The following is a 72089-nucleotide window of genomic DNA, read 5'->3' on the forward strand; positions in this document are numbered from 1 at the left end:
TCAAAAGTGAATGTGAAAAAAGTACTATCAGTCAAGAAGGACTGTTCTACAAATTTTGAACAGTTTGTTACTTCTGAAATGAATACTGAATATGAAAGTATTTATTACACTGTGCAGTTTTGTTTTAGTATAACAAACTGGTTAATCATTACATTAAGGGTATTGTTCATATTGTATACAGTTTACCCACAAAATTCGATTAACTATCATTTCTGTTTTATTAAGACAGGTAAAGCTGTCTAACCTCGGTTAGTTAATAGTCTGACATATTCACTCGGATTGTAATAATGTGGTGTTTGCAACACGTGATATTCTAAAATGTGTGTAAGATGAACAGGACTGTGTATTAAACTCAGATTTTTCCTTTATGTAATAGCATAATACGATAAATGATTTTCGCCCTATGTCAAAGTTAACTCTGGTTTCAGTGTGTGAGCAGAAATGTGAAAAGAAATTAAATGTGATCTGTAACCGATTTATTGGGTGAAAATCTAAAAACTATTAGAATAAATTTGGTATCTAGAGCATTTTTGTTTTCTTCTTTTTCCTCCCATTCCCTCACAGTAATATATTATATGCCTACCACTGCAGGGAGAGAAAGAGAGGGAGAAGTGGTGGTAAAGAAACCTCCTATCGCTACTATTTAAAAAACAGTCAAATGGCTCAAATGGCTCTGAGCACTATGGGACTCAACTGCTGAGGTCATTAGTCCCCTAGAACTTAGAACTAGTTAAACCTAACTAACCTAAGGACATCACAAACATCCATGCCCGAGGCAGGATTCGAACCTGCGACCGTAGCAAAAAAAAAAAAAAAAAACAGTCATATAGTATAAAATTTACCTTTGAAGTATTTGACGTAAATATCTTTTTAGTGGCGCATAGAACAGAGAGAGAGGAAATTTACCGAGCAAGTCGATAACAAAGGGAAATTTGCTGATGAAGCTAAATTTTAGATGTTTATGTGTTTTTGATTTTTTAAGTACTGTAAGGTAATACATTCGAGACTGGCCCCAGTCATCCTTGGTAGCGCTATTCAACAATTTTTTTATAATTCACAACTTTGTAACTGTGAATGCAATAAATCAGCGCGATATTTTATTTGAAATGATGAGCATGGTTGGTCTATTCTTACAAATCTTATTACGAAATATTATATACACCAAGGTGGAAAAGTCAACGGATGGCGATATGCACTTATACAGACGGCGGTAAATGAAAGGGGAGTGTATTGGCGGAGCTGTTATTTGTAATCAGGTGACTCAGGTGGAAATGTTTCCGATGTGATGACATCCGCATGAGGGGAATTAACAGACACTGAACGCGGATTGGTAGTTGGAAATAGATGTTTGGGACATTAAATTTACAAAATTATTAGGGAATGCAATATTCAGAGACCCACAATGTAGAGAGTGTGGCGAGAATACCAAATTTAAGGCATTACTGCTTACCTCAAACAGTGCAGCTGCCGACGGATTTCATTTCACAACCGCAGGCAGCGGCGTTTGCGTAGCGTTGTCAGTGTTAACAGACAACCGAGACTGCTTGAAACAGTCGCAGAAAACAGTGCGGGACCTATGACGAACGCGTTTGTCTGTACAGTTCGGCGAATTTTGGCGTTAATTGACTACGGCATCAGACGACCGACGCAAGTGTTAACAGTACGACATTGCCTGCAGCGCATCTCCTGGACCCTAGATGTCTGGAAAACCGTGGCCAGCTCGGATGAGTGCCGATTTCATTTGGTAATAGCTGACTGCGGGAGGGGGCGGAGGTGGTTCGAGTGTTATGCAGACCCCACAAAGTCATGGACCCAAGTTGTCAACAAGACAATGTGCAGGTTGGTGGTGGCTCCATAATGGTGTGAGTTGTGTTTACATGGAATGGACTGGGTCCTCTAGTGAAGCTGAACTGATCGCTGACTGGAAATGCTTATTTTAGGTTACCTGGAGACATCTGCAGCTATTCATGGGCTTCATGTTCAAAAACAAAGAGGGAATTTACAATGAGATTTTCACTCTGCAGCGGAGAGTGCGCTGATATGAAACTTCCTGGCAGATTAAAACTGTGTGCCCGACCGAGACTCGAACTCGGGACCTTTGCCTTTCGCGGACAAGTGCTCTACCAACTGAGCTACCGAAGCACGACTCACGCACGGTACTCACAGCTTTGCTTCTGCCAGTACCTCGTCTCCTACCTTCCAAACTTTACAGAAGCTCTCCTGCGAACCTTGCAGAACTAGCACTCCTGAAAGAAAGGATATTGCGGAGACATGGCTTAGCCACAGCCTGTGGGATGTTTCCAGAATGAGATTTTCACTCTGCAGCGGAGTGTGCGCTGATATGAAACTTCCTGGCAGATTAAAACTGTGTGCCCGACCGAGACTCGAACTCGGGACCTTTGCCTTTCGCGGACAAGTGCTCTACCAACTAAGCTACAGAAGCACGACTCACGCACGGTACTCACAGCTTTACTTCTGCCAGTACCTCGTCTCCTACCTTCCAAACATTACAGAAGCTCTCCTGCGAACCTTGCAGAACTAGCACTCCTGAAAGAAAGGATATTGCGGAGACATGGCTTAGCCACAGCCTGGGGGATGTTTCCAGAATGAGATTTTCACTCTGCAGCGGAGTGTGCGCTGATATGAAACTTCCTGGCAGATTGAAACTGTGTGCCCGACCGAGACTCGAACTCGGGACCTTTGCCTTTCGCGGACAAGTGCTCTACCAACTGAGCAGGAGGGCTTCTGTAAAGTTTGGAAGGTAGGAGACGAGGTACTGGCAGAAGTAAAGCTGTGAGTACCGGGCGTGAGTCGTGCTTCGGTAGCTCAGTTGGTAGAGCACTTGTCCGCGAAAGGCAAAGGTCCCGAGTTCGAGTCTCGGTCGGGCACACAGTTTTAATCTGCCAGGAAGTTTCAAAGAGGGAATTTGTTTGGATGACAATACTGCGTCTTGCCAGGCCATAACTGATCGCGATTGGTTTTAAGTAAGTTCTGGACAGTTTGAAAGAAAGATTTGACCACGCAGATAGGCCGACGTGGATCCCATCGAACACTTACGAGACATAATCAAGACGTCAGTTCGTGCACAAAGTACTGCACCGGCAAAACTTTCGCAATTATGGGCGGCTATAGACGCAACATGTGTCAATACTTTTGCAGCGGAATTCGAATGACTTGTTGAGACCACGCCACCTCGAGTTGCTGCGCTACACCAAGAAAAGGACGTCTGACACGATATTGGAAGGTATCCCATGACTTATGTCACCTCAGCGTAAAATGTTTTACTGAATTATGTTTTTACTCTTAAAAAAGGCTGTACACACCATTCTTACAGGTAATTTACGTGAGTGCGGTATGTTTTGAAACGCTCATGCGTACTTAGTGCTACATTACAATTTGTACTCACCAGGACCTTTATTTGTGGCCCATTTTTCCTTTCTCGCTTTTAATGACCATTAGAGCTCATCTTACAGACACGTGCTGGACCAACTTTTCCTCATTAGACAGTACCATTTCGGAAAAAATTTCATCTTCTATGTTGCTTCAGTCCAAGAACTGGAAAAAAACAATGGCGCCATTCGCATGACAACCGCAGCCAGGGTCCTGCATGGATGCCGTCCACCATGTGCAACAGTAGAACGTAATTTTTGATGCTGTTACTGATGGTGCAGAATTTTGGGTGCTTATATCGTTCTCGTAAATAACACAGATGTAGAAATACTTTACGTTATATCCATTATGTAGTGAATCGTTCTCTTTTTGTGTGCGTGTGTGTGTGTGTGTGTGTGTGTGTGTGTGTGAGAGAGAGAGAGAGACAGAGAGAGAGAGAGGGGGGGGGGGAGGGAGAGGGAGGCACTATTTGACATGAACACTTTTTTGGTGGGGTATAAAACAGAGAGAGATCAAATTTACTGATAAGACAAAATATTAAATGCTCACATAGTTTTAACGTTGCAAATACTGTTAGTGAGAATACTTTTGAAGATGGCATAAATTTCAGGTGTGTTCACGTGTGCCGGCATGTGCTCATGTGCTTGTGTGTCTGTGTGTCTGTGTGTGTGTGTGTGTCTGAGAGAGAGAGAACATTTTTGATGTGGGAATACTGCAGTACTGATTACAATTTTTCGAACATGGCGCCATTTTTCGTAATTCAGGTGAAGATTACATTTTCTTCGACATGGATGTACTATAAAACTGATTATTCTTTTTTAGCATGCCGCTGTTTTAAGCAGTTTAGGTGATGTTTATGTTATTTTATTCTGTATGATTATATGAGATGATACTGTAGGTACAGTATTTGACATAAACGTTTCGAACTTGGCACCAACTCGGATTGTAATGTCACAGGAGAGTGTTACAAAGCACATCTGAGCTAGTTCCACCAGCCAGTTTCCTGGCAGCCCCATCTCGGAATTTAAAATTTCCCTCCATAGTCTTCTCGCAGTCATAAATTTTCCAACAAGTCATACTGCATTTTTATGATTTTTTACCAGCACCATCTTTGATTTTTCAGTTCCTGCAGCGTCACCTAGTGACAGCGACGTGTAACAACGGCCAGTGCTGATGCAGCCACCATACTGCTTCGTGAAATGCCGGCTGCTCTAAAGAGGTATTGCCATTCTTCACAGAGCAATGGAAATAGGAGAAAAAGCACCTCTCTTATAAATTAAAAAGTCTCAATCTGTGGGACTATACTAGAACTGAGGATGTACTGAAATAATAGAAGGAAAAGAAAAAACAAAGATTAGTTTTTAACAATGTCATTATGTCATTACAGACGAAGAGTGAGCTCGTATGGATTAAGAACAGGGAAGGAAATTACCCTTGTTTGTTCCAGAGAAACCATCCCAGAACTTATATAGAGTGACGTAAGGAAATAATGGGACACTTCTGTCTGGATGACAGGGGTCGGACGTCCACTGCTAACGAATGTGAGTATCATGTCTCTACCAAGTACAACCTGGGTGGGTTCTGCATTTTAGGCGAAAGCGATTCGTCACGCGTCAGCCGCTTACTGCTTCTAAGAAATGGAAATAATTCTGTGGCCATGTCATGAATTTAATTTTCCAGTAATTTCCACTAGATAATCGAGATGGAGGATGAGTAGGTACTTCCAGTAAGTAATTAAAATAAAGAATGTGAGGAAACGCAACAAGATCGCAGCAGCTTCATTACACAACATTGGTCAAATTGCGACTGTCCAGCAATAAATGGCTCAAATGGCTCTGAGCGCTATGGGACTTAACTTCTGAGGTCATCAGTCCCTCAGAACTTAAAACTACTTAAACCTAACTAACCTAAGGACATCACACACATCCATGCCCGAGGCAGGATTCGAACCTGCGACCGTAGCGGTCACCCGTTTCCAGAGAGTAGCGACTAGAACCGCTCGGCCACCCCGGCCACCAGTCCAGCAATAAAGTCTATAGTTGACGGTGTGTTAAACATCATTAGAAAGGAAAGACGATTCAAATGCTGGTCGCCCTTTGCTCGTAAATATGAATTATGCTATTTCGTTCATAATGTATTGCATGTTCGACAGTCTTGTAAAACTGATGTGTGGATGAATTAAATTAGTACAATTTTTAGGCTCTACTCGTGTTTTTGTCGTTACTCAAACATATTTTGCCACAATAGTGGGGTCATCAGCAAGTGTCGAGTACCGTCTAGATACCACGACCACCAGAATCACCTACAAAAAATACAGAATGCAGTTGGTATGTTAGCTTTTTTGAGGCTTGCAAAGTTTAAGTGACGTCTTTGTAACTGCTCTTTCTACGTTACTGGCAAAGTCTTCCTCATGCGCGGTCGTGGTGTATTGCTGTTTCTAGTACTAGTTGGTTGCATACAAATTGTATTGGGGATAGAGGTGTGGATTTTGCTGACAACGGGAGCAGCTCAACATCACGAAGACAGTTTATAGAGTCAGGCAAAATGAGTGGATGAGCGTTGTTCTGTCGAAAAATGGCACCACGATACTGCCGTACGAGAGGTAGTGCATGAGGACGCAGGATGTCCGTGTCTTTCCGTTACATCGTTAGAGTTTCGTGAGTCATTAGCAGCCGTGATCCGAAGTCATACCCGATGGTGTCCCACACCATGACTCCACGAGTAGCGTAGCTGTGCCTCTGGGAAATAATGGAAGGACGAGACTTGTCCACTGGTCTCCTCATACTCGCCAACGATGATCAGCCGGTGTAGTGCAGAGCGCCGATTCATCGACGAACACAGTGCGACGTCATTCATCAGAAGTCTTTGCTAATCAGTCGCGGCACTGCACAAAACGCAACGGTTTGTGTTGCTGTGCTTTAGGTTAGGTTAGGTTAGGTTAGAACGGCGGCCTGCACTTGGGGCGGTAATTCCTTAGCCCGGCTGCTGCCAACCAGGATCAGTCTCCGGGATGACACAAAAAACTGCAGGGAGTCCGTTGCTTGTTGTCTCGTGACAAGTGTTAAGGAGTAGCTATTTGCTGGTTGCACAATAGGGCGATCCTCCATTATGGTGGTCAGACGTGGTAGATAGGAACCTTTACGGTGATTACGCCAGCACTCCCATTCCCGTGCCGTCCAAAATATGCCCAGGGTCACATCCTAATTTCTCACAAATATGGGTATAGCAGGCTGCCAAACGGTGATCCACAATAAGGCTTCTTTCAAAACCTGTCATATGTTGATAACTCTTTCACATACGAGGACGTGGCATCTAACAGTCCTTCACAATGAACACACTATATATGGCGCTTTTCAGGCCCTTACGTACTCCACTTGGTGCGGTAACAACCTAAAGAACGAACAACATTAACGCACTCAGGTGGCCGACCGTTGTAGTCGAGCGGTTTCAGGCGCTTCAGTCTGGAACCGCGCGTCTGCTGCGGTCGCAGGTTCGAATCCTGCCTCGGACATGGATGTGTGCGATGTCCTTAGGTTAAATGATTCAAATGTCTCTGAGCACAGCTGTGGTCATCAGTCCCCTAGAACTTAGAAGTACTTAAACCTAATTAACCTAAGCAGTCATGCGGTTCCGGACTGGGCGCCTAGAACCGCTAGGTCACTACGGCCGGCTTCCTTAGGTTAGTTAGGTTTAAGTTGTTCTAAGTCAGGGGGACTGATGACCTCAGCTATTAAGTCCCAAAATGCTTAGAGCCATTTGCACTCAGGTGGTCGCTCTACGTAACACATATAACTAAAACCTTTTATCATTTACGTAATTTCCGCAGGTGTGTACCTGTAAGAAGTTGCATTGGCACCCGAACGCGTCTCCTGAGTGCTTCGTTATTTTTATCAGACAGTCTATTTGACTCTACAGACTGATGACCTTGCTGTCGCCGCAGTCGTCACGTTACCTAAGGGTGGGAAGCCGTGCGCAACACAACTCTGTGAATTGTCTAAATTTTTCTGTGTGTTATTTCATTTAGTTGTTTAACGCACTTTCCGAGGAGGAAATAGGAAATCAGCCCGGCATTTGCCTAAGCGAACGTGAGGAACCGCCTAAACACCATCTGTGAACCAGCCACTGACGTTAATCTGCCACTTGGATTCTGTCTGGCTCTGGCTCCCCGTCCTGTCTCTCAAGGTAGAGTGCAGTGCGTTTCGTTATACTAGCAGGTCAGTGTATACTTTACTGGTCTGATAAAAAGAGAAAAAAGAATATGGGAGACTGGTTGCGTGCAACCAGAATATTGTTTCTGTACATTGTGAGCATTTGTGATAGATTGAAACTGCGACAATTGATCCCGAAATGGCATTAATGGACTATGCTCTTCAGTAGACTTTGGACAATACAAGAGAAATTAAAGGTTTGAGACGGGCCGCAAGACATACCTTGGTAGGCCAATCAGAACGAGCATTACGCCGAAAGCCAATGATCTAGGTTCGAGTCCAGGTCGAATAGACATCTTAAATTTTTCGAAATGATTTATACCTCTAGTTTCTCAGTTTGTCTTGTTTCTCGCATGCGGCGGGCACCATATGTCCACATACCTAAGTTTGGAGATGGAAGTGCATTCTCACTCAAAAACAACAGTACGTTCTGAATGGCTATAATGTCAAGGTGCCGTCACTTACATCGTTCTGCCGTAGTCGAGAGCACAGTATTTAGTTACGTCATCGGCATCGAAACCCTTTCTTCTTGAATAAGACTTCAGTTTCTTAACAGCTGCACACCCGCGCTCAGTTTTGGTCTTATGCGATACACAGGTACGAGACAGAGGATCCCAAATCCTCGCAGATAAATGATCAGATTATTTGTCTATCCTATGATAAGTTGTTCCACCGCATACAACCTCCTAGTTTCAGGTGTGAACGTTCTTGCCCAACATAATCTGCATTTGCGCTTAGATATTAATTAGATACTGAATTCTTTTTGAGCCCTGTTCTCCCCATGCACTTTCATTAGATTATCTTCGTCCAATTTAGTACAGATATGAAGCAGGTGAAAAACTATAAGTAGAAAATATTTAAAATCTGCAATTATTGCTTCATGTGCTACAAATAAATAACATTACATCTCGGGAAGAAAGGCTAGGCGAATCTTTAGATATATGAAACTTTACGTTTGTATTTGATCAATATTACATTAAAATTTCAGAGATTAATTTCGACTTCCGCGTGAATTCTTGTCTAACCGATGTACCAAGTCCTGAACACTGAAATATAGTAAGATAATCGCAATAACGAAAGCCTTCAGTATGTGAAATACCCTACATTCAGATGATTCTGCTAATTTTAGAGTTTTAGTTCAGCAGTGGGAACTTCCTCTTTATGTAGTTGCGAACTGCAACTCACAAGATCCGGTCTCAGCCTCAACGAAATAACTCTTTCGGTGTTCATTCCAACAGAGCTACAGGTCTAGGTACTCCCAGAATACTTGAGTAATTGTAGGTCAGTAACTTGTCTCAATCAATAGAACGGAAAGAAGACCAAGTTGCAATTTTCCCTTTGATTTACTTGACGAAAAGTTTAAAGTCGGGAACAATTTTCAAATCATCCGGGGAGTCAAAGTGGCGTTTACCAAAATAAAAGCATATAACTTATATATAAGAATGTTCAAATGTTCGTGAAATCTTATGGGGCTCAACTGCTGCCGGCCGGTGTGGCCGTGCGGTTCTAGGCGCGTCAGTCTGGAACCGCGTGACCGCTACGGTCGCAGGTTCGAATCCTGCCTCGGGCATGGATGTGTCTGATGTCCTTAGGTTAGTTAGGTTTAAGTAGTTCTAAGTTCTAGGGGACTGATGACCACAGATGTTGAGTCCCATAGTGCTCAGAGCCATTTGAACCATTTGACTCAACTGCTAACGTTATCAGTCCCTAAGCTTACACACTACTTAACCTAAATTATCCTAAGGACAAACACACACATCCATGCCCGAGAGAGGACTCGAACCTCCGCCGGGATCAGCCGCGCAGTGCATGACTGCAGCGCCTAAGACCGCTCGGCTAATCCCGCGCGGCTATATATAAGAAGGTGGATATGAACAATTACCATTCACTTGCACTTTGTTATACGTACATGCTTATTACGTTGATATGGTTCTTATGTTTAGGGAAATACCATTTCGACTATGTGAATGATTTGAAAATGGCTCCCGATCCGGAACTAGTCTTCAAGTAAATAAAAGTGAGATTCGCCACTGTGGATGTTTTCACGTTGTATTGAGAGTTACGTGTGTTAATTCTAAATAAGGAATTATAAACAGCCACTAGAGCCCTCACGTCTCGAATTTACTACCAGTGATGTATCACCGCAAACCTGCAGATTCGCCGCCAACTAATCAGCAAGTCAGCTGTCAAGGTAGACATGTGAATGAGCTGGATCGCCGTCAGACAGTTCGGAATGTATCCGTTGTTCGACGGCAAAGTGGCGCCTGTCATTTACAAACTCATTACTACATAACAACAAAAACCAGCATCTAGTGACATACAGAACCATCTCCTCCTCAGTGGGTACAGAAATCACTGCGCTGCAGGGCGAAGGATCAAACATCTTTCACGCTCGTCGAACTTGTTTGACAGTGTTTATTTTAAATGAGAACAAAGTTACCCCACTGTGCGCATAGTTAGATTATATCCCAAAATACACTATATTTTAGAGTAACGGACTTGTCAGCGTATGCATGGTATTAATATTAGTATCCCGAAATGAAATATAATCAAGAAACGAGCATATACTCGCTGATCAAAGTAAACTCATTTGATACACAGTAAGGTTGAAGGCAGTAGGTATTCTTTTTATTATAGAAACGCATTTTATTATTTGGACTACGCAGTAATTCTGGATAAGAGGGAATATTAAGGGATTAGAAAAAAATAATCAGTGGTTCACTTTGCAGCTGGAAAGTAGAAAGCTAAAGGTTGTCCTCCAGTGTCAACAAACAGGGAACAGTTTGGATTCTGGCTTGGGTCATGTGAAGTGAGGGATGCCAAAAGTTCCTATCCTGGGCCTGTTTCTCTCCTTTATTTGTAGTAAAGATGAATAAACAAGGCTCTTCACTTGTAAATGACGCAAGTTTTTACTGCGAAACTACGTGGAATGTAATATAAATGATACACTTAATGTTGTTGTTCGTAACGTTAGCAGGTGACTTTCAGAGAACAGGTTAACGCTTAAATGGAAAATAATAATAACAAAATGAAATTACATATAGTTCCCGACATGGTACTGTGGTAAGAATGACATTTTACTGTACCGAGGTGATGTTGCTACCTCTGCTATACGAAAAATCTCCACTGTCTCTGACACTGGGTGGCAAAGACTTGTTTACTTTTCTTTCAATCTATTAGCTCAAGTGGTATATTTTGGACAACTTCGTATGGTCGTCAAGAATATTCTTAGCCCAGAAGAGATCGATAAGGGAGCGATGTCAAATCACGAACTTCGTCTAGCCCATCGTTCGAGTGTCTCGGAATTCCAATTCCTATGCAGGTACTTTGTCACGCAGATTTTTGGCTGATAATATTGACTCCTTTAGAAGAAACTGGAACAATCATTCAATGAGCTTAAGACGGAAAAACATTTTGCAATTCGATGACGCTTCCTTAAGCATTATACAGAGAGACTGTACAATTCAGCAGCTTTAATTTTCAGCAGGCTTCCAGCAGAAATGACAAAGTGACTTATAAACATTAAATGTCTAAATATCAGTTTAAAAGTGTCCCTGCAACCGAGGCCTTCTATGGTGTGCACCAGATCCTCGGAGTACTCCGGCATTTTTCTCTGAAATGTACTACTTATTCGTATACTCTGTCATAATTTGTATAACATGTTTTGTTAATTCCATAGTTACTTTTATTTATAAATATTCTGAACAGCATTCTATATTCTGCGTAGTGTCTCGTTCCATGAAACAGTAATTGTGGCCCGCCTGACCCCGCTGAACCTGATAAATAAGTAACAAAGATGGAATATTAAATTTTAACATCATGTCGAGGATGAGGTCATTAGAGATGGACAAAAGCTCGCTTAGGGCATGAATGAATTAGGAAGTCGACCGTGCGCTCTTCAAATTGACTATGACTTAATTTGTTCTAAGCGAGTTTGAAAACTTGCGGAAAATCACACATCTTCCAATGCGAGCTCCGTGACTTAAACACTGATCCAGTTAGCTCCATTCTTTCACATAGCAGTATCTAAAGCACGTAAATATAAATGCCATGGACTGTAAGATACATATCTAACGAAACAAATAATGCAATTATAATAAACACAAAAATTTTCTTCCGAAAAAACAAACCTATTAATAACAAATATTGCGGCCGCCAGCTCGATAAGATTATAACCTCTGATTATGGATCGATCGAGAAGAAAATGATTGTCCTTTCTAGAAGAGCTCTCTCAGAATTTGCCTTAAGAAATTTAGGAAAAATTTGAGGAGAATGTGAATCACCGTATTCACAGATGTTTGTCCAGGGTGTTATCTATTGCACCGCCTAAAGTTTGCTATAAAATTTCGGAAAGAAAGCTATACAGTAGGCTGCTAGAGTCATTGGTGGCGTTTTCTCCTCGGTGTACTCCAAACATGCTCAACAGGACGTAGAGCGAAATAATCCTTTTTTTTTTCACATTGAGTTATCATTCGTGCAGTGGACGACCACGGTAACAACAAATATGAAAAATCTCACATATTATTTCTGTACCTTATCTCTGTACCGGTGAAAATTGGAGCTTGATATACCTATCCAAGAGGATGCCTCTCCATGCCGGGACTCTGCCACCAGCTTAACAAATCGGGTGTTTCTCGGTGAAGTTCGTCTCATTAGAGCAGCTGCACTTTCTCTTCAGACAGATATGGTACCGAAACCATTTTGCTGACTGAAGCTGGATTCATGTGCAATGCAAGCCACGTATTCATTCATTCATGGTGTACTTTCGTTTTGACTATCTCAGCAGTCTGATCTGTCTGAGCACTGCAATGTGGGGAACTCACACTGCCTCTTTCGTTGCATACAGGCGAATAGTTCTTAGTTTCGACTGCATCGTTTGTGGAGACAATTTCTAAGAGAGGTTTAAGATATAGATGTAACTGTCATGTAAAAATCCTTGGACTTTGTTTTACTATTAGCACTAGTTTCAGCTCTATTATGCCTACTTTGTACTAGGATACTGCAAACTTCTGTAAAGCGTTCAAACTGTCGCCAAAGCCTTGTGACGACATCTTGCGTGACATTCGCCAAAACGTTTCAGGTTGTTATTCCGTTTGAAAAAAGATGAAACATGCGTCCTACAACCATTGTACCGTCAAATACACCAGGGGACTACACTCTGCTCACAAGGAACGTTCAAACACAGTTTAGATATACGAGTGACATATTGCGGGGCTAATGTAATGGTTTTCGTCATCAATAACCAAGGTCCTATTTAACGATCAGACAACTGTTTTTTCTGTCCAAATAGAAAAGTACTGAACAGTTATACAGGGCACTTACAGTTTCTCTTCATGGTTTTCATTAAGTTGTTTCTTGTTTATGATTACTTTTAGCATGGAAAATTACCTCAGATTGGGTCATCATTATCATCGCAAGTCGTTTTCATTGCTCGGAGTTCGTTCCGCCACGAATCGAACGTCTCCATTCCGGACGGTTAGCAGCTTCTCTTAGAGCCTGCTCAAGAGGTAGACTGGAGATCTTCTTGATTTCATCCACTCACCTGTTCACTGGTCTCCTTCTCGGTCCCGTGCCCTCGATCTTTCACTCCACGATTATTTTCTTCCCGCAATATGAGCAAAGAACTGGGAAATGTTTTGGCTTACTCTAGAAGTTGTTGAATAATAGATACGTTGTTAATGGAGTAGGACTACCAAAACTTCTGCCACGGTTCGTAGTAAGCAAAAGAGAAAGGGAAGCTGTTGACTGACTAACTGTACAAGTTTATCCATAATGGCAATAACGCCACAGAACTTTGTTCTCAGCAACTTGATAGGTTCAAAAATTCATTTCTGTACTGACAGAGATGATGACAACGATAACAAATATATTTCGTTACACAACCAGATGCCGGAAACGCGTACTGAGTGAGTGCGGAATATCCAGGAAGTCACTGGGAGTGACAGAGAATAAGCTAATGTTAAACGTGCTTCAGTCCTTGATTGTTTTCATCAGTATTACAATTAACGTTCAAAATTAGCACCGTTGACATGAGTGCACAGCCAATATCAACGTGGCAGAGTGCCTCGTACTCGACAGAAGATTTATGTAATTATTTATCCATTTTAGTTGTAAAACCAAATGAAATCTTAGTTTTATAATTTGTAACGGAGGGCCTTAGAGGAAGTATGTACAATGGGTAGACGTATATAAGCATAGAACTACACGATCAAAAAACTTTTTTATATTGTAGGACGCAAATGTAAAGCATTTTGTAAACCACGAATCACAAAAGCTTTGTTTTTTGAGACACAAATAGAGAACTTGCCAAGAAGTCAAGGCTACGCTCTGACGATGGGCTCAGGCCCGAAACTAGTAACGTTACAATAAAATTATCTCAAAAAACTTGGGGTTTGTTCAGTATTTCCTATAGTGTAAAGTGTGTAATGTTCCGTATGAGTGTCGCGGCTGCATTAATTTTTGCATCTTCTGAGTCCACAGGGGAAGAATACACATCTGTCTTCATTTCGCTCCAAATGAAAAGTTCTAATGTAGTGAGGTACGCATTTAAAATTGCTGTATTCCCAATGACACCAAATGATCTCCTGGACACTCCGTATTCAGATCATATGCGTTTCCGACACCTGGTTGCTTAACAAAATATATTTGTTGTTGTCTACATCGTAATTCGAACGTGGAATTTTTGAACATTCTGTTACTTGAGATCCTGTCTAAATAACAGCATTAGAAAATAATTGGCTGACTCAACCTCGAACTGAGGCCACCAAGATGCTGTTGCAAAATTGACGCGCGTGAGAGGAGCCTGCAGCTGCATGCCATCAACGTCAAATGTTTATATAATGCAGTGCGTGCCGGGTGTGTATTATGAGACCAAATGTCTCCGCGCACCTCACTAACCATTCAGACTGTGACTTCAGACTATAGAGCAAAGAATACATAGGTATTGTTACAACATACCACCGTCGCAGACCTGTTTGATCTGAAGATGTGGGCGGAATGACCAGAAATAGCTGGAACGTAACATGATTTAGAAAAAGCCCACTGGTGCGGGAGTCCAGCCAGGGAGATTATTGATAAGCTATATACAGCCTGGTTCGTTGTTAGTCAGTGCCAAGTCGAAACGTAGGGAAGCTAGAGACCCACAGAAATTAACTAACAGGAGGCAGTAAAAGCCTTATCGTGCTGCAAACTAAGAAACCTCGCTCTAGAACCAAGCAAAGTTATGAAATGGATAAATTTATTTTTTTTGGCACCCGTCATACTTTTAAAATTTTATTAATTCTTAGATTCCTGTCCACTCTTTCGTAATTTATTACTATTTACGGACTACTAACACGTTCGACATCATACACTCAGCACTATTGTATCCACTTAATTAGTCTCCACTGTATGTCCAATCAGCAAATTCGCTTGGTCCCAGCGCCTCAGAAATAGTTCCTCCATCTCGTCTCTTTCTTGTGACGTCCTTCGACAGACCTCTTTGAAAGCCATGAGTCTTCTTCGTTTCCAATTTTGTCTATCCGCTCACTGCTTGGTGTACTATATTCCTTTAATAATTTTTTTATGTTTTTATATTACTTTTGGGTTTCATGCCTTTTAGAAAAGTGTTAAAAAGTTAGTAATCAGAGGAAACTTTTTCCTTTGGGTCAGACCAAAACGTGGTTGTAGCCGACTAATTTGTTTGTGTTAAAGCATGTTTTCGCTGCCTGTGAATTCTGGTTTATATGTTACACTTTTCTTTGGACCACCTTCGACATAGGTATCCATGTAAAGCCTGAAATAAGGAAGCAGAGTTTAACGTTATCTTCTGTCATTTTGAACAAATAGATTTTCTCTATAATATTCAGTTATTATCACGTTTACTGAATGCGGGTAATAAGGGGGTAATACAGTTAAGTGCTTGTTACATTAATATTACAGAAAAGATAGTTAATCTCAGTTTACTCTATGAAGGAATTATTATAATCTGTAAGTGTCGTGAACTCGAATGTAGAGCCTGAATTACTTATGAGATGTCTTCATCTTCGAAATCGTCATATTACACTGTCCATTCATATCCTACGAGCAGACTTTGGCCACGAACGATGTTAAACAGGTTATCCAAAGTCGTTTAGATTCGCCAAATTGAGTTTTCCTAATACAGTGAATTGTCACTCATGCATGTAATATTAATGCTTGTAGTTCACATTCTCCAGTAATTTGTTTCATTCTTTTGCGTGCGACATCATTTTATATACTCTTATTTTACCTTCAGTCTTACGGTTTTTATTATCTGACCTCCTCGTTTTATACAACATTTCTGTATTTCCTGTCTACGTTTTTGTTATTTGTTCCAGTCTGGCTACTCACTTTACCAGAGCTAACTGTGGTTCTGTTATTCTTTTCCGAGAGTTCGCTACTGATATAATAGTGTCTTTATTCCTGTGCTTGCATTAAAGTTTCAGTTGTTCATGGTCGTCAGTTTCTGAATTATGAATTCCTACGCTGTTATTGTAGTCTGACAGTGTGAGCGACTCTGGCTCTTAGTAGGCTTTAATGGTTTCGGGTGTTAATTTCGAGCCAACTTTGACAAGAAGAAGTTTGACCCATGTTCAATATACTCTTCTTACCCCAAGTCTAATCCAGTGCCATTCTAGAGCCTCAATTTAGATCAGGATGTTGATCGCTATGTTTTATATTTCTATTTTTGTATGTAATCCGACTTCTAGGCCCATGTTATTAGTGATAATTGGCTTTCTGCGTCACTTTGTGTTCCTGTTCAGTACAATTTCCTTTCTAAAATTTCTTCATAGAAAATTTCTTCAGTAGACTACACCAAGCTTAACTTCATTCCGTTTAAAACCGTTTTAGACATTTTGGTTTCTCCAGTACATTCAGCAAGCTAATATTCCATTGTCCAGTGGTAGCTGCTACCATTGACTGGTTTTTGGCAATATTCTTATCGGATGACAAATGGATAACTTGTCGTTCTCTGCTCCTTCAGGACTCCTGACACGTAAGTTCATGTGACGTAGGTCGATTTGTCAGACTGTAAGCGACTTCATAAAATGTTTATGTTTGGTGTTTTCATGATGTTTGTTAACTAGTTGTTTTTCAACGTTATTAAGTTAATATAACATTCTCTATTTATGGCAGTAGATGACTTCACTCTGTTTTTTTATTTTATTCCTTTTATGAAGTGCTTCGGCGAGTTATTTGGTAGTATTTATCTACTATCCTTGAAGCTGATGACGCCTATTGTCACTTTATTCTCTATTGACTACTATCTGTTGACATTTCTTGTTCGATAATGTGTAGATACCATTGTATAATGGCCTTGAGAGAAGAAACCAGCCGTTATCTTCTACTAAAACGACAAGTGCAACTGATGATGACATTCTGTTTAAGACCAATACTACAGTTGCAGAACCTGCATCAAGCTCCTTCATATGCTGCTCAAGAAATGAATAAATATCCACTGCAACTTAATTAGTATGCGAACTCTGAATCTAGATTAATCTAAAGGATTACGATAAAACGATGAACTACGCTTGTAATTTATGTTCTAGAAATCTGTGGAACTAAAAAAAAATGGATAGGAGTCTAAATGGTCGGTAAGTTAATAATGAATGATGTGTATTTTTATTTTAAAAGTATTGGTAAAGACCTACAACAACGACTGAAACCCAAATATGTTTACAGCAAATACTTAAACACTTAATCACGTGCGAGGTGCATTTACTATCGGTTTTATAGAGACAGAGGACGTAAAATACATACATCAGCTGATATTTCCACAGGTTGGAGTGCGTTTCTGGCTGATAGTTAAGCCTAGTAGGCGCCCATCAAAGGCTCTGCGTTTCGAGTTGTTCTCATCACGTATGCCTCATCGAAGAACTAGAAGCTCTCTAGAAGGACGGGACAGAACAGTCTGTCAAAACTGCAGACAACAGAATCGCGTTAAAAACATTGAAAATGTGTTTCGATGAAGACGACTTAAAATAAATCACGTACATCACACATCAGCAGCGATTACAAATTTGATATTACATTTACATTATCAAAAATTATCAGGTCATAGTCGAGGTGAAATTAAATAAAGAAGCTGACGGAACGTAGCACACTCAGACTGGAAAAGGATTCTCATTAGGTTTCATGATCTTAATCTCCCTGTGGAGACAGAAATGTAGTGAACTTCGTATCTGATTTGGGGCAACAATTTGAATAAGATTTATTTGAGAATCTAATAGTTTTCGGCGTATTTAACCGATGGTGATATTGGGAAATGTGCCATACATTTAGATGCACTATAATTACTAGAGAAAAATGAGTTCCAAGTTATGCCTCAGATGCATTTGGACTCGAATCCATTGTACCGGTAAGTCGGAACAGGTGTCGTAGTTATGTTAGGGCCTTGTGTCCTATTCCCTTCGTGTGTAGTGAAGGTAAAATGGCCCCTTATATGTCACGGTGCGTGGAATAAAATGAGTCTTGATTTGTAATAGATATGCGATAGAGTTACTGGAAACCTGTTCTCTAAATTTAGCGCTCAAGGTGACTTTATTCCTAGAGGTCAGTCTGGAAGTATACCCTTGATCGTGGATACCATCGTGTTCCAGCTGCCGGTGCCACATGTGAATATCGATGAACTATTTCTATGTTTATGTCCCAGGAAATAATATTTTTCTGATCAGTTGAAAATCGTGTCTTGAAACTACTGTCTATGTTACACAGTTTTAACAGCAGGAGTGACAAAATGCTAAATCTATTCTCAGCAGTCTTACTTGTAGCTAAAAAGAGCGAGACGTAGCTTTGATGAAGATTCGTCTTGTATACACCTGATTTCCCTCCCACCACACAAACGATACTTTGGAAGGACGTGTTAAGAATACATCTGTGATCTATTTCTTACTAGAATTACTTGTTTTTATCTGCTGGTTAGGATCTGCAGTCCAGTGTTCATGAGAACTAAAGCAAAAGTCTTGTCTATTCGGTCATTACTGCGCTAAATATTTAAATAATATCTATTTCTCTACAAACCTTTTAGTCGATAAATAAAGACGGTTATTAAATTTCAGGGGTTTATTGTGTTGTAATAAAGATATACCGGATAATTGTTTCTGCTGGTTACTTGAATGGAGTTAGTGCATTGGTGTGACAACTTGAAAGCCGAAAACCGACTACAGAGGTGATTAATTAAAAAGAAGTTTGAATACAAGAGTAAAATTACACGCCTATGATTTGATAACAAGACGTTCATTACTGCAAGTGAGAATCACGTGCTATTTTTCCGCAGAAACATCTGTAATCGCTTCAAGTGACAATTTGCCGTAGGCTGAAGCGAAGAGCACATCAACGTTTGGAGTAGAATATCAGGAATGACTATATCTTTAAAAGGTACATATAATGAAAGGACATATAATAAAAAGAAAAACCTGCACTTGTTTTTGATGTTCGATGCTTCGCTCAAAGAGAAAGTTATTAAATTCTCTTAGTATCCAAAACACAATTTACCACGCAAAAAACAAAATATTCTCGAATTCCTTGATCAACATCAATAAAGATCTGATGCAGCTCAGTCATTTTGAATCAGAATAAAACGTCTACTTAAAAGAGACTATTCCTTATGAGGAATAATACATTGTTTGAGCCGAGATGCTCAAAATTCCAATCATCTGTTGCACTGAAATATCCATCGATGCACTTTGGATAAATTATTCTCAAAGCAATTCGGTTTTGCGCTTCGTGCAAAATTAACTGAAATAATTTTTTTTTTAATTTTGCGTGCTGACTGTAGTCAAGAAATAATACCCGTTTGTCTTTCTGTTTGCCTCGCTGTGACAAGGTGTTCTCAGGAAGAACAATCATTCAGTATAATTTGGCATTAATTTTGTCTTAATTCTCCGGTCGAAATCCTGTTCTAAGCGGTATTTTCCAATCATTTGTAGACGACAATCTAAAAGCCATATTCACCCTTGTCAGTGTTCTACCAACGGCTAGCAATACATCTTGTTCGATTCGAATCTTGCCTGCTTCACTATTTCACGTCCTAGGCCACTGCTATTTAAATTATATGAGTGTGTCAGAATGTAGGATAATTTTTACCATCCAAACAAATGAATCGAGGAAAGAATCTTGTCTATAGCTGTGCGAAGTATGCTCATACAGTCGATAAGGTGATTTCTGAGACTGTACAGTAACAGAAAACATTTAAGGCAAAGCAGTATGCATATTGTTTTCGATTGTTCCTTTTCATCGTAGCGTGTGAACTTCACAATCACAAGTTCAGTTCGTTTTCCTCTTTTTCTCTCCGAATACCCCACCATTTTGTGTTTTTCCTTCTCTTCCCCCGCCAGTTATATCTTTTATTGATACTTTTTTTATTTTCTTGTTTCTGATTTATTTCTATTTTTTTCTGTCCTTAATTTCTTATTCTGATATTTTCAATATTCCAGGTTTTGTCTATCTTTCCTCCAACGGGTCTTTAATTTATTTGTATTAAAGATGTTAAAATCTTTTTAAATGAGTCTGTTTTCATCCGTGCATTACGAGACACTGATCTTTTGTGGTAGTGTTTGCGTCAGTTTCTGTACCTTTTGTAGTTTCAATACTTTTCTGTATTGGAGAATGTGTTCAGTCCTGTGGGTTGGATGGTTTCCCCTAAGTAACTGAAATGAGTAACCTGTGGGATTTTTCAACCTTGTTTTTAGTGAGATTTCTCTTGTTGTTTTGGTGTCAATATATTGAGTTACGTCCAAGAGAATTTGAAGTTAGGTTCTACAAATTTCATGCAGTTCGTCTGCTGCTAGTTTGACATGCTCGTTGTTGTTTGTTACTATAATCAGAACATTTGCAAATGTCAAGCATTTCACCGTGACTCTTTTTAATTTTCCTTTCAAATTTGGATGCTTTTTTCCATTCTGTGATTATTTTTTCCAATACGATAATGAATAAGAATGGCGATAAACCATCTCCTTGCTGGAATTTGGAATGAATTTGAGATTTACCCCCTGGATTTCACATTATAGGTCATTCCGGATAATGTTTCCTGGATGACGGCCGTGGTCTTTCTGTCGACTCCTTATTCTTCTACACTTTTCTCTGCGTTCCACGTTTTTGATATTATTAAGTGAATTTTAGTATTCTGTTTTTGTGGTTCAGTTTCCATTCTTATGCATCAATTTCATCTTCGTTTTGATAATTTTCACTATTTCTTCGCGTGATAGTGAAAACGAATCTCAATATGGTGGTGGTTTTGTAAATACAAGTTGTTCAGATAGAGTTTCGCAACTGACTCCACTACAATGTTTGACTAGAATTTCACAGTTATTTTTGTATTAGTTTTCAGGGACTCATATGGTCTTTGGAGACACAGGCTACGAGGCTATTAGCCAGCAAAAATTTATCAGAAGATCTTCTAAAAATTGTGGATGCTATTCTTTGTAAAATACTGTTCTTTTTCCGTAATTCGGCATTGCCGCTGTTGTACATTTCTATTTTAGAGATCTTTCTCCATATTTCAACGAGTTCTTAGCACTTTTCTGTTGTTTTATGACTATATAAATAATTCCATGCTTTAACCCAATATTCATCACCTTGATTACATGTGATGTTCCACCATCTATATTCTTTTCCAAGGGGCTGACATAATTTTATTGTTTGCTTCATTCCGTGATAACCGGTACAGGTATGTTCAATGTTTTTTTTTTCTTGTTCGGTTGTAGGTATTCGAGGTCAGTCCGGTTTTCAACAAATATGAAGTGCTCCCCCTATTATTTTCTGGTATTTTTACAAGACGGTGGTCTTACATCTGGCATTTCATGGGGAGCCAGTATTTTCTCAATTTAAGGCCAATTTTGAGGTTGATGTTAATAACATAAACTCAGTCACTTAAAATGGCATAAACGGCTGAAACCTAGATCATAATTAAATAAACAATAATACATTCAAATGGCGGTGTGTTCATTTAAAAATTATTGAATGACTGTTGCTCAGCAACATGAAAAAAAATCTGGTTTGCTCTTGTCCGTTTTCTCTTGGGCTCAACTTGATTTGGAGTACGTGGTGGTCTGATTCGAACAAACGTCTCCTGGATTTTACGTTGAGGATTTCTTTAGTGTTCCTCCCGAGGGCAGCATTGTGGTCAATGTCGAATTCTCCGTGACACTTATTGGGGGATATTTATGTTTCAGTTCCTGGAATAGTGTTGACATAATTACGAGATTCTAGTTTTCGCAAAATCTTTCGAGGTGTTGAACGTTTTTACTGGTCCTGTTGTGAGCGAGGTATAATCGTGGGATTCTCACGTGTTCCTTTTCTCTTCCTAGCTGTCCATTTAATTCACCCTTTCCGCAGGAAATTTGGAGATTTTCTTTCTGATTTATTCCAGAAGTTCCCAGAAGTCTTCAATCAGCTGTGCCTCTTTTCTACTGATTCGTTTGCCGGTGTGTACACGTTGATCAGTGAGTATGCCCTGTTTCCTGAGTTTACTGACGGTGTTGAGAGTTTTTCTTTAGATGACGTAAAGTCAGTGACCATCTGTGACTGACTTGAGAACCACAAAATCTGTACCAAATTGTTTCGCTCCTATATTAATCTCCACGGCCATTTTTCCTTTATCGAGCCTACAGTTGTCAGAGTCGAAGTGATTTTCAGTTATAAATGGTATTTCTTGCAATGTCATGATGCTGAATGTCTGAAGTATATTCGTTAGATAACTGAAAATTTTCCTTTTTCTACTATCATATTCCGCGATAGCTGAGTTATTTGTTGAATTACATTTTTGCTACTAAATTTTTCATTTACACAACTATTCGTTCCAGAATGAGATTTTAACTCTGCAGCGGAGAGTGCGCTGATATGAAACTTCCTGGCAGATTAAAACTGTGTGCCGGACCCAGTCCCGATCTCGGGACCTTTGCCTTTTGCGGGCAAGTGAGCTTGGGTAGCTCAGTTGGTAGAGCACTTGCCCGCGAAAGGCAAAGGTCCCGAGTTCGAGTCTCGGTCCGGCACACAGTTTTAATTTGCCAGGAAGTTTCAACTGTTCTTTGTCTACGTAGTTTCTCTCTGGAAGAAGATACAGTTTTTCTGATGCGCTGTTTCTCTGTCTTTACTATTTTGCGTAACTAAACGGTTAAGACGATTTTCCAGGAGAGCGGGTCAATGCGACATGCGCCGCTTCCAAGTTGTATTCTAAAACATTTGAACATATTTTAGAACATTCGACAACTATTGCCAATGTTAGAAATTATTCGTGTTTTCCTGGTTTCCTGATTCTAAGTCGATGTTTACTTTGAGTGTATCTACGAAAAATATTTTTCTTTGAAGAGGGTTCGAAAAGCCCCTAAGGAGAATGGAAGTCCAGTATATTGACTGGGTTCTGTGAGTGAAGTCGACGATACTTCACAATCATATACCGTCAATCAGTAAATGCAGTAAATGAAGCAGGCAAAAAGGAATACAAACGTCTCAAAAATGAGATCGACAGGAAGTGCAAAATGGCGAAGCAGGCATGGTTAGAGGACAAATGTAAGGATGTAGAGGCTTATCTCACTCGGGGTAAGATAGATACTGCCTACAGGAAAATTAAAGAGACGTTTGGAGAAAAGAGAACCACTTGTATGAATGTCAAGGGCTCAGATGGAAACCCAGTTCAAAGCAAAGAAGGGAAAGCAGAAAGGTGGAAGGAGTATATAGAGGCGATGTTCTTGAGGACAATATTATGGAAATGGGAGGCGATGTAGATGGAGATGAAATGGGAGATATGATACTGCGTGAAGAATTTGATAGAGCACTGAAAGACCTAAGTCGAAACAAGGCCCCGGGAGTAGACAACATTCCATTAGAACTACTGACAGCCTTGGGAGCGCCAGTCCTGACAAAATTCTACCATCTGGTGAGCAAAATGTATGAGACAGGCGAAATACCCTCAGACTTCAAGAAGAATATAATAATTCCAATCCCAAAGAAAGCAGGCGTTGACAGATGTGAAAATTACCGAACTGTCAGTTTAATAAGTCACGGCTGCAAAATACTAACGCGAATTCTGTACAGACGAATGGAAAAACTGGTAGAAGCCGACATCGGGGAAGATCAGTTTGAATTCCTTAGAAATATGGGAACACGTGAGGCAATACTGACCTTACTACTTATCTTAGAAGCTAGATTAAATAAAGGCAAACCTACGTTTCTGGCATTTGTAGACATGGAGAAAGCTTTTGACAATGTTGACTGGAATAATCTCTTTCAAATTCTGAAGGTGTCAGGGGTAAAATACAGGGACCGAAAGGCTATTTACAATTTGTACAGAATCCAGATGGCAGTTATAAGAATCGAGGGACATGAAAGGGAAGCAGTTGTTGGGAAGGGAGTGAGACAGGGTTGCAGACTCTCCCCGATGTTATTCAATCTGTATATTGAGCAAGCAGTAAAGGAAACAAAAGAAAAATTCGGAGTAGGTATTAAAGTCCATGGAAAAGAAATAAAAGCTTTGAGGTTCGTCGATGACATTGTAATTCTGTCAGAGACAGCAAAGGACTTGGAAGAGCAGTTGAACGGAATGGACAGTGTCTTGAAGGGAGGATATATGATGAACATCAACAAAAGCAAAACGAGGGTAATGGAATGTAGTCGAATTAAGTCGGGTGATGCTGAGGGAATTAGATTAGGAAATGAGACACTTAAAGTAGTAAAGGAGTTTTGCTATTTGGGGAGCAAAATAACTGATGATGGTCGAAGTAGAGAGGATATAAAATGTAGACTGGCAATGGCAAGGAAAGCGTTTCTGAAGAAGAGAAATTTGTTAACATCGAGTATAGATTTAAATGTAAGGAAGTCTTTTCTGAAAGTATTTGTATGGAGTGTAGCCATGTATGGAAGTGAAACATGGACGATAAATAGTTTGGACAAGAAGAGAATAGAAACCTTTGAAATGTGGTGCTACAGAAGAATGATGAAGATTAGATGGGTAGATCACGTAACTAATGAGGAAGTGTTGAATAGGATTGGGTAGAAGAGGAGTTTGTGGCACAACTTGACAAGAAGGGATCGGTTGGTAGGACATATTCTGAGGCATCAAGGGATCACCAATTTAGTATTGGAGGGCAGCGTGGAGAGTATAAATCGTAGAGGGAGACCAAGAGATGAATACACTAAACAGATTCAGAAGGATGTAGGCTGCAGTACGTATTGGGAGATGAAGAAGCTTGCACACTGAGAGCTGCATCAAACCATTCTCAGAACTGAAGACCACAACAACAACATCCGTCAATCACGGAATTTTGTGTTTGGTGCTACACTTGGTTCCCGCATTGTGCACTGTAGTCGTTTTGCGGTTGTATCTATTTTGATTACGAAGGTACGAGAGGGGCAGTGGTCGCCGTCACATCCTTGTAATCACCGGAGCATTCTCTGTTTATTTCACGTCGATGAATGTTTCAAGGGAAAATATTCGAAGTAGTCCTACAATGTCGTAGAGTTTGTTACGAATATTCTCTAATACCGACGAAAGTAATTGAATGTTCTAGACTGTTTTCAAGTGTTCTAGAATACAACGTGGAAGCGGCGCATGTCACATTGATGCACTCTCCGGCAAGATCCTCTCAACACATGAGTTGTGCAAAGCATAAAACACAGATAAATACCTCATCAAAAACTGTACCTTCTTATAGAGAGAAATTGCGTAGAGAAAGAATGGTTGCGTGAATGACAAATTGAGCAACAAAAAATGTAATTCAACAAATAAATCAACTAATGGGGAATATGACAGCAGGGGAAGGTAAATTTTTAAATAAATTTATACAATGATGAACCAAGACGGAAGCGTAAACCCTCCAACTGAATTTCTATGTTCGGTGAATATTCTCGTAAAAATGCTTCTAAACAAGATTACACAAACGTAAAACTTAACAGAAAAAAAAAACAAGCCGTATTCATCCAAGAACTCCAATCACTTCATCTAACTTACGATTCAGCTATAAAAGGTTCTAATTTGCGCTAAGTTTTACGTATAGTATGATTAAATATATGATTAACTATAAGGGTCAAGGGCAAACATTGCAATGTTGCGGAGTGAATTTAAAAGAATCGTGTTTCTCGCATAGGCAACTAAACGTGGAGTGTTCGCACATGGCACAACCATACAATCTGTGCATCTTTGCACCTTGACAGCAAAACACGAAATGTAGCTTTTAACAAGTTTCTATGAGTAAGTTAAATGATATATAAATGACAAATGAGATTAGGTATTGTACATCATCTCCACGTTCAGAGAACTAATGTGAAAAAAGCGGAGGGAGTGAAGCGGTACTTTTCAGATAGTATGTTTTATAAAATTATTACGTGACAATGCCTACCCGAGTTTCGTAAAAGCAGAAATGACAGTTTTCTATGGAGACTTACATCCACGGCACGAACAGGTAAAAAGGCCTTCCACATTGAGATCATGTGTATTTTTTTTTTTTTATTTCTGTGGCGCCCGCGCCGTTAAGCAGACAGATACGCGTGTGCTGAATTTGTGGCAGTTGCGGGCAGTCGTCAAAAGGAGGCGTGACGCCGCGGCGGCGGGCGCGCGAGGTCACAGCCGGGGCGACATATCGCGACTTCCCGCGCCCAACACGTCACGGCCGCACCAGCTCAGGGCGCGCTCGCTTTGTGGCTCGCCGTCCGACAACGGCCCGCGCCGACCTCCACACGCCACCGCGGAAGCCCTAGTACGAATTTGCAAAGCCTTATGGCCGTACATGTGGAGGAGGAGAGATCGCGACACGGTGGCGACATAAGATAAAAGCATAATTAAGCGGACGGAAAAAAATCGCAACATCACAAAATAATTAATGTAAAGTAATGAAATTTTAGGAATACACTTGTCTAGGTAGCATGTTTAAGCGTTTAATATTGCTAGATCACAGGTTAATGTAAGCGCGAGATAAGCCACCGCAAATGTGAAACGCTGGTATACTATTAACCGGTGTAACCCCCAGGAATGTTGAATACAAGCATGCAAAGGTGGACTCATAGTGTTATACAGCTGCTGGACGTTAATTTGTCGGATGGAGTTCCACAGTTTGTGGCACGGAGTCCAATGCCTGTTGCACTTAGTCGGTCAGTAAGGGACGGTTAATGCTATTTGTGGATTATGTTGGAGCTGTCATCCAATGATGTACCATATGTGCTCGATTGGAGACAGATATCGCTATCCAGCAGGTTGAGATAACATGTCAACACTCTGTAGCGTATGTTGCGTCACAACAGCGGTATGGGGGCGAGATTTATTCTGTTGAGAAATACCACCTGGAATACTGTTCGCCGGCCGCTGTGGACGAGCGGTTCTAGGCGCTTCAGTCCGGAACCGCGCTGCTGCTACGGTCGCAGGTTCGAATCCTGCCTCGGGCATGGATGTTTCTGATGTCCTTTGCTTACTTAGGTTTAAATAGTTCTATGTCTAGGGGACTGATGACCTCAGATGTTCCCATACTGCTTAGACCATTTGAACCATTTTTTGAATACTGTTCGTGGTTGGAAACACAACAAATCTCCAGGTTGAAGTACAAATTTGCAATCAGATTGCGTAACATTACTGCGAGAATGCTCCTGCTGTCATCCGAAATCGCAACCTAGGTGTGTCTAGCACGCCGACAGGTTGCCCTCAACTGGCCTCCTTCTCACCAACACACAGCCATCACTGGCACCGAACCAGCTTGCACCAGAAAATACGACAGACCACCACCCAGCTCTCCACTGAGTTTTAGCTTGACCCTACTGAAGTCGCAAATGGCGGTCTTTAGGGGTCTGTGGAATGCTAGCCCAGAGGTAACCTATTTGTAACTTCATGTGTCACTGTGGTGCCAACTGCTGCTCAAAGTGCTGCTGCAAATGCAGTACGATGCACCAGAGCCATGCACCGGAAACGATGGTCTTCCATCCTGGTAGTGCCACGTGGCTGTCCAGAGCCCGGTCTTCTTGCGACTGAACATGCAAACAGTCATGCACAGTGGTTACATCCCTGCAAAGTCGTTCTTAATTTTCGCAAAAGGAACATCCACCTCGTGTATAATTATGGCGAGGACGGGAAATGATCACTTTAATGCGGATGCACACCACGGTCGAGCTCTTACGGGAATCGGCGAGATGCCACGAGTAATGAAGGTAGTGGGCATGGGGCACTACTTTCGTAGTGTGTGGATGAAGTGACAAATTGCGTCTGACGGGAGGCGTACTGGGGTAGTCCGCACAGTTGTGGCAGCCACTGTGTCTGGAGGGCGCATTGGTCACTGCACCTGCATAGTAACCCTGAGACCCGGGTTCGAAACCGGGTCCGGCACAAATTTTCAACTTTCTCCACCGATTTAAGCCAATGTCTGCAACTCTTTTGTGTCTTAAATCTGGATTGATTTACGGGGATTAAAGCTTCTGTCTACCCGAATACGAGTCCAGCGCCTTACCCCTGCGGCATTTTTGCGTATAAGTAATGAAAGAAGTGAACGAAGAATTTCACAATTGGACAATAAGGGGGCAGATATCAGTGACAAGAACTTGAAGTTCAATTCCAAGTCCCCTTTCCCAGCTACTGTTAGTGGATGGACATGTATTTCTGCTCTTTCCTTTCTTCTTTTTATACTCTTCTTAAATAGTGCTATGAATTTATAATTTCATACTCCCAATTTCATCTACGAGGGTTGGAACTTTAAAGTGAGTGCAGTACGTGGTATAGCACTTAGCAGCCCCATCATTCAAACAAATCAGTAACAGCTTGCACTGTACGTGCTTGAACATTCTCCCACGAAATGATGGCCAGGTACTGCAGAAAGTGTCATCACTTCTGTCTCTAGGCTGTTCGTAGGTTGTGTTTCAAAAATGAACAGCATAGAGACAGAAGTGATGACACTTTCTGCAGTACCTGGCCATCATTTTGCAGGGCAATGCAGTCCAAGCTGTTACTGTTTTGTTTGACTTATGGGGCTGATAAGTGCTATACCACGTACTGCACTCCCCTGACTTAAGCCCTCGTAAGTGCAACTCCATTTCTAAACTGAAGGAAACACTTCAGTGCATTCGCTTCAGAACTGCTACAAATTCGTCGGGCAATAGACCGCCCCGCTCGAACTATCAACACAATTGGCACTGCTAAGGGTATCCTACGACTTCCACATCGCTGGCAACGGGCTATACCAATGCGGGTGACTACTGTGAAGATCAGTAAAACTTTGAAACACGTATTGATTTTGTACGAGCTGTAAATAAATATTGCCAATGTTAAAGTTCCAACCCTCATATTTTTCTTTAAAAAATAACTGTAATTGCTGCAAGTAAATAAAAGCTAATACCACGAAACTGACGTAAGTCGTCAAGCAGCCCCATCCCCACATGGTGCAGCATGAGCAACAGTGCCCGTGGCTGCAGGATGAGAGATTTGTGTGAGTACTAAGGCCTACATGAAGTAATAGGAGGGCAGACCCTTGTAATCATAATGCAGCTTGGGGGGGGGGGGGGATGCAGCGACAAGAAGAATTAAGGGTAGATAAAGCAAAGAGAGAAATAATGAATAAAAAAGATATGCTGATGATCAAAACCGAGAAAAGTGCTAGAGAGGAGATGAAGAAAGCAAAGCAATAGAAGCAAGAGACTTCAGACTGAGACTGATAAAGAAACCTTTGTTCAATAGAGAAATAACGGCATTCTCGACCTTAGTAAAATACTTGTAGAGAAATACGTCGTGAAGTTGATGCTTTTGATCAGAAGAGGTGATTAATGTGGCATTAATGAGGGATTCGGTTATAGTTAATTTAGGTATGGATAATAGCAGGGGAAGGAAAACAATAGGCCACAAACAAATAAAACTTACTACCAACAATGTAATACATACATTGAGTCGTTTGAGTCGCTATTCCTTGATTCATAAGCCAAACATAGCAGTTTTAGCCTTAAAACAAGACGTAACCTCATAAACTGTTTCTACAAATGAGCCGATGGTCATTTCATAATTTCTCAGTCTATGTCATTTTATGTCTCGCTTAAGTCGCACTTCCTCCGACTGATTTTTCTGCTTTTCCTTTCTGGCGTAGGATTATGTACAATTTGCTCTTTCATAACAACATTTTTCCTTCTAACTCTCACTCTACGTCATCCAGCCACTCCCACTTGTTTAACAATCCTAAAATTGACACCGCGTGATAGGTTGAGGTTAGCTGAGTGACGTGCTTGCTGTCTCACAACGTGTCGTATCAACCATTGCCCTCTTTTATACAGGTTGCCTCACAAATTTGTTTTCTCTCCAGTCCGATTCAGTACCTCCTCATTAGTTATTTTCCCTACCCAGCTGATCTTCAGAAAACTTCCTGAGTGAATAGCTTATCGTCCACGTTTCACTTCAATGCACGGCGACGCTCTACACAAATACCGTAGCAAAGACTTCCTGACACACAAATACACATTCGATGTTAACTGATTTCTCTTCTTCAGAAACCCTTTTCTTGTGATTGCCAGTTTAAATTTTTTTATCCTCTCTACTTCAGCCATCGTGGTTTTATGCCCTAATAGCAAAGCTCGTCTACAGCTACTAGTGTGCCATTTATTAACCTAATTCCCTCTACACTGTCCGATTTAACTTGACTACATACCATTACCCTTGTTTAGATTTTGTTAATATTCATGGTATGTTGTTGTTGTTGTTGTGGTCTTCAGTCCTGAGACTGGTTTGATGCCCGCATCTCGTGGTCGTGCGGTAGCGTTCTCGCTTCCCACGCCCGGGTTCCCGGGTTCGATTCCCGGCGGGGTCAGGGATTTTCTCTGCCTCGTGATGGCTGGGTGTTGTGTGCTGTCCTTAGGTTAGTTAGGTTTAAGTAGTTCTAAGTTCTAGGGGACTTATGACCACAGCAGTTGAGTCCCATAGTGCTCAGAGCCATTTGAACCATTTGAACTGGTTTGATGCAGCTCTCCGTGCTACCCTATCCTGTGCAAGTTTCTTCATCTCCCAGTACCTACTTCAACCTACATTCTTCTGAGTCTGCTTAGTGTATTCATCTCTTGGTCTCCCTCTACGATTTTTACCCTCCACGCTGCCCTCCAATGCTAAATTTGTGATCCCTTGATGCCTGAGAATATGTCCTACCAACCGGTCCCTTCTTCTCGTCAAGTTGCACCACAAACTCCTCTTCTCCCCAATTCTATTCAATACCTCCTCATTAGTTATGTGATCTACCCATCTAATCTTCAGCATTCTTCTGTAGCACCACATTTCGAAAGCTTCTATTCTCCTCCTGTCCGAACTATTTATAGTCCATGTTTCACTTCCACACATGCCTACACTCAATACAAATACTTTCAGAAACGACTTCCTGACACTTAAATTTATACTCGATGTTAACAAATTTCTCTTCTTCAGAAACGCTTTCCTTGCCATTGCCAGTCTACATTTTACATCTTCTCTACTTCGACCATCATCAGTTATTTTGCTCCCCAAATAGCAAAACTCCGTTACTACTTTGTCTCATTTCCTAATCTAATTCCCGCAGCATCACCCGACTTAATGCGACTACATTCCATTATCCTCGTTTTGCTTTTGTTGATGTTCATCATATATCCTCCTTTCAAGACACTGTCCATTCCGTTCAACTGCTCTTCCAAGTCCTTTGCCGTCTCTGACAGAATTACAATGTCATCGGCGAACCTCAAAGCTTTTATTTCTTTTCCATGGATTTTAATACCTACTCCGAATTTTTCTTTTGTTTCCTTTACTGCTTGCTCAATATACAGATTGAATAACATCGGGGAGAGTCTGCAACCCTGTCTCACTCCGTTCCCAACCACTGCTTCCCTTTCATGTCCCTCGATTCTTATAACTGCCATCTGGATTCTGTACAAATTGTAAATAGCCTTTCGGTCCCTGTATTTTACCCCTGACAACTTCAGAATTTGAAAGAGATTATTCCAGTAAACATTGTCAAAAGCTTTATCTAAGTCTACAAATGCTAGAAACGTAGGTTTGTCTTTCCTTAATCTTTCTTCTAAGATAAGTAGTAAGGTCAGTATTGCCTCACGTGTTCCAATATTTCTACGGAATCCAAACTGATCTTCCCCGATGTCGGCTTCTACCAGTTTTTCCATTCGTCTGTACAGAATTCGCGTTAGTATTTTGCCGCTGCGACTTATGAAACTGATAGTTCGGTAATTTTCACATCTCTCAACACCTTCTTTCTTTGGGATTGGAATTGTTATATTCTTCTTGAAGTCTGAGGGTACTTCACCTGTCTCATACATCTTCCTCACCAGATGGTAGAGTTTTGTCAGGACTGGCTCTCCCAAGGCCGTCAGCAGTTCTAATGGAATGTTGTCTACTCCCGGGGCCTTGTTTCGGCTCAGGTCTTTCAGTGCTCTGTCAAACTCTTCACGCAGTATCGTATCTCCCATTTCATCTTCATCTACATTCTCTTCCATTTCTATAATATTGTCCTCAAGTACATCGCCCTTATATAGACCCTCTATATACTCCTTCCATCTTTCTGCTTTCCCTTCTTTGCTTAGAACTGGGTTTCCATCTGAGCTCTTGATATTCATACAAGTGGTTCTCTTTTTTCCAAACGTCTCTTTAATTTTCCTGTAGGCAGTATCTATCTTACCCCGAGTGAGATAAGCCTCTACATCCTTACATTTGTCCTCTAGCCATCCCTGCTTAGCCATTTTGCACTTCCTGTCGATCTCATTTTTGAGACGTTCATGGTATATCGTCCTGTTAAAGTTCATACTATTTCTTCCATGCTGTTCAAATTATCTCCCCAGCCCTTTGAAATTTCTCACAGAATTGCTGTGTCATGGGCTTCTTCAAGAGCAGCTGGGCAGACCTTATAGTCAGTAGATACTTTGCATTTACTTAAACGATTTATCGAAGTTATGCGATACCAGATTGTTTGCACGTATTTCTGTCATCGAGTTAAAAATTAATCACGATCAGTAAAGACATCAATATAATTTACACATGGTGTAGCATGAGGAAGTCCACATAAAATTAGAAAAAGGTCGTAAATTCATAAAACGAACATGAAAATATTTGAGAATTCGATCGTTGAAAACAGAATGTTGCTGTGAAACGAAGCAACGATTCTATTCGCTAATCGAAACTATTTTCGTAGTTCCATGACTGTAGAAGAAGCCAGGCTTATTTCTGTTTCTTTACACGGGTATGCCACCGCAAAGAGTTCTGGGATTAAAATGCGACTGAAACTGAAATAATATAAGACAAATAAGAATTTACGGTTACTTACATGCGTGACAGCATTTCAGAGAGTGACGCTGGTTTTTCACAGATAGAGAAAATAAATTATATGAGATCAACACGAAAGTACTAACTGAAGACGTTCTTTAGTCGGCTACCTGCAATTGACCTGAATGAGACTTCAAGCTAGTAATTTGTTTTCTTTCTATGAAATGATTATAGGGCTAACAGACATTATAGTTAGTAAACATTTTGTAATGTCGGGACGGAATTATCAGAGAATTACTAGCTGAATTACTTTTATGATGAAGTTTTCGTACGGCGTGGGCGAAAAATTGAACATAGCAAAGGCTACAAACTATCTACGTTAAAACACTGCTGATTCATGTTACCTCACAAGGACTCGAACAAAAAGATTTATGTTTTTAAATGCGAGCTATAAGGCCATCACTGGGCGGGTTGGCCATCTACTGACGGCACTGCTCTCAGATTACGGTAGAGGAAGGATCAAATTCCTCTCCGTTAATCCAGAATTAGCATTTCCTTGGTTCCCCTACTCCTTTAGCACAAATGCTGGGCTCGTTCCACTAGGAAGAACGTGAGCGACTTTCTTTTTTTTTATCTTGTAAAATGGGAACAAGGCCTTTTGTGCCTTTTACCTAGAGCGGATGTCAGTTCTTAAGCTTCCGTAGTTCTCCTTTTGATAACTGTCAGTTGTTAACAACATTTTTATTCGAAACACTGCACAGGCAGAAAATTTATTACGGTGTGTTCTATAGGACAGTGAAAACGATAAGAGATTTTCACGGATAATTAAAAAAATAATATGGCCAAGAATTTTTGTCCTGAACAATGAACAGGATACACGTGAATTATTTGAGGTAAGGAAATGGTATGCTTTGGTGAATCTTCTAAATGATGTGGTCAGAAGTATTCATGCTGCTCGTACTCTTGGTTGTGGTAGGTGTGTCCTTAATTATGGACAGATATTACCTAGTGTTGGAGGGTATTGCTGTCATAAATTTTGCTGTATTTCATTTCTGTTACGGTCTTTCACCAATTTCATCTGGACTGCAAATTACTGTAAATTATACAGGCGTCATTACTAATTATTATTAATTTTAACTCGATGACAGAAATATATGAAAACAATCTCAGATCACAGTCTTCGATCCATCGTCTATGTAAGTGCAGTGCACCTTCCCTGTACTTAAGTGTTCAGTGAAGACACAGCACACAACTCGGTATACTGGTTACTGAAGTTTTGTTGACCTAACCACATGTCTTAGTGCAAGGCATTGAAGATATGCATGGATGTAATTTTGGAAATAATGAAAACCAAAGGAGTATTCAAATTTGCGATCACAAATTGCAGAATATAGAATTTCTTAATCGACCAGCCTTTTTTCATGGTATTAAAGATGCGCTGAAATTTTTCATCCACAGTACGAAAGATGCACCGAAACGTTTCATCTTCAATAAAATCCTACGAACTTCATTGTATGCACGTATAGAATACATACTAGTACACAAAAGCACACCGGTGGCATTGATACTTCGTAGTATAGCAATCAGTGCCGAAGTTTCACAACACTTTAGCTTCTTACTGCACTGAAAATAATGGAAGTGCAGTTATATATTTAGAGCTTCATTTTAATCATGGTAACGGTACGACGATAACTAAAATTGGTATAAATGCTAAGGATACGAGATAATAGTACGCAAGCAGAATAACTATTATCGTATGCTATGACGAAGGAAGATTAAGGAAACCAAAAGAGAAAGAAACAAATAGGGAGGTAAAATTTGGCAGACACCATAAACACATGAGACAAACGCCACGGATGTGTGAAAGAGGGACGGATGCTGGTAGATCAGCAATTTTTTGTCTCATTTGTATTTTCTGGGGTTCTTTATTAGAGAATTTGCCAATTATAGACCGCTTAGAACCTAAATCTATGGTGCAATCTTATTCTTCTTATCTTCCCAGGAGTTCTTCATACGTTAGCTGATGGCCTGCCTCTGTTCATTTGCCATTACCCTCCCAGGTTGGGGTTTTTGTTGTTGTGTAGGAAATTTTGCAATATGTGTCTGTAGCCAGAAATTTTCCCTGTCCTGTATGGTGTCTTCTATGTCATTAAGTTTTCTTAAATCCCTTCTTGTCTCTTCCAGTTATCTCGCGGTGATTTTTAATTTAGAAATGAAATTAAAACTTTTCTTCGTTAGTCTGTAGTCATTCATTCTGCAGATGTTACCGTAATATTTTAATCTCTGCTTAATTGCGTTTGTGATTGTTCCCATGCCTGTGTATAGATGTTAATTGGTTCTCTTCGTCCAGTTGTTCTTTTGTAGTCCTTTTCAAACTATTTTAATTCCTGTATTTTTCAATTCTTCTAGTTCACCTCTTTTATGCAGTGTTAGACGATCAGATCCGTATAGTGTTTCCCGTTTAATTACTGATACGTAGTGTTTTATTTCTTCCTGGAATGATAATGACCTTTATTATATCTATTCTGAGTGAGTTTGTACGCTAATTCCAGTTTCTTCGACCTTTATTTACTTGTGGTGTCACCTAATCCATTTGATTGTGTCCATTCTCCCAAATATTCTAACGTATTAACTCTTTTGATTTTTCCATGCTATGTTTGTATACATTTTTTCATACTGTGTTCACGTTCAATGTATGTCGTTTCCTCATACCATATTTTTAATCTTGTTTTAGATGCACTTTTTCTTTGTATATATTTCTGCCATAGAAAATATTGCAGTATCGTCAACAAAAGTGAGTTATATCACCGCATATCTTCCTCTTCCTTGACTTTGATGGATTCCTTCAATGTTTTCTCTTTCAGTTTTTTTATCCCACTCTCTCATGACCTGGTCTGAGACCAGGTAGAAGATAGTTGGTTAGAGTCTATCACTCTGCCGAACACAATGTCAATTCTTCTCCTAGAAATTTGACTTTTGAAGTTGAGTATATGAGTGTCTGATCGACTAACTTTCTGGTGGTTTTGGCAATATCTGCTTCTTCCAGAAATACTGTCCGTCTGTCTGCGGAATAGTAGTTTCATTTTAAATCAATGAATGTAACGACCGTTACGATTCCGCATTGTTTTGAACCTGAGGATTGTTTTCAAGTTAGAAACTTGCCCTGGGAACGATCTGTTTTTTTCTAAACTCCGCTTACTACTCGCCAACTGTGTTTTCTGCTTGGTCGTCTCGTGTTTTATTCAGTGGAGCTTTGGATATAATTTTGTAGGTCATTGGAAGCAGAGATATGCGTTGGTAATTGTTGGTGTCCGTCCCGTCTCCCTTCTTATGTAGTGGATTAATTATGGTTTGTTTCTAGTCGTCTGGTATTCTTCATTTCTCCCAGAAAACTATAATAACCCCATAAATAGATTCATCTGCCCGCTTCCTTCCCAGTTTCCACATTTCATTTAATATCCCACCGTTTCCTGCCGCTCTGCTCTTTTTCAGCTGACCGATGTATTGTTCAGTTTGATGCAGTGGCGGTGTTTCTGAAGGGGGTTTTCCTTTTGAGGCAGCCTGTAAATTACTAGTGTTGATTCCTCACGGCTTAGAAGATTTTTGAAGCATTTTGCTAGTAATTCACAGCTGTCTTTATTGTTGGTAATTAGTTTGTCTCTTTAATGAGGTGAAGGCTCACCAGCTTGTACTCTGTTACTTTTTCCTTGAAAACTTTGTAGAAGTGTCTAGTGGTGTTCTGCCTGAAATTTGTATCTATTTCCTACAATCTTTTTGTGTGATATTTCCATTCCTCTGTCCGAATAATTTTTGATATGTTTTCTGATCGCCGTGGACTTGCTCCTGCCTCCATCCTTTGAAGACGTTCCATTCTTTCCAACCCGTTAGTCTATGCTCTTTGTCACTTACCTTATTCTATCAACTATCTGTCCCTCTTGTTCGTGGTTGTTCTAGTTCTTTCACCGTTTCTATCTTTGCTTCTCTGATCTCATACCCATTTATCATCGTTTTTGTGAGATGCTTTTTAACGAATGCGTTCCTGTTCTCTGAGAGAAATTTTTTGTAAATTCTATGGACTGCTTTAATTTTGAGGTCTGTTTTTTTATTGATATTTGGTTTTCAGATCTGTTAAAAAATGATCCGAATCAATGCCTGGTCCTCTTCTGACCCGTGCGTTCATGAGTTCTCTATGGTTTGTTTGGTTGTTGCCACATGGTAGAGATGGTACAAACCCAAACACGTATTAGCGGAACACCAGGCCCCTTTCTCCTTGGTAACTTTTTGAGACAGATTGGCATTAGTTTAATGCCGAATTCTCTGCAACAATTGATGAGCCTTTCTGCATTCTTATTGCCGCGTTTGTGTACAGGAAAATGTCCTACTACAGCCTTGTATTTCTCTTCGCTAACCATCTGTGCGTGGATGTCTCCTATGAGTAATTTTATGTGGTGGTATGGTATTTTCGATATCTCATTTTCTAGTTTTCCCCAAAATTGTCCTTCTTCTTATGGATTTCTTTCTGTTATTGTTCGTAGATTCATAAGTATTAATGATGGTATAGCTATTGTTTGCTGATCTAAGCGTGAGAGATGATATTCCATCCGATGGGGACGCAAAATTTATTATGGATTCTATAGATTACGTTTGACCACGAAAGCTTTTCCAAGCATGGTGACTTTCTCTTTGTTCTTTATCATGGGCTTCCCTTTATAAATATGGTAGCCTTCTGATTGAAACACTTTCTCATCTCCGTTTCTGGTTTCTTGAAGTGCGTCTGTTTAATAATCTGACAATTGTTTGAGTTTCTTAGTCTCTACTACACTGTCCAATGGGCCTAGCCTTGCACATGGTTTCTCTTAGACATCTAAGAAGCTCCGTCTATTCCTTACATGAATCCTGGGCTCTCCATAATCCGATGGTCTAGTTGCATCAATGTTTCCAGGGATGAAGGATTGCTTACCTCCTGAAGTACTTTTCCGTTCAGTGTTTATCATCATGTCTTGGTTGAAACTAAATTAAGAAAGGGTCTTAACCCCTTTGTGAGATGTTGCATCTGTTATCGAATCGCCAGACCGCTTTTAACAGGCAGCACAATATGGGAACAGACGCATTTCGTAGCCGACCACTTTTGTAAACAATCACTACTAATTTTTGCAGCCGGCCATTAACTTGTAGATAGTCGCTAAACATTTAGCAGCTTGTTACAACTCATACGTGACGTGGATTTTTGTTCTGCTTGGTGGGCTGCCTCTTGCGCTAGATACGCCGTACTGAGGTCCATCCTCTCATTCACTACCGTTGACGCATCACTGTCAGGAGAAAATGACGGGATCACTTTCTTTGGCATTGAGATTAATATCTTCAACCATCTCATCTCTCTAGGGATGTAAGGAATTGTGTTTCCTAGCAGAATGCTTTTCTTGTAGACTTCTTTCGAATCTGCAACAAATCGTAGAACAGAACATAAGAGTTTGGGGTATCTGTCCTCATGAATTGGTCTCGCAGAAGTTGCCACAAGCTTAAGGTCAATTTCCTTTGGCTTTTTTCTTGGCTCTATTATGTAATATCCGGCAAGAATTCATGTTCAGCCATTATACATTCATTCTATGGAAAATATCTGTTTTATGAAAGCCACTTTCTGAAATCGCTAGTGTAGCCGCATTCATTCCTGCAGAGTTGAAAATATTTTCAAATTTGTGTTTATTGATCTTCGTTGCTCCTTCTGTATTACGAAAGGAGATTATACATTCATTGTCGTTGTATGATTTTAGTGGCTTACAGTGACGTGTCTAATGGCGGGGGGGGGGGGGGGGTGGTCTGAGTGGTGGAGACGTATGATACTTACTTTATTTTGTTCAACATTTCACGACACATGTCCATCCACAAAGAATTTGCAGTTACCAGGAATCCTGAGACACTGCGTTTAGATTTTAGGAATGCTTCTCCATTAATGCATTCTGGATTCTGTCACCGTTTTCGAGGACCCATTGGGAAATCCGTCACGAATTCCAGATAATTTTTTAAAATATGGTCATAAGTAGTGGTTCGCTGGGGCTGAGGGGGGAGGGGAGGGCTGCACAAGCAAAGATGGTGACAAGTAGCCCCCTTTTACACACACGTCTGTCCACAGATTTTCTTACTCTTCCAGTAGAAATATTTCTTGTGGACTTCTTGTAATTTGCGAAGCTGATCCACCTGCATCCTAAAGCAGGTAAGGCTTGTCCGGTAAATTATTATACTCTGCAGTTTTACTCAAGGAAAGGAATGGAGCAACATGCTCTTTATTAACACCATTGCATCTCGCTAGGGAAATTCTTCCTGCTTTACATACGTATCAGGAAGTGAAAACTTTCCTGTTTTACACAATACTGTAATCGTAAATTTCACGAGGGTATAGAAATATAGTATTAAGCATCCTGACCACATTAAAAGAGAGGATGGCCACAAACCATCGTCGTCCTAGGAGAGGGCTATCCCAATGCCTTGAGCAGTGTGCGGTCGCGTTGCAAAAGCCTTACCCGGTGCAGACAGAGCAGATCAAGCAAACAGCTAATATAGGAAATGTATGTTTTTGCGCACACCACGAAGAGAACACGACCACCAGAAGCCATGAGCTCGTTTGCAGGCAAGGACCAATCATCGACAAGCCGGATAGTCCACAAATAGCCTCCTACCTACCCTCTCCAAATCATCATGACTTTATTCTCAGGCGAATAATGTTAAAGATATATCACATACTGACACCGACAATCTGCAATTAATAGGAACACCATTCCTCCAGTAAAAGCTCTCTTGCCCTGAGGAAGATCGTTGTAATACGGCCGAAACTTCGGTTTTTGGGTTTATTTTTTAAAATATGTTGTATTATGTACAATGATGCGGTACGAACTCAGAAGAATTTCAGTCACCTTGACGCAGGATGTGCAAACCGCGTTGTTATGTCTTTTAGTCAGTCTCCACCCATGATTTTCTAGGCTGAGAATGCATGATTTGCTTTGTTGATGTTTACGGACTATTAGACAGCCTACATTACTTTATTTTAATCCATCGAGAAGCTACATGCAAGTAGCTTCATGAATCTGGAACGATTGGATTTTCTTGTTCTGACAAGGGGACCTCCCCATCGCACCCCCTCAGATTTAGTTATAAGTTGGCACAGTGGATAGGCCTTGAAAAACTGAACACAGATCAATCGAGAAAACAGGAAGAAGTTGTGTGGAACTATGAAAAAAATAAGCAATATATACAAACTGAGTAGTCCATACGCAACATAGGCAAATCATGGAGAGTATGAGCGCAGGAGTGCCGTGGTCCCGTGGTTAGCGTGAGCAGCTGCGGAACGAGAGGTCCTTGGTTCAAGTTTTCCATCGAGTAAAAAGTTTAATTTTTTATTTTCGAAAAGTTATGATCTGTCCGTTCGTTCATTGACGTCTCTGTTCACTGTAATATGTTTAGTGTCTGTGTTTTGCGACCGCACCGCAAAACCGTGCGATTAGTAGACGAAAGGACGTGCCTCTCCAATGGGAAGCAAAAAGATTTGACCGCAAGGTTATAGGTCAACCGATTCCTTCACAGGAAAACACGTCTGATATATTCTATACGACACTGGTGACGGCATGTGCGTCACATGGCAGGAATATGTTGTCGACCCACCTAACTTGTACACTTGGCGAATGGGTGAAAAGATTCTTCTACCTTGCCCGATTTAGGTTTTCTTTTGGATGTGATAATCACTCCCAAAAAAGTGATCGCATCAGACGGACTGACGGACAGACAATAATTGTCTGAAAATAAAAAATTTAACTTTTCACTCAAGGGAAGAATTGAACCAAGGACCCCCCATTCCGCAGCTGCTCACGCTAACCACGGGACCACGGCGCTCCTGAGCTCAATCTCTCCTTGATTTGCCTATGTTGCGTATGGACTACTCAGTTTGTATATTTTGCTTATTTTTTTCATAGTTCCACACAACTTCTTCCTGTTTTCTCGATTGATCTGTGTTCAGTTTTTCCAGGCCTATCCACTGTGCCAACTTATAACTAAATCTGAGGGGGGTGCCATGGGGAGGTTCCCTTGTGAGAATGCATGATTTGCTTTGTTGATTTTTACGGACTATTAGACAGCCTACATTACTTTATTTCAATCCATCGAGAAGCTACATGCAAGTAGCTTCATGAATCTGGAACGATTTGATTTTCTTGTTCTTCACTAAAGTTCAGTAACCATCATTAACTTTACTGCAGTACCTTTTTCAATTTCCAGTCATATTTGTAGACAGGAAAGTGGCACCACAAATAATTTCGCTACTTGGCGCTGACTTGTAGCTTCACAAAGAAGAAGTTTATCTTACACGTTTTCCCATGTGCGATAGAAAACGAAAACTATTAATACTTAATGAAAACATAATAATACTTGCAACAAGGTGATATAAGAAATGTTGACCCTTTCTCACCCACTGTATTGACCCAATTCGCCAGAATTTGCAAAATAGTTTTTTTTTCCTCAAGTGGGTAACGCTGAGCAAGCATATTAACGTAACAGTAACGCAATGACCTCTCCTCCAGTAAAAAAACTTACTGTGAAATTAACACTCAATAAATTACTACTATCAGAAATATAATAATTTGAATAGGAAACTGATTTACATAGTAGAATATTTTTAGAGCTTACGAAAAACTGGACAATCTGCCATAAATCTTAACAAAGCAATGCAACACTATTGGCAAGGTCCTAGTTTTCGACTTATACACGGAGTTCAGTCACCACTGTGTACTGACACTTTGCCACTTTGAATGTGACGATCAGGAGGAAATTTGTAGAAGTGATTCGATCCAAACCTCGGCCCGATTCGATAGATCTTACCCTAGCTCCACAAGCCATCTTACGGTGTATATGGTGGACCGTGCTTCGAGTACCATTGTTTTTAGTAGTCATTATGTGATACGTCTGGAAATAAGTAACGATTTTTGAGCTCTCCTGCAAACGTAAGCTCTCAGAATTTTGCCTCTAAACCTCTCCATTATGCACAACGCCTCTATTCTGGTGTCTACCGGTGGAGTCCGTTCAGCGTCCTCATAATGCCTGTTTTCGACTAAATGATCGAGTTAGGAGGCGCGTCACCGTTAGTTGGATCATACGTATCTTTCTTGTTAGCGAAAAGTGTAAGAGCCCCAGACTAATGAGCAGTACTCAGAAACCGGTCGAAAACGTTTTTGTAAGACAGTTCTTTGATTGATTAATTACATTTCCTTAAGATTCTACCAACGATGCGAAATCTAGAATCTGATTTTCCTACATTTTCTTGACCTTGTCACTTCATTTTAAGTCGCTCCAGATAGTTGTTCTTAGATATATCATGACAGCTACTATTTCAAATGCATTTTTACAATAATGTAATCGACCAACAGATGATCTCTTCAACTTTTTATATGCAGTACATCACATTTATTTATACTCATCAGTCGTAGATCCTTTGCAAGTCTTCCTAAATTTCGCTACAGTTTACCAGCATCTTGCAAGGGTCCTAAAGATAACAGTAACGTCTTTGAATGGCCTTCATTGTTACAATCTAAATGATTAATGTTTTTGCTGTCGTTGTTCTTTTAGTCTTCAACGAGATGACTGGTTTGATACAGTGCTCCACACTAGTCTACCTTATGCAAGACTCTTCATATCTAACACCTGCAACCTAAATCAATTTGAACCTCTTAACTGTATTCATGACTAAATCTCCCACTACAATATTTAGCCCTCACACTTCCTTCCATTGCCAAATTGATTCTATCTTGATGCCACAGGATGTGTCCTATCAACCCTTCTATTCGTTTAGGCAGTTTGTGACGTAAGTATCCTTTTTCCCCACTTAGATTTAGTACCTCGTTGTTAGTTATGGGGTCTACCCATCTAATCTTCAGTATCCTTGTATAGCACCACATTTCAAACGTTTCTGTACTCTTCTTGTTTGAACCGCTTACTGTCCACATTTCACTTCTGTGAAAGGCTGCGCCGGCCGGTGTGGCCGTGCGGTTAAAGGCGCTTCAGTCTGGAACCGCGTGACCGCTACGGTCGCAGGTTCGAATCCTGCCTCGGGCATGGATGTGTGTGATGTCCTTAGGTTAGTTAGGTTTAATTAGTTCTAAGTTCTAGGCGACTGGTGACCTCAGAAGTTAAGTCGCATAGTGCTCAGAGCCATTTTTGTAAAAGGCTGCACTGCAGGAAAATAGCTTAAGAGAAGATTTTCTAACATCTAAACGCATGTAAGAAGTTAAAAAAATACAATTTTTGTCAAAAATGTTTTCTTGCTGCGCCCAGCCTACATTTTACATTTTTCTACTTCGATATTTCTCAGTTATTTTATTGCTCAAGTCGCAAAATTCATCTACTACGTTCAGCTTCTTATTTTCGAATCCTACTCCGTCAGAGTCGCCTGATTTTCGTCCAACTCCTTCTTCGTCTCTGTAGGAATTAAAATATCTTCGGCAAACTTCAATGTTTTTATTTCTTTTTCCCTAAATTTTAATTCTCCCTACCAAATTCTTCAATATTTTCTTTACTGATTGTCAATATACAAAGTGAATAACATTCGAGATAAGCTTCAACCCCGCCTCATTCCCTTATCAAACACAGTTTTTCTTTCATGTCCTTCGAATAATACAACTTCAGTCTAATTTCTGCATCAGTTGTGTACAACTGGAACCTTCAGAGTTTCGAACACTGTAGCCCAGTCAACATCGTCAACAGCGTTCTATAAATCTACAACTGTTAGGAAGGCAGGTTTTCGTCTCTTGTAGGATAATATGTAGGATCACTGTTACCTCAAGTATTCCTACATATCTGTTAATCAAAACTGATATTTAGAAAAGTGGCTTCTACCAGTTTTTTTTTAATTTTTATGTATATAATTCGTGTCAATATATTTCAATCGCGACTTTTTAAATTGATAGTTCAGTAGTATTAACCTCTTTCAGCCTCGGCCCTCTTTGAAACGGAATTATTGCATTGTTCCTGAAGTATATACGTAATTTTCGCGTCAAATATATCTTACACATCAGATAGAATAGTTTTATCATTGCTGCCTCAACCACTGATCTTAATAATTCTGAGGAAAAATCGACTTTTCCAGGGCCCTTGTTTTCTATTAGTGCTTTCAGTATTCTGTCAAATACTTCTCGCCATTACATATCTCAGATCTTATTTTACCTACTTACTCTTCTCTGTCTACAATATTATCCTTAACTTTCTTTCACATATACAGATCCTCTGTATATTCCGTTCACCTTTCTGGTTCCACTTCTTTGCTTGGAAGCCATCCGATCTTTCGACATTCATACAACTGCTTCTCCAAAGTTGTGCATCGCTATAGGCTTTCATTTGCCCTCTAGCCATTCCTGCTTTTTTGCAGTTCCTCTCTATATTGTTTTTTCACTTCTAGATTCCGTTTCATTTACTACATTTCTATATTTTCTCCTATCATCGATGAAACTCAATATATCCTGAGCTACACAAGTTTTCCTTGGAGGTAATGTCTTTTAACCGATGTGAACTTGTGTTTCCTTCCCTATTTCATATCTCGGAGCTACCCATTCGTCTTCTATTACAGATATTCCTTTCCCCTGTTTGTGACCGATGTTGTCTAATGCCTCCTCTCAAACCCATAAAAACATCTGGCTCCTACAGTGCATCCAAATCCCATCTCTATAAATTGCTTCCTTTTTGAAAGTTCTTCAGTTTGAATCTACACTTCACAACGAATAAAGTATGGTCAGAGGCCGTGGAAACGTCTTACAAATTAAAATTTGATCTCTAAAAATTTTTCTTACCACAGTACAATCAATCTTGAACCTTCCAGCGTCTCCAAGTGTCTACCACGTCTTTTCATGATTTTAAACCAAGTGTTAGCAACGGTTAAATTAAGTTCTGTGCAAAATTCTACCAGACAGTTTTCTCTTTCGTTCATCTCCCACACTTCTTATTCTGCTGGTATTTTTCCTTGACATCCTTTTCATATTATTGAATTACAATCACATATTAAAATTACATTTCCGTCTCCGTTGACTGAATAGTTTCCTTGGACTTCAATATCTTCATTTTCTGCGGAGCTAGATTACATACACTCTTTTACTACGGTGATAGGCGTTGGCTTCGTCTCTATTTTTGCTATAACAACGTGTTCGCCATGCTGTTCATAGTGGCTTACCAACACTCATATTTTCTTGTTCATTGTTAGGTCTACTCCTTTTTACTTCGGCCTATCCATTTCCTTTCTTAAAATTCTCTAAACTACTTACACGATTAAGGGCTCTAACAATCCACTCTCCGACCGAAAGAATGCCTGTTTTGTTTTTTCTGATGATGACATTATCCTGTGTAGATCCCACCTGGAGATCCGAATTGGGACTATTTTATATCCGGAATTCTTTACCCATGAGGATGCTATTTTCATTAAATCGTACAGTAGATCTGCATGCCCCTGCGAAAAAGTAACGGCTGTGGTTTCCCTTGCTTGAAGCCCATCGCAGTACCGCGACAGCGAGTCTACATTGGCTGATGATACAAGACCATATTAGTCTTGCAGATGATGAGATTCACGTTCACCAAGCAGGAACAGAATGTTGGCAACGCTACACAAGGTGGGATGAAGATAGGTCAACCATTGAAGGAGGATACTTGTGTCTGATTTTTGTTGATGAAAAATGCTGGTCTGCCTTTATATCATTTTTAGACAATGATCTATTCATTAAATACTATTCAGTAACAAATACATAGCAATATATAATCATCTAATGTACTGCATTATACATTATACAAGTAATAACGTATTCAGCTTTTGTCAGCATTGTCATAGTCCCCTGTGGTTAAAGTCATCGTGTCCGTTTACAGAGGCTGTATGACACTTTTGAGACAGATTTTAACATGACGGAATAACTGTGATTGCATCAAAATAAAAACTTATTCAACTAGGTATACTACCTTTAAATTGCTAAAAAGTGATTAACTGCTAACGTCGTCAACTTTGCACAGCCTCTCCTACGATTTATCGAATAAGGCCTACAGCACTGCGAATTTTTCATGAACTATACGGAAAGGAAAACCGTAAGCAAATATATAAAAAATGTGAGTAAGTACAGAATTATTTCTATTAAGTGTACTGAAAGGATCTCTTTTTAAACATGGATAAATACAAGATAAAGCCTGTCAAAGGAATAAAGAACTATATATTACCATATTACATGGAAGTTTGGGACATTTCGCATTAGTAAAGCAGTGTATACTTGAAATCAGTAGTGGAGAATGGGGACGGATGATTTAGATTCGTTGAGACGACTCCATAAAAGAGTGGTACATATGTAAAGGACACCAGATTCATGACGCTTGTGTGCCCGCTTTTAGTACAGTGCTCCACCGTTTAGGATCTTTATCAAGTGCCATGGCTGAATGCATCGAAAGAATTCGAGACGCTCTTTCAGGAGTCTGAATAACAAACTTTGGAGAATAGGCCACGCTGTTCTTATGAAACTGTGTTGAGTGTATTTTGGGAATGAGTAATTGGCATAGTTTAAGAGATTAGAACACCTGCCAGGAAAGACGCTTACGTTTCATTGGCAAACGAATGTAGTTCAACAGAAAGTCACTAATTTCGGTACAAAATACTTTTTGTCATCAACTTTACAGTGGCGAAATGGACATTTATGTAGATATAATTTGCATTTATTGTATAAGGGCAGTGCTGTGCGTGTTAACTAAAATACAAAATTAGTGGATGACCAAAATTATTAAACGGTTAAACGCATTATACTGTCTCAACTCACAAAATAACTTTATGTGAAATGGTTTTTCGACGCAAATGACCAAATCCAAGATTTAAAAAAAAAAACTAAATGACGGCGAAACAAAATGTGTTGTGTCCAACTGCAAATTTCATAGTTTATCAGCTGTTTAGGAATAATTTTTAGAAAAATTGAGATTATTTCTAGCTTTTTGTTGCCTCTGAATCGTTTTTATGAACTTTATTTCACATTAATATACAGTTGCTAAAATTTCATATCTACATGGTGTCTCAGGAGAAACAGGCAATATACATGAATATGGCATTAAAAATCATTCCAGGCAAAATTGTCTAGTAAAGATGTCTCTAAAATGTGTACATTAAGATCTATGAGCAACTGTTAAGTATAAGATATGTGTTTCACAGTAGCGAAGATGAAAAAGTGTACATAGCTCTTGAGGTATGTTCTTAACAGCTCATGTTTACATGACATTTTTATCTTATTTTGGTTCATACCACCACTTCTCAAAACATGGACAGCAGAGAACTTCCACTAGAAACGATATCTTTCACAGTATTTAAAATGATGTACTGTTCTTAGCTCGTAAGGTATGCGTTTTAGAACCCATGTTTACTCGACTTCTTCAGTTCGAATGATCTTTGCTATCATATCCCTGAATATTGACATTCGTCCTGGGATACCTTGTAATGTTGCTTATGTCAATATGTGATAGTTACAAAATGAATTTCTGATGTACTTCTTCCCAATTCCGAATGACAATGAATCATTATTGGTCGTCTGTCACTTTTGATGAAATTATACTCATGTCTTTATTATCTTACTCTTCAGATAACTTTTAAGAGTTAATTTAGAAGTTGATACATATTAATACCTCTGTAAAAGTTGGTTTGTTGGAATGAGCATCAATAAGTGATTTGGCGGACAAGATGGGCAGAAATCTGCGTTTACTGATAATTTTGTTGTACACGGTAGGGTGTCGAGGGTAACTGGAGGAAGATACAAGACGACTTAGATAAAGTGTCTAGTTGGTTCGATGAAAGTCAGCTAGTTCTAAATGTGGAAAAATGTAAGTACCCTCCGTCACGCACCGTACGGTGAGTTGTTGATATACCTAGATGTAGATCTAGAATACAGTCAACGACTTAGCGACAAATTGGCAGCTCTGTTCTGGTCTAAGTTGTTAATTGAAATAGACTCCTATTCCGCCAGTATTAGATAGTACCTGTTATTTATAAAGGATGAAATTGCATTTTCTATAGCCTTCCGTAATTTAATGCTCTTTACTTCGTTACTTTTACTGTACTAAGAAAAATAATGAATATCGACGATTTTCGGTAGACTTCCATCTATTTATATTACACGATTGTATGTGGTAAGCGAGCAGTTTTAACCAGCCTTCCGTTAAGAGACATTGGCTGAAAATTAAATGCTACTGTAAAGAGAGAAGTGTTGCCAGAGAAAATATACCAGGAAGGAAGAAGAAAGGAGCATTTTAACGAAGTTCAAAGAATATTTATCTTTTCAGTTAATCTTTGAGGTCCGAAAAGACGTTTAGAAGCTATGAATATTCACAGGAACAGAGTAATCAACCGCACAAAAATACTAGTTATTTACAAGAAGTATTTGTGACCAGGCGATAAAGAAAGAAACGCGGAAGATGTCTGGAAAATTGTCTTGGTGGAATTAGACGTCTAACAGTCTGTCGCAAAAAATTCTATTTAATTTGGGATTAAATACCGCCCGATCTAAATACTAAGATGAGATATGAGAGACAAGGATATACGTCATGCTACACTGAAAATAAAAAAACGAAAAAAAAGACTACGAGTGTAAGACCCTCCGCCACAGGCTAAAGTTAAATTTGTGATACAAATTATTGCAAATGTAAATTTAACTTCATAGCCTTACTTATTTTCATCCTGTTACAATCTGTTTTCATTGATTAACCCTTACAATTTTAACATATATAGGAACGTTTGGAAAGTTAACACATACATTAAATACTGTAATTTTGTCTACAAATTTTGTCTTCGCATTTCATAACGAAGCCGTAAATCATTTTCTCTTTTTCACTAATGAAATTATTTACAACCATTCCTTCACATTCTCATCCTATGAAGTCACCAATTACTAAAAAAGAAATCTCTATGCCGAAACTGTTCATCTCAAATTTAGGGGTCCATTCAGTATGATACTTACGCTCATTCCACCTTTGTTAAAATTCACTGTAGAGGTTACAGTGTTAGTTTTGTACATTCTTCCCTGCATGCTCTCTCTCACATTCTATAGATACGACTATCCTATGAATGATTTCCTGTCTGGATGAGATACGCCTCAGGCATCAATTAAATTTTTATGAAATGCCTTGGTACGAATTTCAAACATATTGTAAGTCAAGTGCGAATCTACGAAATCATTTTGTTTACACAGATTTTTATAACTGTTGTATGTGTCGTACTAATAAATATGAACTGAAATATCCTGCAGCCAAAAGTGGAACTACAGAAGTGCACAGTTTGCCATTGGAATATTGCTTGTTCGATACGTATGAAGAAGTAGCTGACACCACAGGAGTACTTGAAAAAATACGCCCTTTTTTCATCAGTCTTCAGATTGGTTTGATGCAGCCTGCGAAGAATATGCGGCATGGAATTGTAACTGTTTTCTTAATGCCGACCTTACGCCTAAGAGATGCATACAGTCCACGTTATATTCAGTTATTTTCAGTTTTCACGTAAGAAACTGTTTCATAAAATATTGGCAATTATAAATTGGCTTTGGCTGTTTCATGTTCCTAGCTTCCATTAAGATTTCATATTTTTGCAGTTTGCACTAAAGTAGTCTCTGTCATCTTTAAATTATATATGAAAGGAGTCTTCAGGTTTTGTTTACCTAGTTTAAACTATATTCATGTCTTTATATTAAATTAGATTTACTGTGTGTTCAGTGGGCACATTCAATGTTTGTAAGGTAATTTATTTCACACATGTTCATTCTTAACCGGTTATATTTCCTTGTGTTTCTCTCCACCTATCTTCTATCTTTTCTTTCTTCACTGTTTTTGAGTTACTGGTTTTCATGTTTGTTGGATGCAGCCAGTCATTGCTTTTTATCCTCTGACAGCGCTTTATATAATTTCTACACATAACGCCGTGTGTGTAATATCTGTTATTTCGCTGACTATCTGCTAGGTGAATTTCCAGTATCATTCTGCAGCACTACATTCCAAATGCTTCCAGCTTTTATTTCATAGGTACTTTATTTTCGTCGCTTAAATTTTGTAACTACTCTAATATAACTTCTTCTTTATTGTTACACTGTCCTCAAATTTGCTTTTAATTTATCATAAGTTATGAAACCAATCACAGGTGAGGACATCTCCATTTCTACAATGAAGAGAGTTAGGATCCCTCGATGTGCTCCGTGTCGTTTCACCAAGTATTCAAGTTTGTTCTTCTTTCCTCCATACGTTAGTAACCATCAATTCAATCGTTTATATTAATGATTTATTCAAATCAAAGTGATCATAATGATTCCAAACTGAATGTGCACTAGACTTTGTACTTCTTCTTCCTATATTCTACTTTATGACTCCTGTACTGAATTCGAGCAGTATACGTTAGGTTTAAATAGGTCTTTGCTTTTGAAGACGTATGTACCTAACTCGCACAGCAAAATGACTTCTTATTTGATCTCTATTGATCTCTTGCTGTATTTCAATCTTGCAGTTGATCTTTTCTCTCATTTCCTATATGCTGAAACATGTTCCGTACTTTTTTTGGACTGTATGACCAATTTTTGTTAGTGACATTAACAGCTGTTTTGTGAATTTCCTGAAAATACATCTCGTATTGCTGTGTTCATAAATATTACACTAACTATCATGAAAATGTCCTTCACCTCATTGTTTGAATCTTAGTTTTATATCTTATTTTTTGACAACTGTGTGGTTCAACTGAAACCTCTTGCAGCTACCTGTTGAGGCCATAATCATCTTACAGTCACCCGTTTTGAGAGTTTCTTCTCCTTCTTCATGGTTTCACCGACTGGTATTACACTTGATGACATCGATCGCCATACTCAGATATTACATTTTTTACTCTGTCTAGTATCTCATTATAATGATTATATCTCCTGTCTACCACCGTTAGTAGTTGTGGGTGAAAAACTGTATTATTTCTCTATTTGTATTTGGTTTTTGTTTGAAATTTGTTTGGGGGTACATACTGGAGGGAAGGGGTGGGGAAGGGGGGGGGGATAGAGACGCTTTCTACGCAAAGAAGCTAGCCCTCTAGTATGGGCACTGAGACAGAATCAACTACCCACAGTAGATTCAAGAAAACATAGTCTCTCATAAATACAGTATCTGATTTTGTGTGGCAATATCAAGTGCATTAAAATACGCTTTTGTTTAAAAATTTATGGCTTTGTAGCAATCAATTTGGCTCCAAAAATTTTAAGCTGACTTTACTTTCATTGCCAGACTCACCAGGAAAAATCAAGTTCTTGATTATATACCTGCATTTGTCAATTAGATTTTCTTGTTTCCTTTTATTTTTATTTACTTATTTATTGCTTGGTGTTTCTTTCTTTCAAATGAAAAATTGTTAATTTATTTCTGTAGTCTATGTGTGGTATTCCAAGCAACTTTAAACATTTCATACACACTGTATATTATCCTACAAATCGGCTTTCACTAGGTGTTTGTTTTAACGATATAGATACGTATTTTTTTATAGCCATCACTTGTATCCTTCTGTCTACAGTAGACAAAATATCTGAAAAACTGTACTTATTCTATCGGACGGATATTTTTTCTTCAAATTTACAGAGTATTTTCTATAAATTTTTATTTTCTCTTGAGAGATTGTTAAGTTTTCTCTATTGGCTGTTTCTTCGAGGAGATTAATCTGTGTTGTTAATTTTTCTGGCTTTCAGAAAATTTGGCAGAATCAGTATTTTATTATTTCTCGAATAATAACAGCAGTGCATACATTCAAATGTATTTACTACCCAATCCTTGTTCATTCACAGGTCATAAAGGACACACAATTAGTCTTTTATTTCAAATATCCGCAAAATGTTTATTTTTAGTTTAATATTTTGTCGTACTGAGTCTTAAATCGGAATTTTGCTAGTTTTACTGCTTAAGTCCTGTATTAAAATTAATTTCATCTCTGTTTTGCGTATCCATAAAAATAAATTTTTACTTCTCTCGTATTACCAGTATTTTCACTTTTGTGGTATTACCTGTATTAGTAACTTTGTGGCTGCTATTATGATTTCTTGGTATCACTTCTTCTTTGCAACAGAACACATTACGTTTTATGAGGTATATATAAGTATTTTCAGCATTCCAAGATTCTTTTTTCCTTATCACTTATGCGTACACAAGGGAAGTTTGGGAACCGGGGATTTACGGTTAATAGAGTTAAGGTTCTGTAGCGGCCTGTATGCTGACTTTCTATCGTATCTTTTCATAACTGTATCGGGAGGAAACATTATTACTGGGTACCGGGTCACTCTGATGTGTTCACTGTAGTGATTTCTGGCGACTAAATGAACCTGTAGACATAGTTCTCTCTCATTTTAAAGGCGTTTTTACAGTCCAGGGATGAATTTGATAGTAGATGACCAGAGGAAGTTCGTTATACAGTGAATTAATGATAAAACATTCGTTGGCGAAATACTTAAACGGTGGTAACATGAAAATATCATTTTATTCTTACAGAAAGTAAGAACGGCAAGTAACGACAGGTGTTAAGTACATTTATTAAAAAATAACACCGTTATCGGTTTTGAACGGAGTTGTTGCTCATCATACTGTAGCTCAAATTTAATTTATGTCATTTACGTATTGCTAATCATAGGATGTCACCTGTTTCTAGCTGTGGTGAAAACTACTGTGGATGGTTGTATTCTGCAGGATAAGGCACGTATCTGATGATTTTTTTGTGTCTTTCTGTTTTTTTTTTCTTTTTCTTATGGAAATCAAATTTGTACATTGGCAAAGCTCTGAAGGACTACCTACGGTGCAAGTACTCCATCTATTGGAAGAATTGACCTTAGTTGTTAAATGATGCATATTACGAGCACTTGTTCGTTAGAATTGGCACTTATCGGTTTTGGAGGGGAGTTCTATTTACAACACAACACATACATGTAAATATATCGACCAAGTGGACGACTGACATAAATAAAACAATGATATGTCTGATTTTGTTAGATGGTCATTAATGTTACGGCTAGAGGTAGATGAGAGGTAAGAAATCTAGCATCTGATTTCAGAATATATCTTCCCTTTACAACGATGCTGACGTATTTTTTTTATTACGTACTATGATTAGCCATAACTTCTACAAAAGTCTTTATAGTTCCAGAGACCTGCGTGCTTACAGTACATAATACACGAATCATGTCAATACGAAAGTATGCAACCTATAAATCTTTGGTAAACGAAAGCTTCTACCCAGCAGGCACACTTGAGTTATTTCTGTCCAATTTTTACCACTGTGCAAGACGCATTCTGCTGCAGTTTTTTGTTTTTCACCAAGAACAAAACAGAGTAGCCAAATAAAGCCAATATTACACGGACGTTAAAAAGCGTTACGAACTCAGAATAAAAGACACCGAACAGAGAAATGAAGAGGAAGATGGTGTTAGTGAGGAAGTCTAAATTTCGAGATAAAATGTTAGTGTTTTACTTAACTGATTGTGAAGAACTACAATGCTGTAACTTAGAAAATTTCTTCACCATCGTCAAGCGTGTGAAATGTTTGCTGTCCATAACTGAGGATAACTAATTTCATAATTTAATATTTCTCTCAGTGTGATAAATTTAATAAATCGTCCAGTGCTGTTACTTATCAGCAACAGTTCCTGTTACTCAACATCAAAATTATGACTCATAATTAAATTGTTAATGTGACGTGGACATGTTTCTTCCTGCTCCTTGTTTGAGCAATTTTTTATTTGGACCACAGATGGCAACACGAGTTTTGAGCACTGTACTGTAAAATGTTTATTCCACGGATACCACGACTTGTCAACATGTTATTTAGTCTACGAATATGTGGTTTCCCGTATGAGTGGATGTATGACGTTTTACTGATACAACAACAGCAAGGATGTAAAGACTGTAACAGGGCCATGTCTAGTAACGCCATGAAGTGCACACCAATTCTTCGACCCATGAAAGGAAGAGGAAGTATACGATTATGATGGTCACATAACGGAACTAGATACACTCCAGAAAATCATCTAACCTATACCAGATCTAAGAAAGTATATCGTATCTTCACAGGGAGTAAAAATATATTACCAACCTCTTTCCTTCCCCACAAAAGAAAACTTCACCATTAATTAAATCACACAACAAACACTTTGATAGAAGAACGCAGTAAAGCTCACACAAAACATTTCGAAAAACTTAAGACCAGCTTCGAGAATAGTTCCGCTTTGTTTATGTGATTCCTTCTTGCAGATCGATTCTTAAGTTTCTAGACACTGTTTCATATGAACTTCATTTCTCACGATAGATGCTGAAGCGTTTCTTGTAATAAATCTGTGGAGCTCAGTTTCTAGTGTCAAATTTGTTTCCTCATGTTGCCGAAGCAACAGTAAAGCGATGAATTCCACAGAAATGCTTCTAATGAATACTGAGTGTGGCTAAAGCTTGCGAAGGATTTTGACGGGCAGGCAAACATAAGAAATGAAAAGCAGCATCATTCAGATAGCAGGTTCCATTTATCTACAGAGGACAAACGCCTCCGTGGGCCGTCATTCGTTACCCCCCCCCCCCAAAAAAAAAAATTTACCCATAAAGGAAGACAATTTAATTACTTGGTTTCTCCTGAAAAGAAAATGTATGTAAATCATTACGTCTCTGAGGTTATCTGTTGCCCTTAAATTCCCTCCGAGGAAACAAAAACAGGTGAAAAAAAATGTATGTGCGTTGGCCCGTGTGTGTATGTGTGCGTGTGTGTCTGTTTGTGTGTATATATCACAAAGATATTGCGAATATAATTGGGCGCATGTGGACGCATAGCGCGTGGGAGAGGAACGGAAAAGAGTCAGAAAGAAAGACGAGTATGCGGGGGAGGTAAGAGGGGATGAGGGAGGGGGGGGGGGACGGTAGTGAGAGAGGTGAGGCCAGGGGCTGTGCGAACGAATGTATGTATATATATACACACACACACATTTGTGTACGTGTGCGTGTGCTAGTGTGTGTGTGTGTCAGTGTGTGTGTGTGTGTGTGCCGCATTTCGCAGCACTGTTACACATTATGTATTCCGAGCCATACACTTTACTATATCTTACTTTTGTTGGAACTTTTGAGTATTTTACTTTTTTATGTTTGTTGCAGGGAAGTGAGGCGCGGGAAAGGAGGAACGGCAGTGGAGGAGCGCGGACCGGCTCGGCGAGCGACGCACCTGCGGACCTGCGGCCGGGCGCCCACCCCAGCGCCGGCCGGTGCGGCATTCATCACGTGTGCCGCTGCCGCCCGGACCACGTGGCCGCAGCGGGCCGCCGCCCAGCGCGCGGCGTTTTTTTGCCCGCCTCCCGCGATAAAGCCAGTAAAAAGGCTCAAAAATGCGCCGGCGAAGGCGGAGTCGCGCCGCGAGACGCCAATGCGGGCGGCCGGCGGCGCAGACGCCCCGCCCCCACCTGGCCGCGTCCCGCCCCCGCCGCCTCCACCTCCGGGCGCGCGGCGCCACTTTTTCTCCCCTTATCCCGCGGGCGCGGGCAAGCGGAGGCTGGCGCCCTCTCCCCTGGGTGGCCGGTCCTTACATCTCCCCGACTATATTTTTAGTGATAAAAATTCTTCATAATCTCCAGCGGAGGAGCGGCCCCAGAGAGGGGCGGGGAGAGGCGAGAGGGGTCTCCTGGTACTGGACCTCCTCCTCCTCCTCCTCCTCCTCCTCCTCCTCCTGCCCTTCTCTGAGAGCGCCAAAAAATTTCTCATTGCCCAATCCGGGTGTAATTGAGGCGCCGAGCGCAGCGCAGCCCCCAAGAGAAGGCGAGAGAGGCGGCCGGTCGCGAGCGCCAGCTAGCAAACTCGCTGCTCATGCAGTATGCATACTATTTCATTCGGTTATGACTTTATCTATGAGGGAGCATAAATTGGAAAGAGAGCGGCTCATACGTACCCTCTTTCTCTCTCTTGCGCGCACACACACGCAACTCGCGCAGGCCGAACAAACGCGAGAACGTGCCCGCACGTGTTTAACTATTCGCCGCACTGAAAATAATTTTCCGCGCACGACGACTTAACTCGCGCGGACGTTATCTTGCCGGCTGTAGGAACGCGGAGCGAGCTACTGGGCCCAAGACCTGCGGTGCGGCATCAATCTGGCGGGTTGCGCGCGCGCCGCGCCCTGACAGGGGCATCAGATCGCGAGAGAGCACTGACTGTCGCGTGTCGATACCGCGGCTCTAATAGCTATCGGTATATCGCCGCCGCCGCCGCCGCCGCAGTCGATACAACATGTTTACTGGGATCGCGCGCCACCGGTTGCGCGCGCACTGGCGCGGCGGGTCGCGCGGGCGCACTGCAGCGGGCCGGGGTGGCGCGCTTTACGACTGCTGCGGCCGTACAGACTCTTCCGCCGGCGGCATTCGACTCTGTCAACGGCCTTCCTTAGACGCTTCTGTGAGCTCTGGAGGACCACGCGATACTAACAACTACCCTCTGGCTAGTGTGGCAGTTGTAGGCAGACATGTCACCTGATAGCACATTTCGAAACCGCAGGCGCCACTTCTTCTCTCGCGATCGTACTACTGCCTAAAAAAGCACTCCGTCTTCAGGCCTACCGGGACCATCCGACCGCCGTGGACGATGCGGATAGGAGGGGCGTGCTGTCAGCAAACCGCTCTCCCGGTCATTATGATGGTATTCTTGACCGAAACCGCTACTATTCGGTCGAGTAGCTCCTCAATTAGAGTGGCCTACCGGGCCCATCCGACCGCCGTGTCATGCTCAGTGGACGATGCAGATAGGAGGGGCATGAGGTCAGCAAACCGCTCTCCCGGTCGTTATGATGGTGTACTTGACCGAAGCTGCTACTATTCGGTCGAGTAGCTCCTCAATTGGCATCACGAGGCTGAGTGCACCCCGAAAAATGGCAACAGCGCATGGCAGCCTGGATGGTCACCCATCCAAGTGCCGACGACGCCCGACAGCGCTTAACTTCGGTGGTCTCACGGGAACCGGTGTATCCACTGCGGCAAGGCCGTTCCCCACTACTGCCTGACAGCTTCCTAATTCTCTGCTTAAGAAAGACTGGATGAGCCTTTAAAGATCCGTCCAGGAAGAGGTTTTCATGTAGACGACAAGGCTGAAATGACCAGCACCTCCGCCTCAGTAGCTGCGGGTCAGCGCGGGATATTGTTAAGCGGAGGTGCCCGGTTTCCTTTCCCGGGCCTACAGCAGATTTTCTCCGATTAGGGACTGGGTGATGTATCGTCCTCAGGTTCGTATCGTCATAAATGATATTCCACTGTTGAGAATGGCACTCCCCGAAAGCCAATAAATTGAGGAGAAAGTGCCGAGCGTGGTGGGGCAGTGGTATAGTCAGGTCCACAAACGAAGGTGGTTCCCGCAGGTCGAGAAACAGACGGGAATTACATTATGAATGAGATTTTCACCCTGCAGCGGAGTGTGCGCTAATATGAAACTTCCTGACAGATTAAAACCGTGTGCCGGACCGAGACTCGAACTCGGGACCTTTGCCTTTCGCGGGCAAGCGCTCTGCCAACTGAGCTACCCAAGTACGACTCAGAACCCGTCCCCACAGCTTGGAATGGAGGAGACGAGGTACTGGCAGAATTGAAGCTGTAGGTGCCCAGAACGAGCGTCAACTTGACTGCCATCATTTGTGACTCCAACTATAGCACACTGGTCTTGTATTCGGGAGGAGATCAGCGTAAGTCGACTAATGACAGGATGGTTCCTCTGAAAGGCAATCGTCTAAATCCTTCCCTAGTGGGACTTTGTTTTTGTTTATAATGACCTCGTAGTCGACGCGACGTTAAACCTTAATGTTGCTCCCTTTTCTTAGAAGGTTGAACAAGATTCGCTTTAAGGTTTCCAGTAAAACTCAAATGTGGACGCTTGGACTAGTATCTGAATTCTCGAAATGGGGTTCAGAATGTTGACCAATGCGTAAACTCGTTCTTGCTCTGTATGCAAGGAACAACAAATGAAAATGGACTAAGAAGCAGAGTAGCACAGGCAAAGAGAGCGTTCCTGGCGAAACGGTATCTTCTGTAAACAGTCACAAAATCTCACACCTCAAACTGACAACAAAGGCGTTGAAGATATGCATCTGCAGCATGTCTACGAAAATACATCATGGATTGCTCAAAACTGGAAAAGAAGTGTTTGACATATAGTGACACAAAAAGGCGCTGGATATTAAGTGGGCTGATGTGGTAAGACATGAGCAGCTCCTTCTCAAAATCGACTAAGAAAATATTGACAAAAAAGAATGGAAACTATCTAAGCAGATGGGACGACTTCCATGGTGCTAAAATAAGCCGTAAAGCCGTAGATGGCAAAAACTATAGGAGAGACTGGAATACACAGAACAAATAACTCAGAGAAGTGGGTGAAATTTCTACACGGAAATACAGGTGTTGACGCGAGAGAGGAAATCTTGTACGAGAGGAATCATTTCAAACCTGTGAGAAGATGTGGCAAAAGAAAAAAACAGTATCGTCATTGGATAGCACTGCTGGATGCGCTTATGGTTACAACGCTCACCCGAACGTTGATGCCCGAATCCGCGAACAGAGCCTCTTACCTAATCTTCGAGTAACTCAACAGATAACAGCATACAAGCAGGCTACGAGGGGTATGTGGTACGTAATGTTATAAATTTAAAATTATTTCATGAATTTTCTATCGACTCGTTTGATGACAGCATAACAGTTGCCTAGTTTCTAATATCGTCCTTTGATACTGCGACTGCGTCTTCTCTTTCAAGTTACTTCATAGCTACCCCTCACATGGACTGACCTATGCATGGACTGCCGACTGATTTGTGCTTGCTCCTTTCTCTAAGGTGTCACTGGGTAATGGCTTGGGGCCTATGGTCAACACTCATCTGCCCCAGGCTTCAATATCTGCTTTCTGAACTGGAATCCCTGCTTATTACTCACGCAGGCATAGCGTTTGACCGCATGTAGCGGAGTGCGTTTTGTTCCTGTCTTACTACCACGCAGGAGTCTCGACAGTACGGTCAAACTGCGTTAGAGGAAGGGTATAGGTGCCGGCCGAAGTGGCCGTGCGGTTAAAGGCGCTGCAGTCTGGAACCGCAAGACCGCTACAGTCGCAGGTTCGAATCCTGCCTCGGGCATGGATGTTTGTGATGTCCTTAGGTTAGTTAGGTTTAACTAGTTCTAAGTTCTAGGGGACTAATGACCTCAGCAGTTGAGTCCCATAGTGCTCAGAGCCATTTGAACCATTTTTGAAGGGTATAGGTCGCTTCCTTAATGTCGTGCAGGATTGATTTTCTTACCACTTATGTAATACAAAGCACCAGACCGAAAGCAAGTCCTTATATTCCTGGGCACTTAACAGAGCGAAGGGATTATTCAGAGACTGGGCTCCTAATGAGGAGCAGCGGTGTCAAATCTGAGTCCGGTTACTCCGATTTATTTCGCTATGTCTTCATCTTCTGCTAAGCTCATTATCCATTCAATGCTGAATAGGGGGTGCTTATATACTTTTATAATTAGGTTAGTTCCGTTCCATGAAGTAGTGTGATTTCTTAACACCCTCCCTTAGTATGGGTTTTTGTTTAGCTGATGAACCATGTCTTGACTCTGTCTGTTGCGATCATGTCTAATTATGTGGGCAGTTCCTGATAGTTCAGTTGCTAACTTCTTTCAAATAATCTCTTACCCGTGTTTATCTACCGATCAACGTTGTTATTATCTTGTCCCTGAGACTGAAGCCGAACAGCCTCAAGTCCATTGGCCTTCGTGCGATCGGAGAATGTGACCTCGAAGGTGGACTAGTCATTGGATGTGACTTGAGTAAAAAAATCTATCAGAGACATTTCAACGCTTCTAAAGCTGTCGAAGTCGACCAGTGGAGATGTGATTGTGAAATTGAAATGTGAAAGAAGGACCACAGCTAAACCAAGATAAGGCAGTCGGCGTGTAGGTACTGACGGACATCTGCCGGAGAACATGTGTAAAAAATCACAAGAAATCAGAGGAAATCGTGGGTTCCAGACTGCCGCCAGTAGTTCAGTTAGTGGAATGTGCATAGGGATTGAACCCTGAGATGAATTATTTTCACTGTAGCGGGAAGATTTCAATGGTCACTTCACTGGCGTTCCCAGTCAGTCATGAGGCTGCAAATGTATGTAGGGCACACCACCAGTAGGGAGTACTCGTGCAGCGGATGGCGTGCGTTTGCAGGCATGGGGGTGGTCGAAAACGCCAAAGAAGCGACTATTGACCTCTGTCCACTGTAGTAGGCGCTTTGACCCACAGGGTTAAGAGAATTTGTATAGTGGTCGAAGAGCTCCTTATATGTCAGACATTGCTGTAGACAAGTCCAGGCGACTCTTGAGGTAGTGTAAAGTGTAACTGCTGTTTGACTGAAAACAAGTGATTTGGATTGATGACTTATGCGATTGATGAGTTGCGCGATACCCCGTAGGGATGCGTCGGAGTGGTTTGTGTCCGGCGAATGTCTGGAGAACCTTACCTACAGTCAAGTGTAGTGCCAATAGTGAAATAAGGATGAGGTGGTGTTAACGTATGCGCATATTGTTCATGTTTTGGTGTGCTCTCTACATTTCGCTTAAGAAGCCTCTAAATGCAGAAGGATATGAATGCATTTTACACCATTGTATCCTGCGTACAGTAGAGGAATAAATAGGAGACGCTGACTGTCTCAACACGACAGGGCACCCTGTCCTATAGCGGCAACGGTTTGTGGACAATAACACTCCTGAATTGGACTGAGTCCCAAACTGAATCCAAAGCAACACCTTTGAGTTAAAGGTATACTTCGCTCCAGATCCCAGCGTCACACATGACTACTTTCTTGGTTTTGGCTCTTGAGGAACAATGGGCTGCCATTTCTCCAAATACTTTCAGACACCTCGTTGAAAGTACCACCAGCGGACGTCAATTCGCCATAAAGACGGAGTGTGTTCGATTACTTTGATTATGCAGTGTATGTTGCTGTAGTTATTATTTTGCAGTATAACGTTTCCCAAAACCAGAGGTTTTGAATTTAAAGTTAGATTGTAGCTTCGCCTCACCAAACGGACTAGTAGAATATTTAAAGAATTCCATATGCTGTTTACTTGTAGTATCTAACGTTTATTGCTGAATTTCAATATTTTATGCTTCAAGGTTTATTGATTTTTGTATTTTAATTGAATAAACTGTCTCAAATACAAAATAAGTTTGAGTTTTTGATTCAGCTGCACATTGTTACTCATCAAGTGGTTACTAATTTTTTTCTTGTTTTTTTTTTTGTAATTTCAGCTTTTTACAAAATACAGTCTTGAATAAGCTCAGGATTTATTCCTGCGGCCCCCGTTTCTCCGATTCACCTTTTATGTAACCAATATGTGCTCTCCAGTTACAACTAAAACCTATTTTTCGCCGTGTAATGCTATGTTGGATTGTTAGAGAAGTCAAGGCTGATTCTGTTCCACAGTCCCGCCATGTTTTTCTCCTTACCTGTCTCTGACTATCTTTACGTCAATCGGACGTTTAACCTCCCTGTTTCCCGGCCATTGGACACAAAACACTAAGATGCGTTGTGACATTGGAGGAATAGAGTGCAAGCGGCCGTGACGACGAAGTAATTAAAGATAGCACGTGCAGTAATACACTCCTGGAAATGGAAAAAAGAACACATTGACACCGGTGTGTCAGACCCACCATACACTGCGAGAGGGCTGTACAAGCAATGATCACACGCACGGCACAGCGGACACACCAGGAACCGCGGTGTTGGCCGTCGAATGGCGCTAGCTGCGCAGCATTTGTGCACCGCCGCCGTCAGTGTCAGCCAGTTTGCCGTGGCATACGGAGCTCCATCGCAGTCTTTAACACTGGTAGCATGCCGCGACAGCGTGGACGTGAACCGTATGTGCAGTTGACGGACTCTGAGCAAGGGCGTATAGTGGGCATGCGGGAAGCCGGGTGGACGTACCGCCGAATTGCTCAACACGTGGGGCGTGAGGTTTCCACAGTACATCGATGTTGTCGCCAGTGGTCGGCGGAAGTTGCACGTGCCCGTCGACCTGGGACCGGACCGCAGCGACGCACGGATGCACGCCAAGACCGTAGGATCCTACGCAGTGCCGTAGGGGACCGCACCGCCACTTCCCAGCAAATTAGGGACACTGTTGCTCCTGGGGTATCGGCGAGGACTATTCGCAACCGTCTCCATGAAGCTTGGCTACGGTCCCGCACACCGTTAGACCGTCTTCCGCTCACGCCCCAACATCGTGCAGCCCGCCTCCAGTGGTGTCGCGACAGGCGTGAATGGAGGGACGAATGGAGACGTGTCGTCTTCAGCGATGAGAGTCGCTTCTGCCTTGGTGCCAATGATGGTCGTATGCGTGTTTGGCGCCGTGCAGGTGAGCGCCACAATCAGGACTGCATACGACCGAGGCACACAGGGCCAACACCCGGCATCATGGTGTGGGGAGCGATCTCCTACATTGGCCGTACACCACTGGTGATCGTCGAGAGGACACTGAATAGTGCACGGTACATCCAAACCGTCATCGAACCCATCGTTCTACCATTCCTAGACCGGCAAGGGAACTTGCTGTTCCAACAGGACAATGCACGTCCGCATGTATCCCGTGCCACCCAACGTGCTCTAGAAGGTGTAAGTCAACTACCCTGGCCAGCAAGATCTCCGGATCTGTCCCCCATTGAGCATGTTTGGGACTGGATGAAGCGTCGTCTCACGCGGTCTGCACGTCCAGCACGAACGCTGGTCCAACTGAGGCGCCAGGTGGAAATGGCATGGCAAGCCGTTCCACAGGACTACATCCAGCATCTCTACGATCGTCTCCATGGGAGAATAGCAGCCTGCATTGCTGCGAAAGGTGGATATACACTGTACTAGTGCCGACATTGTGCATGCTCTGTTGCCTGTGTCTATGTGCCTGTGGTTCTGTCAGTGTGATCATGTGATGTATCTGACCCCAGGAATGTGTCAATAAAGTTTCCCCTTCCTGGGACAATGAATTCACGGTGTTCTTATTTCAATTTCCAGGAGTGTAGATTTAGGGAAACCAAGGAGTCGCCGAATGGCCATCCAAACGCCACGCACCCAGAACGTTAGTCCAATCCCTTAAGTAATGCCGCACTTGGCAGTCTGAAATTCTTTGGAGGGAGAAGAGAGACATACTTTGTATAAAGCACCCGGGAAGATACTGAGAAATTTCGAACCGATATTACTTCTGAATGAGAGTGAAGTGTGCTGAACACCACATTCAATGGAACGGTAACAGGTTTTTGCCTAACTATATGCAGCAGACAGAGCCATTGCTGGCATCTAAGAAACAAGAGCAACAGACCATGACCGAAAATGGAAGCAAACAAGAGGAAAAGCTAAATGAGTCATTGCAGTTCAGAAGCCTCTAGACCACAGAACAAAGATAACTGCTCGTTGGTCCAAATAGAGACATGAAAAGGTGCCTTGACTGTGTTTGCTGTATGTGGTAACTCAGCAGGGTCGCTTCCACTCCTTTTAATCTAAAGTTTTGGTTGTCCATTTGCTATTGATATTCGTCTCTGCTACGTATTTTGTCCCGTCGTCTGCTTCTGGGTCTTTTTAAACGTTGCTTTCCACCTACTTTTGTGGAGAATGAATCTCAAACTACCTTACTTTAGAAATATTACGACTTGTATTTATACATCTCCTGTAGTTCTTCGTTGATCCATACCTTCCATTCTCAAATACCTTCATTGCCTAATGTCCTAATAATGTTGTTTATGTTCAGCTTTTGAATTTTAGCAGTTCTTCCTCATCTTTCCTCTAAAAAACGTCTTCACTTCTGTATAATATTATTAGGATAATAGTAGACTTAAGTACGCCACTTTTTATGTTTATTTCGAGAGCCTTCTTTAAAATATTTTCTAACACACAGACACACACTTGGACTCACAAAATTGTACATACATAAGAGACAAATGCACTACTGAGTAAAGTGAGTGTACTGTACTTAAAATTTATTCTTCAGATATTTCGTTCATTTGAAATGTTTCTCCAAAAGGGAACTACAGAATATATCACACTTTTCTGTTCATTAATTAATGCAGTTTTATGAGGTGGAAATTTTCATACACTGTGTTCCCTGAGCGAATGATGCAATCCTTCTGAATGTGTGTGTTGAGTTAATACCTAACCTTCTAAGGAGCAGTAAATGGACTATGTTGACAACCGTTAAATACTTAGCCTTTCGATCAGCGATTAACGCAAAATTTGCTAAGTGACACTGCAATTATTGGACCAAGGCATCCAGGACTACCAACTTGCTAATCACGTATCAAGAACGAGGGTCTGTGGTTGATAAGTAGTACTGTTCTGCTACGTGCTCATTATTCGCAGCACTGTTCTGTTTTTGTTTTTCTTCTTTTGAGTCATCAATCCTCTGGTTTGATGTCGGCGCGCCTCGAATGCCTTCGCTGCGCCAAACTCTTCCTCTCAGAATAGCACTTGCAACCTACGTCCTCAGTTATCTGCTGGATGCTTTCCAACTCTGTCTTCCTGTACAGTTTCTGCCCTCTACAACTCCCTCTAGTACACTGGAAGTTAATCTCTATTGCCTTAAAAGATGTACTACTATCCTAACCCTTTTTCTTGTCAGTGTTTGCCAGATATTGCTTTCTTTTCGATTCTATGACATACCTCCTCGTTCTTTACTTTATCAGTTGGCCTGATTTTCAGTCTTCTACATATCAAATTCTTCGCTTCTCTTCTGTTCCAGTTTTCCCACAGTCCATGTTTCACTACCATACGATGCTGTGCTCCAAACGCGTTCTCAGAAAACTGTTCCTCAAATTAAGGTCCATGTTTGATACTAGTGGACTTTCCTTGGGCAGAAGTGTCCATTTTGTCAGTGCTAGTCTGATTTTTATGTCCTCCTTGCTCCGTTGATCGTGGGTTATTTTGCTGCCTAAAAAGTAAACTCTGTCCGAACAGGCCTTGGAAGGCGCAACGGTGCCGATCTGCCCCCTTGTCATCCTCAGGCCACAGGCGTCACTGGATGCGGATATGGAGGGGCATGTGGTCAACACACCGCTCTCCCGGCCGTATGTCGGTTTACGAGACCGGAGCCGCTACTTCTCAATCAAGTAGCTCCTCAGTTTGTCTCACACGGGCTGAACGCATCCCGCTTGCCAACAGTGCTCGGTTCACCGGAGGTCACCCATGCAAGTTCTGGCCCAGCCCGACAGCGCTCAACTTCGGTGATTTCATGGGAACCGATGCTACCCCTGCTGCAAGGCCTTCACTTTCAGTGAAGATAGGAATGTCACCAGCGAATCTTACCACTGATATCGTTTCACCTTGAATTTCAACCCCACTCTTTATCCGTTCCTTTATTTGCATGTTGAGCAATAGGGGTGAAATACTACATCCCTGTTTTTCTGTCTTCTTAATCCGAACACTTCATTCTTGGTTTTCCAGTCTTATTGGTCCTTCTTCGTTCTTGTACATATTGTATATTGCCCGTTTTTTCATGTAATTTACGCGAGTTTTTCTCAGAATTTTGAAATTTGTGCACCGTTTTACTTTACTGAATACGTTTTCCTGGTCGAGGAATGTAGCGCGTATGGTGAAAGCTGTGGCAAAGCGTCGGTGAAAGAGAAAGATACTTGAGAAAGACTTGGCAATCGATCTTTTTCCATTCTTAGACAGTCTTACGACAAGTTTGAATCAACGAATGACATTATCATGTTAGGAACTGATCTACTGTCTATACAGCACCAATCGTGGCACGACGTTGATTTTATATCGCTTTCAATCAGCAAAAACATATAATACTCGTTTTAGTGAAGGGTGTGTGGTAAAATAGAAAAAAAGAAAAAAAACTCCAGGAAAAATTATTCTTTCAATTGGGAGACATGGCTGCGGGGAAATAAAAGCTTTTAAGGCTTCGTACCTGAAAAAGGTCTTAATATTTTTATTCTAGATCTAATAAATTATGGAAAATAATACACTATGACACTACAATCTTGTTCCATTTTATATGGTGTTCATATGCAGAAGGAAGAACATTTTAAAGACCTACACTTGGCTATTGTATTTTTGACTGTTTTTGAAATTACCTGGAGGAATTAATGAGACTGAACAAGCAGTTTGTCGAAAAGAACTCTCGCCATAAATATGTAAGGAAGAATGACAGAACATTTATTTTATACACGTTGTAAGGCATTTACCAACATGGAAGCAGAAAAAAATTAAAAAAAGATACTCTTCCGTGTAAAAGAAAAAATGTTGAAGAGTATTAGGCAAGTGATATACACGTAACATGCATCGGTAACACTAATGTAATTCATTTATTAGTTAAGACTTGCACTGTCAGGATGGTTAATTTACAGTAGTCAGAGTGAGACTGATAATTAGTAATTCTCAGAATTTAAAAGAACAAAGAAAAGAATTTATTATTGCTCTCACGTACATGTTATTAAGATATATTGTGTATTTGGAAAAAATAATGATGAACAAAAATTTGGATTTGCGAGAGAACTAACATCGGCAATGATGACGTCATCTGTACTTTCTTCCTCTCCAAAAACACCGAGCGAGGTGGCGCAGTGGTTATCACACTAGACTCGCATGCGGGAGGACGACGGTTCAAACCCGCGTCCATCACTCCTGATTGAGGTTTTCTGTTATCTCGCGAAATCGCTTGAGACAAAAGCCGGGATGGTTCCTTTGAAAGGCACGGCCGATTTTCTTCCCAGTCCTTTCCTGAAGTGACGGTACCGATGACCTCGCTGTTTGGTCCCCTTCCTCGAATCAACCAACCAACCAATCCGAAAACAGTTATATAACTGAAATAAAACTGTTGTCTGTAAGTGAAACCGAAAAATGTATGACCATTTGTAATTAAAGGTTTAAAACTAAAGTGTAAAATGGTTATATATATTTCGGTATCACCGCTCAATAACTTGTGGACTACCAAATGTTGGAACCGTTTCATTGTGTTTTTTTTTTTATCTTTGAATCGTTGGGACTGAACAAACGGGACTGATAACAAACAATCTCTTACGTTTATGGATAGGAGGTTTATCTGAATTAGCAAGTACATAAATGTTCATTTTATAAATTCAAACGCCTTTATATTGTAGATATAATAGGCGACTAAATTTAAGAACCAATCAGATTCAAGAAATCAGGAAGAAAGAAACAGACAGGGAAAAGACTCGATACACAGAAAAGGCAAACATGATGTGTCTAGTGAAAACATGCAATCTAACAAGATGAGAGAGTTGTCCACATAAACGGAGAAAATGTACGTGTATCAATTGTTAACTGAGGAGAACTAATAATGAAAGAAGAGATGGTTGCAGATACATATTGTTTCAGGAACATACAAATCTAGGGAGGACTAAACAGTACAGATGTGCAATGAACAATCAATAGAGCTAAAAGATACCGAATGAGTTAATGAGTTTATTTTATCTAAGGTAGCTGGAGAGATTGAGTGGTTGGACAAGAAGCAAATCAGCAGTAGAATTAAAATGACGAGTATGGTTTTTCGTGAAATAAATAGCCTTCTAAAAACAAAGTATAAAATGTGTCTGAATCGTCAAGTTTACCGTCATTGTCTGTTACCATCTTCGACTCACGGGAATGTGAAATTTGCTTTCCATCTGAAAATAATTAAAAACCTGTGATTCCTCATCGAGCAGTGGAGAAATATGCGATGGGAATTATAAGCATTCGGAAGAAAGCTAATAATCTGGAATGTAAGTGTAGTCTGAGTAGTGAACATTAAGTGCAGTTTGGCGAGGCATGTACAATCTGAAAGGATAGAATATCAATCAAATACATTCTTTGATATCGAGAGATTAGGGAAGCACGAACAATGACGTCAGGGAAGGTGGTCAGATAGCGTCAGGAAATGTGCAGCAGCCATGTGGACATACGAGTATAGAGATGAAGACTGCAAGGCATGGAGACGTACGTAGGAGGTCTTAATCGAGCAGTTGACGTCAGATGATTTATGATGAAAATGGCGATGTAATATTTTTAAAGCTGGATAACAAAATTCTCTTATTACGCACTTTAGCTTACAATAATCAAGTCGTTCTCAGAAAGGCTCAGACTTAATTCTTTTCTTCTTTTCTTAATTTCCGTTATTTAGGTACCATGTAAAGGAGGTCGGGGCATTAATCTAGAAATGGTGTATTGCTATCAAATACTGACAAAAATTTAAGAAAACAGGCTATACGGGAAGTGTAAAGCAGGCGATACAAAATGGTGAAATATTGCCTAACTAGAGAAAAATAGACTGGAATAATCTGATATGTAGCTCCGAACGATGTTAAAAAATCAAGTTGATGCATGAAGTACGAAAGAAGAAGTGGAACGGTTACCAGAGAAACAAAGTCAGTGGAAATCAACACGACCTGAATAAACTGCTTAATGGCACATGTACTACGGTAATAGTTTGCCGAGATGAAAGTTCAGCGCAGAATATGTTGGGATGGAGGATAACATAAAAGCAGTTGAAATACCGGTCAGTATTAAAAGGGACGGAAGTACTGACGACGTCTAGTGCATTATTAATATAAAGTCGTCGAAGTAAAAATTCACAAATACAAAGAAGGAAGGAAATCCATTCCCAGTTATAGGACACAATATGAGAAAGCCCAGCGTGTACAAGTTATTTAATAGTGTTAACTGGTCTTATAACAAAACCATGTTAGTGAAAAAGGAAATAAGAGGAAAAGGGAGATATCAAGCTGTAAGAAGTGCGTGAATATTCAAATTCTTATGAGCCAGAATTCAGTTACGTAGCCTTATTCAATTTCTTAAAGAATTGTATGCCATTGTAAAAGAGCAGGAGCAACTTCATACATGATGAAAACTTACTGTTGTTCATAAGAGAAACGAGTTGAGGGAAAACGTGTTAGAATGACACAAAGCTGTCTTTAGCTGGGTCACCGAATTGTGGAGGCTGGCCTGTCAGTAACCGGTTTCTTCTCGAGAAATGTAGACAGTTTACTGTAAGTTACTATCATAATTTAATAGAATATTCACTCAGTCACTTAAGAGCAGCAGACTTCCGACGGAAGTTTCAGTTTGACAGTTCTTGGCTAGTTCTGAACGAATCAATTATCGCTTGAGAGTGCTAAAGAAGAAATTCTTCTGTGTCCACCCTGTGTATGAGCCAAGTCATTGATACAGGTGATGAAAGTTCGAGAAATAGTTATTGCGATCGTTTAGAAACGTTTACTGTTCTCATTCTTGACAAAACTGACAAATTAAGACCGTATCTAAAACAATTAATTGCAGTTTATAAACTTCACAGAAAATGATAGCGCAATAGTGGAAAACTACTACGTCAACTGCAATTTTTCTGTGTAGCTTGTCAGTTTTCCGTGATGACAGAGCTTGGATTTTGTAATGTTTTTCAAGAACCGGAACACTTCACCTCATTAAACACTTATAAAAACATTCTTCGCGTAGGATTTATCAATAACAGTTACGAGAAATATAGTGAGTCTCTAGACACAACAAGGAATCGTAAAGCAGATAATAAAGGCATATGTTGGTGGTTAAAATCACAGTTAAAAATGAAGTTTCTATAGCAGTAAGCAGGTATAAATCGACGTGATGTGGGTTGCAGTAGTTAGGTACCTACGCATATCTGAAGCGATCTGCAAGGGATAGACTAGCGTGCAGAGCTGTATTAAACCAGTCTTCGAATTCAGGACGACAACAACACAGTATCTCAGCTGCCAGTTCTTAGCATCTGGAGGAAAAGAGTGTAAAATCTGTGATGCAGGAAAAGTACACAAATAAACCTGGATTGACACATAAGAATGATGCCGACGTACATCAGCAAAGCTTCAAACGTTTTGACAGTTAACAGAGCGGAAAGAACCGTCCCCGCCCCATTAGAATTGAAACTGCACGAACAGAACTGGTAGTATTATCATGGTTAATAAGCTGCCGTAATTTCGTAAGATACTTCACAAGACGCCAATATATTTTGTGATTCGTGATTTAACGTATATAACTAAGAGGGAAGCCGTCACCAAAATAGGACTCATACGAACATATGGAATTAGACTCTCGCCTGTTACAGATAATGTCTAGGAAATATGTGTCTGAAACATATTCGCATACAAACCAAAAGCTGTTAGAGAGCTCGGTAATTAAAGAGTCAATAAATTTGTGTCTTTTCGATGTGTGAGGTTAATAGAAATCCTTCACGAATACTACGAAGGTCCAGAAATACTATTCCAGCAGCTAATTTCGAATACAATTACATCACATACACTAAAACTCCACTGTAAGAACTTCTGTCGTGGTTCTCAGTATTTCAGAAAATTCAATTATAACTAATTATTCATTGAGTTTCTACAGTGTGTCATATTTTCTCGGTACTAAATTTGCCCTTCTCCAACAAAAAAAGAAATAGGGGTTCATGACGGCCTGAGTTCTTCACGTATAACATCGACGACGCATAAAAAACTATCCTTAATACTCTTCTCTCCTCTTCGGATTAAAGACTACGGTAGATAGTTATTGAGAAATATCTCAACAATAATTATCATCTACGACTGTCTCTTGTAAACTAGGCAAATGTACCTGTCGGCTGTTGTGACTGTAAACAACACCTTTATTAAATTAAAACAACAAGTAAATTAATTTTTTAGGAACTGTTAAAGACAGTGAGCTACGAAGAACAAATGTCAGATTCTATAACAAAAGAAAACTGCACATGAAAAATTGTTTAGCAGAATACATTACCGAGAAAGTGGGTAATTACCTATGGTCTCCTGCTAATGTTCGTACTGCGTGTTTGACTCGATCGTAATGTAACAGAGCGATCCTAGGAGCTCCTTTTACCTTCAGACATCGACATCGGCAACGGATGTTACGATATTATTTTACGTGGATTAATTTAGATCATAGTGATCTTTCAGAAGAAGGTGACGATACTTCAGTATTACATTTTTACAACCATAATCATTAATCGACTACCAAGGAGGGAGCTATGCATCCCGTTGAAAACCATTTCGCTCGTGAAACATCATGACGTTCCGGAAAAATGTGATTTTTATTACAGTAGTAGAAGCTACCTCCACATAACGACATATTGGGTTGTCGGGAGTTCTGCCGGATAGCAGCGTCGTACTTGCACGATGTTTCGGTAGCCTAACTCGTTACCTTCATCAGGTGCGACCAGTCTCTGGTCGCACCTCATGAAGGTAACGAGTTACGCTACCGAAATATCGTGCAAGCACGACGCTGATATCGGGCAGAACATCCGACAACCCAAGATGTCATTAGGCCACCGGGAACGCCTGAAGAATTACGTCAAGAGACTCTACGGGGAGGAGATGTATGGTCTCAGGTCGCACCTGATGAAGGTAAGGAGTTATGCTACCGAAATAACGTGCAAGTACGACGCTGATATCCGGCAGAACACCCGACAACCCAAGATGTCAGTAGATCGCCGGGAAAGCATGAAGAATTATATCTCCATATAGCTCGGCGGCCAAGTGAAAAGACGTCTATTGCGTGTTTCATAACATTTCAACACGTCTCTGAGGGTGCTGTGTAGGGTACTACCATTGTCTAGAGCAACAAAGTAATATATCAGGTAGTCCTTGCTACTTATGGAACCAACGTGCAAAATTTTCCATTCATCTATTTTCATCTTTTACCGCATTGTGGTAATATGTAACTTCTGGTCCAAATACAAATATATGGCCCTGCTCATATTTAAGCGCTCCTTGAATACCGTACTCAAATTTATTTGGGACTGTTTTAAACAGAAAATAGTATTACTCAATCGCTTGTTGGCAGCTGCTTCTGCTTCTAGAATTCTATGTAGAGTAACACTATCTTTTTGCAGTTATCCAGTTTGTAGCTTTTAGTATTACTTTCATTTTTAAGTAACTCACAATTGCGAGTAACACAGTACAGATTAGTACAACAGAACGTGTGTTTGATTTATCTGTAGTAACGCTCTTCATAAAAGGCGGATGTTTTATTACAAAGCTTCTTCAACACAAACAATAACAGCTATTTCTTCAACACTTCTGATTGACTATCTTCAAATATTTTCGAGGCGAAAATCGAGAATTCATTTCGGTAGTTTGCTCTTCGCAGAATTCTCTAAATGCAACTCAGATATCCGAAATGATTTGCAAACAGATTACAGCTGTAATCACAAATATTGAATATGTTTCTTGTACGTGGCTTCGCCAAAAGGTTTCATTCATACACAAAATTTTAATAATAAAAGGAAAAATAATAAAATTTCAAGGAGCTTCAAAAGC

At 40.6% G+C, this 72089-nt stretch overlaps 1 protein-coding gene across 1 annotated transcript; it reads left to right on the plus strand.

The window, feature by feature from the left end:
* Window positions 1-25951: 25951 nt before the first annotated feature.
* LOC126211907 (basic proline-rich protein-like) lies at window positions 25952-55503 on the plus strand. Its single transcript, XM_049940006.1, has 5 exons — window positions 25952-25993; window positions 26099-26287; window positions 54925-55095; window positions 55166-55341; window positions 55398-55503. Exons 1-5 carry the CDS (start codon window positions 25952-25954, stop codon window positions 55501-55503), a joined length of 684 nt encoding a protein of 227 aa, XP_049795963.1.
* Window positions 55504-72089: the final 16586 nt, after the last annotated feature.

This window comes from Schistocerca nitens, chromosome 1 (assembly GCF_023898315.1).
Source record: "Schistocerca nitens isolate TAMUIC-IGC-003100 chromosome 1, iqSchNite1.1, whole genome shotgun sequence".
Classification (NCBI taxonomy): Eukaryota; Metazoa; Arthropoda; class Insecta; order Orthoptera; family Acrididae; genus Schistocerca; species Schistocerca nitens.

Excerpts from the sequence above, each read along its gene's own strand:
- LOC126211907 (XM_049940006.1), top strand. The coding sequence starts at position 25,952 with ATGACAGTTTTCTATGGAGACTTACATCCACGGCACGAACAG. Across the intron at positions 25,994-26,098 it reads TACATCCACGGCACGAACAG|TTGCGGGCAGTCGTCAAAAG; the intron begins GTAAAAAGGCCT and ends AATTTGTGGCAG. Across the intron at positions 55,342-55,397 it reads CCCTCTCCCCTGGGTGGCCG|CGGAGGAGCGGCCCCAGAGA; the intron begins GTCCTTACATCT and ends CATAATCTCCAG.